The 60,948-nt window shown below is 36.9% G+C and overlaps 2 protein-coding genes and 1 long non-coding RNA gene across 9 annotated transcripts in view; 2 read left to right on the top strand and 1 right to left on the bottom strand.

Moving 5' to 3' along the window:
* Window positions 1-3,048: 3,048 nt before the first annotated feature.
* Window positions 3,049-29,990, top strand: LOC5569575 (serine protease inhibitor 42Dd). 7 transcript variants are annotated; one of them, XM_001658593.3, is made up of 5 exons: window positions 3,049-3,165; window positions 3,467-3,636; window positions 12,033-12,824; window positions 12,887-13,028; window positions 29,825-29,990. In XM_001658593.3, coding segments are annotated over exons 1-5 (1,245 nt in total). In that variant the 5' UTR covers window positions 3,049-3,164; the 3' UTR covers window positions 29,965-29,990. The 7 variants fall into 7 exon arrangements, with proteins under 7 accessions (XP_001658643.2, XP_021699738.1, XP_021699739.1 ...); XM_021844046.1 differs by lacking the exon at window positions 29,825-29,990 and adding an exon at window positions 13,292-13,508; XM_021844047.1 differs by lacking the exon at window positions 29,825-29,990 and adding an exon at window positions 18,773-18,944 and having other exon boundaries at window positions 3,050-3,165.
* Window positions 29,991-40,054: 10,064 nt separating this feature from the next.
* LOC110675543 lies at window positions 40,055-40,991 on the bottom strand. Its single transcript, XR_002499583.1, has 3 exons — window positions 40,468-40,991; window positions 40,341-40,413; window positions 40,055-40,263 (listed from the first exon to the last, which is right to left on the bottom strand). It is a non-coding gene; the product is annotated as an uncharacterized LOC110675543 (long non-coding RNA).
* An 18,850-nt stretch (window positions 40,992-59,841) lies between these two features.
* Window positions 59,842-60,948, top strand: part of LOC5569582 (60S ribosomal protein L22) — a 10,896-nt gene continuing 9,789 nt past the window's right edge. The window contains exons 1-2 of the mRNA XM_011494642.2: window positions 59,842-59,947; window positions 60,192-60,368. Coding sequence (XP_011492944.1) covers window positions 59,936-59,947; window positions 60,192-60,368 — 189 coding nt within the window. The 5' untranslated portion in view covers window positions 59,842-59,935. The remainder of the gene's footprint in view (window positions 59,948-60,191; window positions 60,369-60,948) is intronic.

The following is a 60,948-nucleotide window of genomic DNA, read 5'->3' as shown; positions in this document are numbered from 1 at the left end:
TTTTACAGGTGAATTGATTTTACCTGCTTATAAGAGAAAAAAACACGTTTTAATTTTACTTAACCTAACTTAACCTAAATATATTACGTATTTACCGTGGCAATAGAAGATTGAAACGATTTTTGCCTGAAATTATTGATTATTTTATTTGACATTTGTTACAATGTTTCAACATTGGATATTCTATGTAACTCATTGGTACTATACCAGAGAGGAAGCTTCAGAATCATTTTCAAAATTTCATTTTGAATTCTCTGCAGAGCTTTCTCTCTAGTATTACAACAGCTACAGTTATACCTCCATGATTCGATGTTCCATGACTCGATATCGACTCATGGAACCATACTAACAACAAAATTTCATGGTTACTATGATGGTCCCTATAACCAGCTTTCCAAAGGATTGCTGCTCTATTGCTCGATATTTCCATGAGTCGATGGTTCCTTCAATATCGACTCATGGAGGTTTCACTGTAGTTCATATTGGTACAGCGTACAACATGGCTGGCCTGAAAATTTATTTGAATATCAAAAGCTAGGTCTTAAGACAAAGTTTTGATTTTCTATTAATAAGGGGATAGAGACATTTTACATATTTATTACATTTGGCTTAAATGCCCTCAATGTGTTTTTTGAAAGTTAAATTCTTATCTAGCATGAGCCCTAGATACTTAACTTCATCTGACCAATTTATTGGAACCCCTCTCATCGTGACAACATGTCTACTTAAAGGTTTCAAATAAAGAGCTTTTGGTTTATGTGGGAATATTATTAGTTGAGTTTTGGAAGCATTAGGAGAAATCTTTCATTTTTGCAAGTATGAAGAAAAAATATCCTAACTTTTTTGCAATCGACAACAGATGACATGCAGACTTCGTCGTTTGGCGGAGAGGCCTGTGTCATCCGCAAACAAGGATTTTTGACATCCCTGAGGTAACTCAGTTAAGTCAGATGTGAAAATATTGTATAATATTGGTCCCAAAATGCTGCCTTGAGGAACACCAGCTCTTACAGGAAATCTTTCAGATCTGGAGTTCGGATAATTAACCTGAAGTGTACGGTTTGACAGATAACTTTGAATTATTCTAACAATGTATTTTGGAAAATAAAAGTATTTTAATTTTATAATCAAACCTTCATGCCAAACACTGTCGAATGCTTTTTCTATGTCTAGAAGAGCAAGACCAGTAGAATAGCCTTAAGATTTGTTGGAACGGATTAAATTTTGAGTCCTAAATTTGTGCGCGCTTTCAAACTTCATAGCAAGTTTTTGAGCTTTTTCGCAATTGGTTAGTAATAATTTGTTTTCCTCTTTCAAAATGTTCGATAATTTCCAAAAGGGCTTAGAGCCAGGGTCCAATTGAGAAATTTTATTTTCAAAATTGTTTTTTCTTAATTGTAAAAAACTTTTTTAATTTCTTTCTGCAAATTCTGCCATATAATTTTCAAAGCATGATCGCGAGTGCGTTGAAATTGCCTTCTTCTCACGTTTTTAAGACGGATCAAGAGTTTAATAGCATCGTCTATAATCACGGATTCAAATTTTACTTCACATTTTGGAATTGCAATGTTCCTGGCTTAAACAATGGAATTTGTTAAAGTTTCAAGAGCAGTGTCATTATCAAGTTTTGTTTGTAACGAAATGTTAACATCAAGATTAGAGTAAATATATGTTTCATATATATTCCAGTCGGCTCGAAAATAATTGAAAGTGGAGCTGATAGGATTTAGAATCGCTTCATGGGATATTTGAAACGTAGGGGTTCCTGGGGTAATATGCACCACTTAAGGAAAATGTGCCGGAATGAACACTAAACAACACGTATGTAGTATTTCAATACACGAATCTAGTTGGTTTGGGTTCACCCTACATGGTGTTGAGCGAATTTTCATCATAATTACATTAGATTGTTGGAAAATTTAACTTTTTTCAAACAATATTTTTGCGTGAATTACGATTGATGCGGGGCACGATGCACCGCTTTTTGGGGCAGAACGCACCACAACATTGAGGCAAGACGCACCTAAACAAAGGGACATGATGCACCACAACAATGAGGCAAGATGCACTATCGTGTTTAAAACGTAGTTTTATTTATCGTAAAAACACGAGTTTTGGATGATTTTCGTCTACAAGATGATAAAATTGTGCATAAATACGTTATTAAAGACTTCAAATGACCTAACTTTTATGATTGAAGTTTATTTTGGAATGGATCATTCTGCCCCGATCATGTTGCCCCAACCGGACGCTTATCAGAAAATGTGATGGAAAATATAAATCGTTGTGTTATTTCGCCAAATCATGTCATCAACAACTTACCCAGTCTCTAATCATCTGTTTTATGGTGAAAGGTTCTAAAAATTCTCAATTCATCGCTTTCAAAACAACAAGTAAAATGATCGGGAAAGTTACATCAGAATCATGCTTTTCGAATTTATTGTTCTATCTCCCTGTTAAGTTTTTCAAAATGCATCAAATTCTCAGGGTGTCAACAATTTGCAACGATTCATCAATCCGCAAAGTGTTTTTCTCTTAAAACTCGTTTATTTCAGAGAAATTGACAAGGTGCGATTTGCCCGCAGTGCATATTACCCCAGGAGCCCCTAACAGGGACATGATCAGACTCAAAATTGGCATTAGTAATTTAACTATATTATGATGCTAGTGTTGCCTAATAGAGAAATTTTTTTTATGTTCGGAATCATACAAGGGTAATCAACTAACTGTTGGACGGGCTAGCCAATTAGAAGAAATCAAAATAAATCAATTTTCTGTGACCACATAAACGGTACTCATTGAGCCCTTTTATACCGTTCAGATTTTCACAGACCACCATTCATAAAGCTGTAGATAGTTGATTGTATGTCTTTTTGTTCTGCTACCAACTCATTAACAAGTGCTACAATACTTAATCGAAGTAAGCTTTCCGCAAAATTTTGGATTTATTTAGTTGCACTCAACCCTCATCCCAACAGAAGGTTCGTAAATGTATAGGTAATGAACATAAACTTGCTTGCAATTTGGGCATGAATCTCCCAAACTACAATATTGCATAGAACATCAGGTTCAAAAACGTCTGACAGATGAACCCTATACGATTATATTGATTCGCAGAAGCGTCGAAGCTTTTCGTGTGTGATGATAGATCGTCGAAGTATTCAAGTAAGTACTTGCGAATTTTGCAATATCAATTAATCCCGTTTTGTTTTGCTTATATGAGACGCATTTCCATGATGATTGTATGTACTCAATGGGGAATCCGGTGAAGAATGATATCATCTCAACTTCTAAAAAAGTAAAAATATTTTGCACCCTCACAACTCACGCAATACACTCAAACATCACCCAACCGGCATTGGTAGTATACGATATGATAGTATTTAACCGAACGTAGTCATCACGTTCGTATAAAAGTAAAATTTTCTATACATTCAGTGTTAGTTCTACTGTTGATTCGTTACAGTGCCTCCTTGCAGTGTGATCCAGCTCGTTATCGTCGCTTTACTATTCCGCCCATTATTAGTATTCAGTGTAACCTCCGATCCCGAATTCCAGTATTCTCCAAAAATGGCCCAAACCGTCGATGCCCAGTTTGTTCGCAAAACCAATGACTTTGCGTTGGATTTGTACAAGGTAGGTAAAAGGTGATTATGAGTAACAATCCGGTGAAATTTCAATCGATGAGTCACGGTCTACACAAATCGACAAACATTTGTTTCGTTGCTGGTTATCTGGTTAAAAGAAAGAAATCCCAGTGCTATCTGAAAGAAAATACTTAAGTCCAATAAAAAGTAAAGAACTCACCTGTAAGCCGAGGAAATCCATTCGAAGCTTGTGAAACTTAATTCGAGGTGTTTCACCCCTTTTGACATATTCTCCAAGGAGCAACTTTTTTTTCATTCCTTTCACAGGAGATAAGACGTCATCAGATCAAGTTAATCTATCCAGATTTTTATTTTATTTTCAAAGGGTTTACAAGTAACCCATCGAATATTGTTATGCGCATTTAAAGAACATTTAATTTTCATTAATTTTATTTCGAGTTTAACGTTTTATTTATACTTTATGATCATTAAATAATCGTCAAATTGACATTCATTTAAATCAGTTGATCAGTGAACTACATTTTGGCGCCCAATATTCAAAGTTAATACTTGTGAGAAAAGTTGAAGGCTGATTATTCGCTTGACAGGTAAAGGGCATTTCATAGATAATGTACCGTAATCCGAGGTAACATTAAACATCTTTCATGTAAATGCAACTTTCACAAATTGCTTTTCACTCTGATATTCGAAAATAAATTAGCATTGCAAAGCTTAACTGTTGGTGGAAGCATAGATATCCTTTAATAGATATGCTTTAAATTTTATGAACAAATATGTGTAACACTTTAAAATTTTCTACACGATCAACTTTATTTCGCGATGACTTTGAAACCTACTGCAGTGGGACGGTCATGTGTCCAATTGAAATCACTTTTTCCAACAATTCTTAGAATAAATAGAATACTCAGTTTTTATTCATCCCCTATCCCAAGAATAAAATGCAGGTAATTTTCATATAAATCTTAAAATTTGGCAAAATTTGACTATATGCTGAGCTAACTGAAAGATTTTTGATGCTTCGGATACTGCGTCGATTTGCTGTTGAAAAGGTCGCAATATATCTGACTGTTTGACGCACAAAACCTTTAGTTTATTTTTTAGAAAATTAAAGAATGTAATTTCTAAACTCTTCGGAAGTCAGCAAAAAAACACATGAAGAATATATTATTGTAAAAACCAATGAAACGAACCTAACTACATTATTAAGCCGTAGTTGACAGATCATCACTACATGATTTCAATATTATACTTGGTATTTTTGCGTCACTAAGTTACGCAGTGTAGGGGGACTGATATGAGATTAGTTTCCATTATGGGACAATCCGACTTGGTGTTTTTTCCTAATTTTATCATTTTATTGAACAAAAATTGTTGTCTAGTTAATGCAGCTGAAAATCATAGGAATATATGTTGAAAACTGATATCAACTCCATTTTGACGATAATGCAGATGGGACTGACTTGCGATTCACGGCAGTGTTACTACAGTATTTTTTCTCACTGTTTGCATGGAACGGAACGGTTGAAGTACAATGCATTCTACTCTCTTATTCACAGTAGGCTAAATGAAGTGCAAATTGTTGCACATATGTTGTTTTTTCCTCCAAAAATACTCTGGAGAAAACCCCTACAGAAATTTCCTTCAGCATCACTAATCCCCTCATATATTCATCCAGCTAATTTGACTGCAATTGCTCCTGAAATTCCACAAAGTATTAATTTAATAATACAAGAATTTACTTTTTCAGCATTTAAGCAGAGATTCCTCGATGAACTGCTTTTTACTTTTGCATTTTACCAAGGATTTCATTTAGTTCTTGTCTAAAAGACATCCCTAGAAATTTCTCAGGATACTACCGTTTTGATTCATATTACGGACAGCTTCTAATTCCGGACACGCTACTTTGTATGGGTAACATTTCACACGAAATGTTTCAATTTTTGCCGTTCAAAGTTCACTATTTCGAGGCTCGTTTTAATAAGCTATTTTCATAAATATCTATGCAAATTTATAATGCCCAACTGCCTTAGACGTCTCTTTAGTGGTTTAACGATTTCAATTGATGATTTGAATTTTGATGATTTTCATGAGATGTCCGGAATTCAAATCCTAGAAAGTGTCCGGAATATGAGGCAAAAGTGAAGAAGCGTCCGGAATAAGAATCACCAAAAGGCTAAACATTTCGATTTATTTAAAATTATTCAAGTTGAACGGCAGTTGAATTCTGAAAAAATGAGAGTATCACTTACTTATCTCGGCTCTCTGTAACACAACACATCATGATAGTCTATTTATCTACTGCTACAGATCTGGTTTTATCGGATTATAGTTCAGGGAATGTGTGAAGCAAAACACCTACCCTCAATAGTAAATTGACGAGAAAAATGAGTTTAATCATCGCTCTCTCTCTCTCTCTGGGGCACTCTTTCGCTGCTGTTATTTATAAAACTTGTTACAACTTGAGAAACATTTCCAATCATGGATCGATGCAGATAGGATGTTTTTCTTCGCTTGCTTCGATCGTACTTCAAAATCAATTGAGAACGAATTTTGCAATTCCTGCTTCAGATATCTCCTATTGAACTCCTCGAGATGTTAATCCCAAAAATTCAGTATTAATTTTCAATGGATTAACCTATAAGTGTTAAACAGGATTTGTATGAAGACACTTGAAATCTCCAGTGAAATAAACCATGAATTCCACCCAAAGTTCCTTCGCCTATATGTTCGTCCAGAGGTACCTCTGAGAATAACGACGAATTCAGTTTTGTATTTATTTATTTATTTATTTATTTAGGCCGGAACAAATCTTAAAATCTTCTTTTGTCACCTTCCATCAAAATGTGTCGAGGGGGGGGACAAAAAATAATAAATTGGAAATTCAGGGAAATCTATCATTTTTTATTCTCATATGGTGAAAAACTATGTTTTCCCACATATATTCGTCAAGTCAAAATGTTTGAATAATAAACACGACATTTTTTCGATGTTCGTAACATCGATCGCATAACATTTTTCAAAAAACGGCTTTCAAATTGTACTCTAGCTAATAACAATTTCAAGATGACTGCGAAAATGTTGCACTTATATGCAACTTGAAATCATATTTAGATTGTATCAATTTGGTCCAACATGTGTAACATGGCGATTCAAATCTTAAAAATGTTTGAAAATCCAATCTCTCATATCTTTCTTATAATCTTCACCTTAAAAATAGTGTTCTGTAAAATTTTCAGCGTTCTAGGTGTTGATTTAAAGTTGGCCCAAAGACGATGTAGGTTTATATGAAAATTAATACGCAGAAATTCTGAAAAATGTTCCAATTACGATAGTACTGGTGGTACAAACATATCATTCCATAGGGAAAACTTTTTCTTCAAGTCTTAATGAAGGAAGTTGGTGAAGAAACAAATCCGTTTTGAGCAAATTTTGTTTGGGATTTTTGTAGATGATTGCAGGGCTGTGAAGCTAAATAATAGCTAATAAACTCATAAATATCTTTTCTCCTGTCGATCGGATTGAATTGCTCTCTTCAGCAAACTTCTTTATTATGGTTTGAAGAATGAGTTTTTACTATGGGATGATAAATTTGTACTTACATTCCAGTACTAACGTGGTTGGAACATGTTTCAACATTTCTTCATAGTAATTTCCATATAAACCAAGATCGTCTTTGGGTCACCTTCAAATCACCACCTAGAAAGCTGAAAATTTCACCAAACACTATTTTTATGGTAAGGATTGTAAGAAAGATATGGGAGATTGAATTTTCAAACTTTTTTTTTTAAATTTTGAACAGCCCTAATGTAACATTCCCGGTCGGTCCAGGATCTTTTCGTTATGGAAATTTCCTTGACTTCCCTGGGCATTAAGTGTCATCGTACCTTCCACATGATATACGAATGCGAAAATGGCTACTTTGGCAAACAAAGCTTTCGGTTAATAACTGTGAAAGTTTTCATAAGGACAATAAGCTGAGAAGCAGGCTCTGTCTCAGTAGTGACGTAATGCTAAGAAGAAGAAGAATTCATGTAAATCATAAAAAAATCTCTTTTCATAGGCAACTCTGTTACAGTAAAACAAACAGATTGAGGACTTGTTATCCAATAACACCTGTTAACTCATATAATACAGTAAATACAAATTACAAAGCTAGCTAAAAAACACAAAGAATAATACAAATCTACACTGAAAATAAGATGTTTTATTTATTTTCCCCTTCTGATTTTTTGAAGAGACACAAGTAAAATTTCAAATTTGTTCCGGCCTTATTTATTTATTTATTGCATTTTTCACAAGCAGCGTAAGATATAAATCTTATAATTGCCACAAAGTAGTTATGGAGTGCGTCATGGTAACAATCACTTTTACTTTTACATATTACAGAAAAAAAATATACTAAAACTAATTAAAGTGTACTTTGCATTGCTTCTTAAACACTATAATTGAATTTATTTCCTTTAAGAAATTCGGCAGAGCATTCCATAAACCGACACCCTTCACGAAAAATGTACCTGAATATTGTGACGTATAATGAACTGGGATGGAAAAATTTCTGCTTTTATTACTTCTTAAGGATCTCAATTTTGTGTGCAAATATCTAGGATTTTTGATAAGAATTAACTTATGGACTATGATACTAATACGTGCCTTGTAAAAACCATGAAAGGGGTTGTCCAACAGTGTTTGTTGAAGGTGAGAAACATGGTCCAGACGTTTTAAACCATATACAAAACGAACACATGAATTAAGCGCTACTCTAAGTTTTTCTTGAGTTCTAGACGTTACACTGAAGAACAAAAAATCACAAGATATAAAATATGGTAAAATGAAAGTTTTGAACAATTTCAATTTCATATCGAAGCTGAACAGATTAGCCTTTGAATAAAGAGATCGTAAAACACCATAAATTTTACCGCACTGACCTAAAACGTATTTGTCCCATTTGAAAGAAGTTTCAACAGTGTACCCTAAACTGGTTGCACTATCAACAAATCTTACGGGGTCAGAACCAATTTGAATTTTTGGACATTCACAGCTATTTCCACGATTTATTAAAAGAGCATTGGTTTTTCGAGCATTCAGTTTGAGAGAGTTCAGTTCAGACCATTTCCTGATAGATTCAAGATCTTCATTAATGAAACATGCAATAGTCTCTGCATCATATTTTTTACAATCAAAATACAACTGAACATCATCAGCGAATAAATGTATAGAACAATATTTAATAACAGATGGGAGATCATTTATGTATAAACTGAACAAGAAAGGACCTAGAACAGATCCTTGCGGAACGCCCGAGCTGACATTAAGAAAACTTGATAAAATACCATTAGAAAAAACGGCTCTGATAATTTCCATCAGAGATCACAATCGTTCTAGTGTTACTACGCTTAGAGTCTAAAGATTTTTCTAGCTCAATTGAAATTCCTTCAAAGGTTCACTCAGGGATTGCTAGTCATTAGCCATAGTTATTCAGCAAAACCATTTTGAGGGTTGCGAATACGAATCTCTCGATCGAAGATCTTTACGGAATGGAAATTGTCTCGACTTCTCAGGGCATAGATCATCTTCGTGCTTGCCACACGATATACACATGAAGATGGCTAAGAAAGTTATCTGTCGGTGACTGTTCTCATGAGAAGAATAAGCCGAGATGCAGACTCTGTCACAGTAGAGACGTAACACCATAAATAAGAAGAATAATTCCATGAGAAATCATTTAATAGATTTCTACATGAATTTATCATATTATTCAAAAATTAATTACTTCAAAAAGTACTTCAATTATTTATGATTTCCGAAAGAATCTCAAAATAAATGCATGAAGTAATACTTGGATAAAACAGGGATTCATAAACATTTTCGGTGGAATTCATACATAAATCTTTTTTTTTTTTCTATCTTTATTAACGAGATTTTTAGCCCTGGGCTAGCTCATCTCCCAGGGTGACCAGCGCACCGGGAAATCGGGAAAACCGGGAAAAAGCCGGAATCGCAAATCACCGGGAGAAAACCGGGAAATATGCGGGAATTTCAATTAACGCCGGGAAACTGGTATGAAAATGTTCATCATTTCAATCTCAAGTTTTATTGACTAGTAAGAGTATAGAATATGGAAACATAATAGTCTAAACGAAGACTTGTATTAATCCAGTAATTAATTAGCCAATAAGTTAAAATTAAATAAAGAAAATTCTTGCGAATAGTGTTTATTCATGAAATTAAATGTTACAAAATACAATGTTGGGGTGTTATCAATTACATTTTTTAAAGCAAGCTTTCAATTCGCGTTGCTTCAACTTTGCAAAACCAATTTTCTATGAATCTTAGCTAGAAGTCCAACCATTCAATACTTAGGTTTTATTGCTAAAATTATATTTTAGCATCCTTAGGATAATATTATTTCAATCATTTTTAGGAAGCAACTTATAGGAAAATTTACCTAACTTTTAAAAACAATATTTATATGAATTTGATGTATGAATATAGATATAACAAAGCTTCTCTTAGGAATATTGAAAAGTATTTTTCCGAATATATTTGGAATATTTAAACCCTTGATCACAAAAGATTTGATATTTGCTTTTTGTTTTATAATGTAAAAAATATAACTTCAATCCATTGCAGAATTATAACTATCTGTGTTATTTTGTCAGAAGTAATTGCCCTGAGTAAAACTTTCTGAGTTTTGGGGACATATAATATATAGAATTAGTTCCGAATGCTTTATGAATTTCCATGCTTATGAACGAAATTTTTGACAATTGATAAACTCTTTTTAACGTCTACCAACACTGTGTGGCTATTTTGAATTGAAATTATGGTTTATTCTATAGTTGGCTAGATATCATGCAAGCAAGTGGTCAAACTTTTAGTTAGGGTAGGTGTACCAGTTATGGCCATAGTGGTTCCCTATTTCGCCATACGTGATATCTTGAATGCCTTCACATTTTGAAAAATCTTTTGTGTTTTAGCAGTAAGATAAAGTATAAATCTTGATGTTAAAACATTCAGAAAGATTAAAATGTAAAAGTTATCCATATTTTGCATATGGCCAAATAGGGAACCACTATGGCCATAACTGGTACACTTTCCCTATACAAAACATTTTCATGAAAATAATAAATTCCACGGTTAAGTTAAGTTTGCCGTTCCCATCAAGAAAAGTAAATTTCTGCGACATAATTGATCAAGAAATTTTCTAGTGCGAGCTCAATTCGAAATAAAATTTCACTCTCAATAAAAAAAAATATTTTTTTGGTCATTTTTGAAAAAGTGGCGGCAACAAATCTGATTTCCGTTTTTTTATTTACCCTAATAGTAGTGCTTCGGTGTATGGCCAAAAAAAATCGTACTTGAAGTCGTTTGGAATAGTAAAAATTTTCGTAATTAACTTTTTTTTTTGCTTATAGTGTGTCTGATCCAGTCATAGTGTGTGTACCAATAATAGTGGTAGTGCCGTTTCAAGCGTGTTATAACCAATTTTTATTTTTATGTGTATTTTTCTAACATGGACATTGTCAAAATGATATGAATGTGTGAAAAAAAATCTTGTTAAATAGTAAGGAAATAGTAGAAAACAATTAAAATCCTTAACTTTTTTGCTCCTTTGCACCAGTTATAGTGGGGCGTTCCTATAATAGTGAGTCTCAATGGGAAATCAATGTAAACCACTATTATAGGAACAGAAGTTAGCAAATACCACTATTACTGGAACGTGTTCCAGTAATGGAGGAAATGCTTTTTTTGATAGAATTAATAATTTTATCATTCTAAGATTATTTTTTACGTGAAATATAATAAAAAAGCTTTCGAATGACGTATTCAGATATAAAAAACGAGTTCCCGTTATTTTTTGGCGATTTTGTATTCCTCAACCCGTTACTAGTGCCACTATCACTGGTACAGACGCCCTAATGAAACCGGGAATATTTTTGAAACTCCGGGAAAAAACCGGGAGAAAACCGGGAATTCGAAATTGACTTTTCACTGGCCACCCTGTCATCTCCGGACCAACGGCTTTACTTCCCTTCCGAAGGAAGTCGTCACTGAAATTTTAGTGACTAATCTTGGGGGTGGGATTCGATCCCAGGTCCTCGGTGTGAGAGGCGTGTGTTCTAACCAGATTGCCAATATATAAAGTATTAGAAAAGCGCGCCTTTTAATGAAAGATAGGGAACATTTCTGGTTCTAGCGATAGTAAAAAAAAAGATAGATATAATTCAGAATAACAAAGTACTGTGAATTGAAAAATAGTTCTGGGATTAAACCCTTGCATTTCTGATTATAAAGCAGAAGCGATAACTATTAAAACATAATTCCATCACAATGAAACCATGTTAGATGATTTATAAAAACATTTATGCATTACATTTTCCCAAGAATATTTAGCTAAATATTAACCGTAATTCTTCCCGACAGCAAATAATCGCCAACGAAAAGAAAAATGTCGTCATTTCACCATTTTCGATCAGCACCTGTTTGTCGCTGGCCGCTATGGGAGCAGGAGGCCTAACAGCGGAGGAAATGTTCAGAGGGTTGAAGTACGACCCAGCTCAAAAATCGTCGATTGCGGAGAGCTATGGCAACATCATGAAAAATCTAGATGGCAATAAAAGCCTTAAAATTGCCAACAAAATGTACATCATGCAGAAGTATTCAGTGAAGTCTAACTTCCATGAAATCGCACAGAAAGGTTTCCGTTCGGAGGCTGAGTCCGTAAACTTCCAGGACAACACAGCGACAGCCAAAAAAATCAACACCTGGGTTGAACAGAAGACAAACGATAAAATCAAGGATCTGATTTCGCCTGATTCGCTGGACGATATGACGCGTTTGGTATTAGTCAATGCAATCCACTTCAAGGGTACATGGACGCATCAGTTCAACCCAGAGAGCACCCGACCGATGCCTTTCTGGATCAGCGAAACCGAATCCGTAGATGTTCCCATGATGAACACCAAGAAACATTTCAAGCATGGTGTTTTCGACGATCTTGGCCTTGCAGCACTAGAACTGACCTACAGCGATAGCGACGTCAGTATGCTAATCCTTCTTCCGCACGAACGCACGGGTCTGTCTAAGCTGGAGGAAAACCTGCACAACATCGATATTCCTGATATGCTCACCAAGATGCATAGCCAGGAAGTGGAAGTATTCTTACCCAAGTTCAAAATTGAATTCGATTTGGATCTCAAGGAAACACTGGAAAAGGTTAATAAATTCTCAAGGTTTTAGTTTTCAACTAGAAATGTTTACCGGCTGTTTTTTTATAGCTTGGAATGGGCACCATGTTCAGTGACAGCGCAGACTTCAGTGAACTGCTGGAGCAGAATGATCCACTGAAGGTTTCCAAGGTTGTGCACAAAGCGTTCATCGAAGTCAATGAAGAAGGCGCGGAGGCTGCTGCAGCTACGGGTAAGATCAATACCTTTTTCTTTCAGTGGGCTTTTGACTTATTGCTTATCATGCATACTCATTTCTTAAGGTAAAGATGAATCAAAGCCGTTCTTCCTGGAAACTTCAAACGATTCTATCGTTGACCAAGCTTGAAAGGCTGTCGGGTACTCTACATTTGTGATCTCGAAGTTTTAGGGAGTGGCTTCAATTTATCTTCACCTTAAATACAAGTTAATTTCAATTGCTTGGTGAAAGAAGGCTGAATGTTTGTACGTTTGTAGGGACAGTTGTACGAATGAAAAGAAGTGCTCCGTTTCCACCAACCTTGTTTAGAGCAGATCATCCATACCTTTTCGTACTGCTGAAGGATAGTCACCATTTATTTGTGGGAAGAAAAGTTGTCGCGAGCGGAAATATGCAAACGCCACATGATGAGCTTTGAAATTTTTCCTTAAATATATTTACAATAAAAAGTTAAGAATGTTTATTTATTATCTACGACCTAAGGCAAAAAGCGAGTACTATATACGATGACCAAAGCATTTCGATGTTTCTTTAAAACATTAGTTCCATACATTGGACATCTATGGCACATTTGTACGTTAAAGACGGAATTCAACATACAAATTGCATTATTGTATATTCAAAATATATAAATGTGCTTAAAAAATAAAAGTTCTATGCTAAGAACTAACTTCAAATTAAAGTGCCCATTTTGGACATCGCTTCAATGATAAATTTGTTCGACAATTTTACGATTGGGTTGACGTGTTTTCCTTCAATATGTTGACTAAGAAGATTGAGTTTGAGAAAATTTTGATGAGAAGTGAGATCAAAGTTTGTATGAGAATTATCATGGGAACCCATTTGCCATTTGCCTTTTATGCTACAGCTCAGTACACGCTTTTCCAAATGTGCAAATATTTGGTAAGTATTGATTCAATAGGCAAACATTGACTTCTAATTACAGTGAACTATACCATACCCAACATTCTGTTTCTCGATATCGAGCTAGATATCCACCAATGGATACTAGTTTGATACCACTTAGTATATGACTAACATTCATGAAAAGCAATGTGTGCACGACAATTGTGACAAACTTTCCATTACAGAAAGCCAAAAAACCTCGAAAGTTATCTTATCATCACGATTCCTTATCAATGTTATCGATCAAATGCTCATGCATGTGGCTGGGTTGGCTTTTGTTTATGCAATATGTCAGATTAGTCTATTTCTAGAAAGAATTTGCTTCACCGTTCGATTTTATAATCTCGTTCCAATCCCCCATATAGGTATGATTATGATGATGAGATGCATGATAATTCATCCGTACTTCACCGTCGACCATCCCTTCCTGTATATCCTGAAGCAAAATGAACAGATGTTTTTCATCGGGCGGATGAATCAAATCTAAACAAGCTGTTCAAGTGCCTAGTTGTAGCGTTGGGATTCAAAATTTCGCACAAATGCACTGTGTGTAGCCTGATTAAGATTCGCAATAAAACTGAGATTGTATACTAAATGTTGTACTTTGTTGAGAAAATAACAATAAATTTTAAATGCAAAAATCGAACATTGCTGAGTTTTTAAACAATTACTACAAAACCCATATCTAATTGGACAGACAGCAATCCATTTAAAAAAAGTCTGTTTATTGCCTACTCACATTCCGATGGATTGACGTGGAATAAACATACCTAGTTTGTATGTGTCATTTTCGTGTTCATTCTGTTTTCATTTGCTTTGCTTCAGTCATATCAGTGTGAAACATTTCAATCAAAGAAATTCAAATGCTTGGAAGCTCTTGAGTATGAATGCAACTTCGAAGATGAACGGTTTATATATGTACAAGTGGGCATATGGTTACACTCAAGGTGTGTTTATTCCTCACCGACGATTAAAATACGCAAATCGGTAGGTACAACCAAAATCGATTTTACCCCTAACCGCAAATCTTAGGTAATAATTAGAATCAATTCAAACATTCAAATATTGTTTTAATGCATGCAACTGTTTTGTGTTAGGCAGCACCATTATTATTAGTTTGGTAAAACAATATTAAGCTAGCATTAAACATTCATTAAAAATATATTACCATAACTCAACGCTAAAAATAAAATCTCTCACTGTTGTTCGTAAGCACGCTTAGGAGAGTCGAATTGAGCATCTCAGAGAGCCGAAGGAGATGTAGGGTTGTGAAGGAGAAAATGGGGTCGTGACGGACTTTGGTTTCAGGATGGCCGATTGCGCTGCAGAATTGTTGCCCGTTCTGTGGCATAGTTGGTTAACGCGCCCAGTCTAGCGTATTGGGAGTCGTGGGATCGAAGCCCACCAGAACGATTCTATTATTTTTCACAATTTTACATCTCAATTTACCCAATTTGCCTTTGGTGTCTACGACCTTCAGGTATTTTCATATTACCATAAGTTCATCAATAGCCACTCATGCCCCTATTAGTGCACGCTATTGTAAAAACTAATTTTTTGTGTGAAAATGAAATCTTTTTCGCACCGGATATTTTCTAGTATCATCATACATTTTCAAATGAAGCCATCTAAAAATAGTTTTTATTTGTTAAAATAATTATTTATATTAAAAACACAAGGCTCTGTGAGCGGCTATTGGATCAGGAGTTATGTTTATGTGTTCCAATAACCGCTAATTAAAAAAAATGTACGAAATGAAAAATAAATCTGACGATTTAAGTATACGGCCTTCTTTATTGCTGCTGTAGTGATAGTTTGACCATAACAAAATATCAGGATAAATAACGAAATTGGACTAGCGATTGGAAGCTCGGTACGTGGAACTGTAAGTCTCTCAACTTCATCGGGAGCACACGCATACTCGCCGACGTGCTAAAGGACCGTGGATTCGGCATCGTAGCGTTGCAGGAAGTGTGTTGGAAGGGATCAATGGTGCGAACGTTTAGAGGTAACCATACCATCTATCATGGACGAGAACAGCTTTCCCGGGAAGCTCACGAGACTGATAAGAGCGACGATGGAAGGTGTGCAAAATTGTGTGAAGGTTCAGGCGAACACTCCAGTTCGTTTGGATCCCACCGGGGACTACGACAAGGTGATGGACTTCGTGCCTGTTGTTCAATATTGCGCTAGAAGGTGTTATGCGGAGAGCCGGGCTTAACAGCCGGGGTATGATTTTTACGAGATCCAGTCAATTTGTTTGCTTCGCGGATGATATGGACATCGTCGGCCGAACATTTGAAAGGTGGCAGACCTGTACACCGCCTGAAACGCGAGGCAGCAAAAGTTGGACTGGTGGTGGAATGCGGCCAAGACAAAGTACATGCTAGCTGGTGGGCCGAGCGCGACAGGGCTCGCCTAGGGTAGCAGTGTTACGATAGACGGGGATACGTTCGAGGTGGTCGACGAGTTCGTCTACCTTGGATCCTTGCTGACGGCTGACAATAACGTTAGCCGTGAAATACGGAGGCGCATCATCAGTGGAAGTCGGGCCTACTATGGCCTCCAGAAGAAGCTGCGGTCAAAAAAGATTCACGCCCGCACCAATGTACCATGTACAAAACGCTCATAAGGCCGGTAGTCCTCTACGGGCATGAAAACGTGGATCGATGCTCGAGGAGGACTTGCAAGCACTTGGAGTCTTCGAACGTCGGGTGCTTAGGACGATCTTCGACGGTGTGCAGGAGAACGGTGTGTGGCGGCGAAGGATGAACCACGAGCTCGCCCAACTCTACGGCGAACCCAGTATCCAGAAGGTGGCCAAAGCTGGAAGGATACGATGGGCAGGGCATGTTGCAAGAATGCGGGACAAACAACCCTGCAAAGATGGTATTCGCTTCGGATCCGGTTGGTACAAGAAGGCGTGGAGCGCAAGCGAGCTAGGTGGGCGGATCAAGTGCGTATCGATTTGGCGAGCGTGGGGCAGAACCGAGGATGGAGAGATGCGGCCACGAACCGAGTATTGTGGCGTGAAATTGTTGATTCAGTGTTATCTGTGTAGATGTTAACTAAATAAATGAAAATGAATGAAATAACGAAATTCGAAATAATGCATACTTTACTTTAGTATGATCGTCATAAAATCTGTTTAACATGAGCGGAAATAGGAACACTTAGATGCAGTATTACGCGTTGCAAGAAAAATTAGATTCATGGAAAATCCAAAGCAATCTACCGGGAAATTTTCCACTGATTTAATCTAAGCCACCCGTGACATCGAGCATTGTAGCATTGACATCGAATACATATTGAATAAACAAAAATCATGATACGTCGTCTGTCATTCTGTAATTTTTATTGTTCTTTGATAATTTTGACTCAAGATAACATTATAGTGATCTGAATGATTTGGTTGAGAAAAAAGAATAAAACTAAACGTACAAGACATGAATCTTGCTAACTGGTAGGGATTGATAGGTTATCCTCGAAAAATAAAATAGACGGCTTCCTGAGAAGTTGGGAAAATGCCAAAAGCCCCATGTATAGACCAATGCCAATGCAATAAGTTCACTGGTTGACTTTTGAGTGGTGCCCGGTAATTATTTAGGTTGGCCATTTGGCAACGAGGTTGAATTCGGGCAGCCGCGTCTAAATCGTCGAAATAATGAACTCCGTGCATTAGATCCAGATGGACCAATGGCCCTAGGGGGAAGTGGTTTCACCATAAGAGTGAATTTCTGTCAGAGAAAAAGGGTAGATATATTGTGATGAGTATTTGACAGAAAGAATGAGGAATGACAAGGTCATCCAACTTCTCCCTTGGCCTATGCACGAAGTTCACTAATTTAGACGTTTGAGCGGTGCCAAAATTCACTTAGTTTGCCATGGTCACGTAAAGTTAACACAGGGCACCGCTCAAACGGTCCAATTAGTAAAGTCGTGACATCAGGTCCATAGAGGGTTAGAACAAAAACCTCCAAAAACCTTACAGATTATCACAACTCCTCGTTTAGAATTTGGTCCTCTGGACCGCTTTTAAGGGTTTACACAACAGCTATGGGTTAGATTGCCTATGTCTTATTTCAACGGCGTTGAAGATCCATGAAGTCATTTAGCACATTTCACGACTGTGGATCCCAACTTTCCGATAAATATGATAGTCTGAATGAATAATTGAAATCAATTTTGTTCCAGCGGTTCATGAGAAAAAAATTCCGCACTTACTGTCAATGAAATGCATCTTCTCTTCTAAAAAACTGCAATGCTTGCTGTGGTGCATTTATTCTATGCGGAGATAGCTCACTGCGCGTTATTTCCGCGAAGCAATCCAAATTTTTAAATTTCCCCGCAATAACAAATGCAATTAAATTTTTTTTTATGAAAGTTTTCAAATTATGCTTTTTATTATGCTGCGGATTACCTATATTTTGAGCTACATTATGACATACCAATAGCATTGGTCGACTCAACGGTTATTTCAAGCGTGTGCTAGAATAAGGGCGTAAGTCGCATGACCTATTTCTCTTCATTGATCCTCTCTTCTGTGAATAAAGGTGACAAGACGCGGGTTTGTCAGCATTTTTTCACCTCAGGACGCAAGATTACATCCCTGCCTAGCGTCCTGAACTGCAAAAATGCTAACAAACCCTCATCTTGTCACCTTTATTTACAGAAGAGAGAATCGATGAAGAGAAGTCGATCATGCGACTTACGCCCTTATGCTAGCTTCATTTTGTGTAAAAGCATTCTTAGATTCCAATACTTTACAAATCCCACTGCTTATTTTTCTCTATCATGAATTCTCCAAATTCATCACTTATGATATATTTCAGGCATGATAATGATGGCCATGTGTCTGATCATACCGGTGGAATTCAACGTCAACCATCCATTTTATTTTGCGTTGATCAACAGAAAAGAAAAACTTGTTGTTTTTAACGGTCGTGTACTGAATTTAAGGTAATATAAGAAATAAAAAATATGTTTTTTTAATAAATTTATAAACTTATGTTTTCTTATTTGATGATGACATGTACAGTAACACCTATATGTAACGTAACTCGATTTTTATATTCGTTAAGTTTTTTCGAATATATGATATATCGAGGCATTATACTTTTTTTTTTAAATTTTGTTCAACATGCATTCTTTAATGAGAGAAAGCCCTTAGATTTATGTGAAAAGAATAAATTTAAAATCCTTTTCTCATTTTAGAATACATAGCACGTTTTAAACCTTTCTTACAATATTGTTTTATTTTTTTGTTTTTGTTATTTTTTTCGACGCTATTAACATTTCCAAAGTTATAAAATTATTGTTAGTTCAGAAACTTTACGTAATAAGAATTTTCTGGGCTTCCCTGACACTACAGCATCGTGCCTACTATACGATTGCAATACAAAAATTCCAACTTTGTCAAAAAGGCTCTCAGTAAATAGCTTATGACATTTTCATAGAAAAATAAACCGAGCAATGTTGTGACCGCAGCAGCTCCTCTATCTCTAATACCTACTGCAAGCAGCAGCGCGGAAGTCCTAAAAATACTTTCAGGGATATTCGATTAAGAAGAAAAATTTGGGGTGGGTAATGTCTATTACATTACCGCGGGGTTGACGTAGAACTACGATGATTAATAATTTGATTTGTCATGTGTATGAATTTGTAAGTGTATTAGTTTTGTGTTGTTATTGATCGGATGAAGTTTTCAGAAGTTAACTCTTTTTGGACTCATTTTGGTAGTCCTGAAAAGAACCATTTGTCGTTCTGTGGTTCCGAGAATCAGTGTTCGGTGTTCCAGGAATAATGCCAGATGATTGAATTTGTTTGTTTGGTCGTTGCTTCCTTGTGTTGCTTGGTTGGGTCACAGAGTCTGTGTGTCTGTGGTTGGGTGATCGGTTTCTGGCTCCAGCTGTAGTTCGCCAAACTCCTCCAGTAGATTAGATGTTTGATAGCTCGGGTGCTTCGATCGTGAGAATCGATAGAATCGGTCCAGTGCTTTGATCTGTAGCAGTCTCATTACATGAGCATTTAGGCTCTGTACATTGATACAATATGCAGGCTTGGCCGCTATGATCCAGTATTTCACGCAGTTCGTATCAAATCGATGATTGCCTAAGCGCTGCAGCTCATTCCTCAAGTCAACCCTCTTGGGAGAATTGCTGCCTTTGGCATAAAGGAACTTAAAAAAATTGGAAGAGTTTGTCAAAAATAGTCCTTGCAGTGAAGTAACCCGCGACAAACCAACATATACCAATTGCTGATCCTGGCTTTTGTCATAGTCGTACACGAAAGTTCCACCTTGCGACTTATGAGCAGTAAAAGCACAGGCACTAACCATCGGGAACTGAATGCGTTTGCATTTGATTATGTTTGAAAGTTTGAAAGTAACATAAAAATTCTCTATACAGGAGTGAAATTGGAATTTCAAAACCAAGAGCCTTACGTTGGCATGAAATATTTTGAACTCTTATAACTGTTTGCTGGTTTGACGAAATTCCTTGAATGGCACCTCAATTAAAAGACAAGACATCAAAGGGTCATGTCGTTTACTTACTGAATCCCACATACCTGTCCAAATAGTTTAATAACTGTTTTAAAAGAGAACGTTGATTTCAAGCAAATTTATAAATAGGGTGCTAGAGAAAAATTGACGTCATTTGCTTTCCATTCTCCGCTAGGATCGCATCTCAGCAGGCAACAGATCGTCTTGCTCTAACCGGGCGTGCTTCTCAGGCACAGACATCGATAGCGAAGGACCTCCCCGTTTGTCTTCCTTCGCTCAAATCAAACTGTCGAGCGAGCGAGAGAAGATGCCGTCCGAAGCCAAAGTCATCACCGCTGCCTCCGCCAAGAAGAAGAAGAGCAGTCCACAGGAAAATTTGCGGTCGAACTGTGAACACTGTCGGGCGAGTCATTCTCGCTTTGTGCTTCACCGCTTGTTTGCGTTCACCCAGAAATCGTCATCGCCGCCGCAAATTTCATCGGCCGAGGAGCTGTTGACCCGCGCTTCAAAATTTCGACTCGTGATAAAATAATCATTGGTGGTCAAGAAGCAATCCCGTTAGGAGCAAATACCAGAAGCCCCCTGAGTTTTGCTGGTCCGAGCAGTGTTATTTATCCGTAACAACATCGAAGCTAAAAAAGCCATCGGTTCTTTTCAGGGCCATCAAATTAGAAGTTAGAGTTAAAAGAGTTAAAAGAGAAATATTTCCGACTTTATATATGACTTCTTATATTCCTAAATCAATTTCACAGCTTCATACAAAATTTCATTTGTCATGAATAATTTATGACTAAACATTTTAAGACTGTAATCGCGGACGCTGCTACAGTGCCGTCGGGGTGAGTGCTCAACATTCCACAACAATTGTAAGATAGAGTGGCATTTCCAACAGCGTCTTTGATGTTCCATATTTTATGGGAACACTTTGATTAGCAAAATTATCACATGTAACAAAATTGCGACATATTAAGAATGCTTTTGAAAAGAGATTCTCATTGAACAATTGTAATAATTTTGGCACCCATGGATCAGAAATTTACCTTCATAATAAAGAAAACTATTGATTATCAATAGCTCGTATTGAATATTTAGTTAATGTCAACCCTTCCAGCAATTCATGTTCGACCAATTTCTCACGCATTAGCATTCTCCGCAATTTTCAAGTAATTCTAAGAACAACATATTATTGGCACATACCCATTTCCCAGATTGGTCGATCAGAAAGCGAAGAGCACAAAAGGGAGGAGCATCATCTGCTATTCTGAGGTTATAAAACATACTTCCTTCGTTGGATTCAGTTTCATTCCAATTCCGCTTTCGAGCTGGTAAGAGCTCCTCCGAACTTGCTCAGCGAGAAGTACCTCGCTGCTAGAAATCTGCCGAGCTGTTAATCTTCAATAACATCATACTACTCAGCATTGTATGGTATTTCTAACAGCATCGTTGATTTATCATATAATGGGGGAACACTTCCTAAAGTCTCGAGTATGGAAATTGGAAAATGTATTAAAATTGCGACAGATTTTAAATACTGTTCAATAAACTGTTTCCTGACCAATTGTAATGAGCAACTGTTGATCTGAAATTTTTCTACATGTTAGTCTATTGCAAATGTCATAGTATATAAATCAGAACACATTGAACATTGATCAGAAATATTTAAAATTTGCACGAAAGCAAAACATGCGTGATTTTAATTTATTGTAAGCTATTAAAATAATGTTGATAATTTTACTGTCCATACGAACGCGCATGTGAATTTTCCAAGATATGTAAATCCCTAACCAAGAGATCCACTTCATGTACCTTATCCTAGATTGGTCAATCAGAAGAAGGCGAAGAATACGAAAGGGAGGAGCATCGTCTGCAATTCAAATTATGTAAAACATACTATCTTCGACAGATTCGGTTCATTTAAGGGACGAATGACCTTCGGATTAAAATCCCTCAACAGGATTCGGTTCATTTCATTTACACTTTCGAGCTAGTAAGACTTCTCGTGATAAACACAGTATAGCTACACACTTAGATTAAATTACTGGGGTCGGTAAAATTTTATTGGGTTTTGGAACTACCGAAAAAGTCAGTAAAGTGAAAACTGTCGCCACGCGTAATTGAAAAGCAAATTTCACCATGTTTTATTTTTTATCAATATATGATATATCAAGAATGCTCTCAGCAAAATTTCAGTGAAAAATCTCTGTTTTTCGATTTCTGACATTTATTTTTAGTTTACTGACTTTTTCGGTAGTTCAAAAACCCAGTTATTTTTACCGAACATATTGAGTGTGTAGTAATATTTCTTAATGTGCTTACCACATACTTGCTATAATCTCTTAATTCATCTCGTAGCATCATACAATATCTGATTTATCACGAAAAATCGACAATACGACAATTTGAGGATGTTCCGAGAACGCTGCTGCAGTGCCGTCGGGATGAAATAACAGCATAGTGCTCATCTTGTACATCCCTTGCCAAGACATCAATTTCATATAGCCTATTTCTCAGATTAACGCAATAGACAACATGTAGAAAAATCAATTCAGATCAATAGTTGCTCATTACAATTGGTCAAGAAACAGTTTATTGAACAGTATTTAAAATCTGTCGCAATTTTAATACATTTTCCAATTTCCGTACTCGAGAATTTTGGGAGCGGGAGCCATGACTGGTCCTGGCTGGAAATATTCGTGGGGAGAAACTCGACCCTTTGCTGCAGGAATTTCATTAACAACTCTTTGGTAAAGCAGAAATTTTCCGAGGAAAATTCTGCTAAAGTGAACTTTTTCAAAACAACTCTTATTGATTGGAATATTTATCAACAACTCTTTTTTAAGTAAAATCATCCTAAATAACTCTTTGCTCCATCGCCAAACCAAACCATTTCATTGAATTCATCAAGTACAAGAATATGAATGGTAAGGAGAGGCAGATGGTGTATATTTCGCTGGCGTTACTTTCCAACAGGTCGCCGGTTGGCGCTGACTACTAATCCGTCTACTGAATGATTTTCAGTTGTTGCTTTCGCTTCATTGCTCTCTGGTTCCGTTCGTTACTCGCACACTGCTGTGGCTTTCACGCGCTCTTTTTTGCTGCTCCGCTGCTTGATCCGTTCGTTATGCCGTTCGATTTGTGAATGAGCTGGGAGCAGAAAAACCAGTGGTTTTATTTGCTCGAGCTTCTTTCACCGATGGCGGGTGGTGGGGTTCTCGCTTGGTTGTTTCGTCACTCCGTTCGCTACTCGCACGCGATTGGTTATTGCTTTCGCGCTATTTTCGTTGATGGTGTGATTCGTCGCTGAGAAAAAAAAACTGCAACTCTTTTGATTTTTCATGCAAAATGACCAACTTTGATAAACTATATCTCAGTTATTTATGGACCGATTGGAATGAAATTTTCACAGAATATCAGACATAACTTAAATTTTAACATATATTTTTGAGTGATTTTTCCAATCGCACGTTGAAAAGCAGTAACGGTTTGACTAAAGTGAATTTGTTGACGATTTTTTATAATTGACATAACTAAACATATTGAAGGAATAGGTTCATGGTATCTTTAGCAAAGTTGTAGATTTTGACGAGATAAATAAGTTTGCTAAAGACAGTTTTTGTGTAAGGCCATCAGATTTTAAGATAAAATGTTTTGAATATTTCGTCGAAAATTACAGTTTAGTCAAACCGTTATTACTTATAAACTTGTGATTGGAAAAATTATTCAAAAATATATGTTAAAAGTCAAGTTACATCTGATGTTCTGTGAAAATATTTTTTATATGTTTTATTCGAAAATATTTCCATAAATAACTGAGATCTAACTTACCAAAGTTGGTCATTTTGTATGGAAAATCGAAAAAGTTGCAAATGCATTGAATAAATTGGGGCCTTCCTTAGCCGAGTGGTTTTTGTCCCCGGCTAAAAGCAAAGCCATGCTGAAGGTGTCTGGGTTCGATTCCCGGTCGGTCCAGGATCGTTTCGTAATGGAAATTTTCTTGACTTCCCTGGGCATAGAATATAATCGTACCTGCCACACGATATACGAATGCAAAAATGGAAACTTTGGCAAAGAAAGCTCTCAGTTAATAACTGTGGAAGTGTCATAAGAACACTAAGCTGAGAAGCAGGCTCTGTCCCAGTGAGAACGTTAATACCAAGAAGAAGAAGAATAAGAAGATGTGAAATAAGTTCAAGTGGGTTGCCACAACAGCACAGGGAGCGGATCACAGGGATTTAGGTTGACATCTGGAAACGCTACGCCTACATCTTGAAATCTTGAGAAATTTCACCAAACCGATTCCTGGGATTAACAGCTCAGCAGGCTTCTAGCAGCGAGGTACTTCTCGCTAAGCAAGTTCGGAGGAGCTCTTAACCAGCTCGAAAGCGGAATTGGAATGAAACTGAATCCAACGAAGGCAGCATGTTTTATAACCTTGGAATACGCAGATGATGCTCCTCCCTTTTGTGCTCTTCGCTTTCTGATCGACCAATCTGGGAAATGGGTATGTGCCAATAATGTGTTGGGCTTGAAATTACATGAAATTGCGGAGAATACTAATACGTTGAGAAATTGGTCGAACATGAATTGTTGGAATGATTGGCATTCTCTAAATATTCAATACGAGCTATTGATAATTAATAGTTTTTCTTTATTATGACGGTAAATTTCTGATCAATGGGTGCCAAAATTATTACAATTGTTCAATGAGAATCTCTTTTCAAAAGGCATTCTAAAAATGTCGCAATTTTGTTACATGGGATAATTTTGCTAATCAAAGTGTTCCATAAAATATGGAACATAAAAGGCACTGTTGGAATTCCACTCTATTTTACAATCGTTGTGAAATGTTGAGCACTCACCCCGATGGCACTGCAGCAGCGACGCGAAAATCAATCTCAAATGGTTGAGTCATAAATTATTCATGACAAATGAAATTTTGTATGAAGCCGTGAAATTGATTTAGGAATATTAGAAGTTATAAATAAAGTCGGAAATATTTCTCTTTCAACTCTTTTCCACAAATTTGATGGCTCTGAAAAGAACCGATGGCTTATTTAGCTTCGATGTTCTTCTTCTTTCTGGCGTTACGTCCCCACTGGGACAAAGCCTGCTTCTCAGCTTAGTGTTCTTATGAGCACTTCCACAGTTATTAACTGAGAGCTTACTTTGCCAATGACCATTTTTGGCATGTGTATATCGTGTGGCAGACGAAGATACTCTATGCCCTGGGAAGTCGAGAAAATTTCCAACCCGAAAAGATCCTCGACCGGTTGGGATTCGAACCCACGACCCTCAGCTTGGTCTTGCTGAATAGCTGCGCGTTTACCGCTACGGCTATCTGGGCTTCGATGTTGTTACGGATAAATAACACTGCTCGGACCAGCAAAACTCAGGGGGCTTCTGGTATTTGCTCCTAACGGGATTGCTTCTTGACCACCAATGATGATTTTATGCTCCTCGGCCGATGAAATTTGCGGCGGCGATGACGATGGCTGGGTGAACGCAAACAAGCGGTGAAGCACAAAGCGAGAATGACTCGCCCGACCGTGTTCACAGTTCGACCGCAAATTCACCTGTGGACTGCTTCCTCTTCTTCTTCTAGGCGGCGGCAGCGGTGATGACTTTGGCTTCGGACGGCATCTTCTCTCGCTCGCTCGACAGTTTGATTTGAGCGAAGCAAGACAAACGGGGGCGTCCTTCGCTATCAATGTCTGTGCCTGAGAAGCACGCCCGGCAAGAGCAAGCCGATCTGTCGCCTGCTGAGATGCGAGCCAATCGGAGAGTGAAAAGTAAATGACGTCAATTTTTCTCTAGCCACTCCTATTTATAGATTTGCTTGAAATCAACGTTCTCATTTAAAACAGTTATTAAACTATTTGGACAGGTATGTGGGATTCAGTAAGTAAACGACATGAAGCTTTGATGTCTTATCTTTCTATTAAGGTGCTAATCAAGAAATTTCGTTAAGCCAGCGAAAAGTTATAAACGTTTAAAATATTTCATGCCAACGTAACGCTCTTGGTTTTGAAATTCCAATTTCACTCCTGTATAGAGAAGAAAGACGTACTTCTACGTCAAAAAAAGAACCTAGCAGGAATACATGGATATATACCCAAAATACTTCTTGGATGGACCTCTGGAAGAATCTAAGATACAATCCTTATCGAGTTGATTTGAAGTGTCCGGATGCCTTTTTCTTTTCTTTTTTTCGACAACTTTTGTGCGTGAAGAATGTAGAAGACATCTTATTTATGGACTTTAGACGATATTTTTTTTGGAAATTTTTTAGTGGAATTACTGGAGCATGTTTTTCAAAAGAATCACTGGATAAACGCATGGTGCAAGAGATTACTGGGGTAATAAAAAAAGTGCATTGAATTATTCCTGAAGGAATCCTTGGAGGAACACATAAAGAAACTTTTGAAGAAAAACATCAATAAGTTTTTCCAGGCATCCTTCTTAAAAAAAAAAAAATAATTTGCAGCAGTCCATGTAGTTTTCTAGTACATTTTGATCAGTTTTGACCAACTTTATTGATGGGGTCACTGGAAAAGTTACTAAAGGAATACTGGAAATAATCATGAAGAAACCCTTAGAAGAATTTCTACGAAGTTCCATAGTAAAATTATTGAAAAATTAATCCTGGTGAAAAAAAAATGAATCAACTAGCTTGAACAATGACAGTCCTTAACTTGCTGAACAGCTTTGCCGAAGATGTCATCCTTCTAAATGGTCAGGATCCTGAAATATCTGCAGAACAAAAGTCAAAGTTCCATGCCCACTAGTGCCACCTAGCGGTCAAATTCTGAATTAAATGAAGTACTATCAGATAGCGCTCCACGTCCAGAACAACTTTAAAGAAGATCCCATGTTTCAAAATTATCTGCATTTTGAGATATACCGATTTTAAATTGTTGTCTACTCGAACCGTAAATAGTGTGTTTATTATTATCTATGCGACTTAAATGTAGCTTTGTTAATTTTAACGTATTATAAAGAGCCGTACTGTTAACCAAAAACTTTCAAGTATTGTTCTTAAGAATATTCATGAGGAATACATTTTGGTTTGGTACAGATAGATGTCTTCGTTACAAAATGATAGCATATCATCCGTTGTATTAAGTACAACAGAGCGACAGCCTGAAGGTTAATTCAAAAATCACTAGAAAACATTATTAAATAAAATATAACCATCGTTAAAGATTTTTTTTTTATGGAAACGTTCCGAAGAAACTAATAATCGCTAAAACTGCTGGGGGTTTCCTGGGAGAAATCTCTGGAAGAATACATGATCAGTTTTTTTAGGAATCCATATGAAATTTTTGTAATAAAAAAACATGGAAGAGTTCTGAGAAAAATCTTTGAATTTATTTCTAGAAAGGAATGGGAGAACTTATTGAGAACATTACTAAAGCAAATCCTAATGGAATCAGTTGAGGGTTTCCTTCTTTGCTTGAAATTCAAGTAATACGTGGGATGGTTCTTGGATAAATTCTTGAAGCAACTCATGTAACTCTTCGAGTATTTTTTCGGGTTTTCAAATTCTTGCAAGAATCTCAAAAGTTATCGTAGACAGAATTCTCTGAATAATTTTATAAAGAAAAAAAATTTAAAGTCCTGGAGAAATGATTTGATGGAAGCCTTTATCAAACAACTACTTGAATTCTTAGACATATCGGTCAAGAAATATAAAATCCTTCAAGCAACTCCTGGACATAGTTAATATGAGCGAAATTGTTTGAAGAATCTTTCATGGAATTCATGGAGAAATTTCTGATTAAATTAAGGGAATCTCAAGGGAATCCGTACAGTCAATACTGATGAAACCCCTCTAGCAACTCTTGGAGGAATCTCGGAAGAAATTCCTAGAAAAACTAATACAGTCAACTCACCATAGCTCGACCAGGGAGGGACCATTGAGTTAGGGAGACATCGAGTTATAGAACACAAAATCAGTACAACTGCATTTCAAGGAACCATCGAGCCATGAAAACCAAATTTTACTATGGTTCTCTAACTCGATATTGAGACATGAAATATCGAGTTAGGGAGAACTAACTGTGAAGCAATCTTTGGAACAATTCGTCGTAAAACTAATAGAGGAAATTTTTTAACCATTCCTAGGTAAACTTATAAAGGAAGCTTTAAAACCATTTCGGAAGGAATTCTTTGAATTCTAAGAAGAATTTCCACAGAGGTTTCCTGCCGGGCCGTTTCTTTTATAACAGGCCTGCCCAACCTTTTTGACTCTTTTTCGACATAAATCATTGAAACGTTCGCAATAACAGTCCGATTTAAGAAATGTTAAGCTCAAATGAAAGCTTGATATTATATCTGACTGAGCCATGTACAAAAATTCAATATTGTATCAAATTATTTTCTAGCGATGCAAGCAAAGGTATTTTCACCGTTCACTGTTCATTTTATAAAGTGGACACCTTGTGAGTGCTGTATATTTAAAATTTATTAATGAAATTTCAATCGGTGTTTTGCACATCGTTCTACTAGTATTGTGCAATATTGTGAAAATTCTCCAAAATAATGAAATTTTACTCGACTATGGAACAACGATTAGAACGTTCGATGTTTGGAGGTTATCAAAATCAATGATTGTTAGAAATTGGCTGGAAAATTCGGGATTTATGTTTTTTATTTTCAAAAAAAGGCTTGTTCTTCGAAAGCATCATCAATCAGAAGCCTGATGGAAAAATTAAGTTAGATTTGGAGCAACAATTTTACCGATATAATAAAATCATTTTTCCCGTATACTTTTAAAGAAAAGTATTTTAAATTTGAAGGAAATTGATATTTGTAAAATTTTTTGGTTAAAAGTACGTCCTGACGAAAGTGCTAATAAAGTATTATTATGAAAAATAACTTACGCCCTCATAAGGTTACTTATTAAGACCTCACGTCACATTTAAAGCACATAGAAACACAATTGCTTTATTCTTAGAAGACTTATCAAAGTACATTGACAATGTTAAAAAATGGCAACACTGCTGTAATAAAATCGATTTTATTTTCCACATATTATTTTTATAATATGTTATTCTGAGATTACCAATTGAAAAATTCGGAATAAACCGTTCACAATTTGCTACAGATCTTCAAACGTTGGTTAACCCATTTTTCAACACTAAGAAGTATACATGGATGCGGCCTTACTATGGTTCTCTAAATCGATATCGATATACAAAATATCGAGTAAAGGAGAGTTGCCTGCATTTTCATGCTTGTCACAAAATATACACATGGTTAGATCAAAGGAGGAGCATGGATAATTGCGAATAAATAATTATTCATTTATAATTTTCATTATATGTTTATTCATACTCCTGAATTTCAACTGATATGATTTTATTTAAACATTACATTTCAGGCATCACAATTATGTTATGTTGTTTAACTATACCCGTGGTCTTCAACGTCAACCGTCCATTTTATTTCACGCTGGTGAATAAGAACAATTCACACCTTGTTGTATTCAATGGTCATATTAGCAGTCTTGGTAAAAATTAATAAATAAATGTACATGAAAACACAAATCAACTACTTTTTTTCTGGATATTCCGATGATGACATGCATTGAGATCGCTGCAAGCTGTGCGCGTGTGTAGCTGCGTAACAAACGTAACACTTAGAACAACGTTAAAACCGGAACAAAAATGAATTCAAAACGATCATTAATAAGTTGGTCGATGGGCAGTGGTGATAGTGTGACATCTTTTTGTCTGTGTTCAGAGATTGACATATGAATTTACTCATGCTTTGAGAACCTGGAATAATTTACATTTGAGTAAAAAATCATGGGAATATGATGTGATTTTTGATATTTCGGAAAATATATTGAGATTTCCGTAGGAATTCTAAGATTTTGAAAAGAATTCTGAGATTCCGAAATGATTACCGTAGGAATCCCGGCATTTTGATAATTTTGTGGGAATCATGAGATGTCAGTAGGAATTGGGTAACATATAATTAGATACAGTGCACTGTGTTATATTTCGTCAATTTCATGCGCTTTTTCAATAATAGCGCCCAAACCGTTGATTTTAGCGATATAGTTTGTTCAGAGAGGTTTCGTGGTATATTATAGCGCATCTTCTGATGAAAAAAGTTTTGTGATCAATCCACCTAGCAGTGAGATAGAAAAACTATTTTTTCAAAACATTTAGAAAGCCATATGGTGTCTTCGGCAAAGTTGTAGAATTGGCAATTTGAAACAACTTTGTCCAAGACATGATTTTTTCTATCTCTTATACTTTTTGAGATATATGCCGTTGTATGGTCCCTAAAAATCATATTTTAAATCATTTTTTTTCCAAGAATTTTGAGATTTTTTGTGTTTTCTACAAAGTATTTTGTCGTAAAAAACCCATGTTTTTGTTGAACATATCATCATGCTATCTTTGAAAGTAACAAACTTATTTATGAATTACTAGCGGCTCTTTAGGCCCCTATAACTTTTTAACATTTTTCATATCTTCTACAAAGTTGTTAGATATCTTAAAATGCGTGTTTTTGCTGAACATCGCACCTCTCTATTTCTTAACCCTCTAATACCCAACCCCGCCTTTAGACGGGGTACATTTTGGAATTTTGTGTATTCATTCGTAGCTCGCAAATCAAAATGATTTTATTTTTGGCTTATACCTTGACTCATAACACGCATATAAGAAAAGTTTTTTATGACTTTTGAAACTTTTTTGTATTTTTAGAAATTGTTTGAAAAATTGCATTCTTATATAACCTACAAATGCCTGGGCTTCATTTAACGTGTAATATAAAAAATCGTACCATTTATATTTTTCTACGATTAACCTATCACAAACGAAGAGCCTGGTGGTATTAAAATCATTTCAAACCTGTTTTTTCCGTTAGTTACACGGAAAATAAAATACGCTCCAAAAAAAAAATTTAATATTTTTAAAAATACCAAATAACAATTTAAATTTTTATTACATATTGCCAAAAATCAACAACTAGAAAAGGCTTCAAGAAAAAATGAAAAAAGCTAGAGATGTTCAAAAATAAAAATTATAAAAATCAAAAACCAAGATTTAAAAATTTGCGAAAAATAAATAAATGCCCAAAACGTGTTTAGAACGATTTTAGATAGCGAAAAATAATACTTAAATCGAAAATACAAATTTGGGTATTAGAGGGTTAAAGTAAAGGAATTATCTTTAGAAATCGTTTTAATAAGGCTTATTTGTTCATTAGTAAGAACCTATGAAAATACGCTTATAAACAAATGTTTTAATCATCTGCCGAAAAGGAAGATATGGTTCTTTCATTATATGTAAGAGTTGTCTGCGCCATTTTGCGCCGAAAGGCAGTTATAGGGGCCTGAACAATCGCTCTCTAATTCATAAATAAGTTTGTTACTTTTAAGCATGGCGTGATGATATGTTCAGCAAAAACACGGGTTTTTTCATGACAAAAAACTTTGTAAAAAACACACAAAATGTCAAAATTCTTGGAAAAAAGTTATGATTGAAAATACAGTCGAAGCTCGTTATTTTGAAAAAATAGTTTTGCCATCTCACTGCTAGGTGGATTGATCACAAAACTTTTTTCATCAGAAGCTGCGCTTTAATATACCAAGAAACTTCTCCGAACAAACTATATTGCTTAAATCAACGGTTTGGGCGCTATTCAAAAAGCACATGAAATCGACAAAATAAAACGCAGTGCAGTGGTCCAATTTCATATTCGTAAAGCACACTGTTTTCACATCAAGTTAGTAAGAAACTATTATATGATGTATTGAGTTTGAAATACTTTATCCATATTGAATATGTGTCATCTATCATTTTCCATTCATGAAATATTTACATTTACATTCATCTTTGGATTATTAGCAAAGTATTGATTTTGTATCTCAAAGTCAGCCAATTCCATATTCGTACACCTATCAAAGTTCAAAAAATACAAAATAACTTGAATGAGCGAAGAGTATTAATATACATTTTGCTAGAATATATCCTGTTGTTTTCATCATTTCAAATAACGTTTGTGCAGCGGTTACAGCAATAATATTCATTCTTTCAAACTCTATATTAATGTTTATTACCGTCAAGCTACCATTCACCGTGCATTTAAAAAAAATCGGGACTTCAAAAAATTGTATAACTTTACCAAATAATTTAAAGCGTACTAGAATACCACTACGAAGCGTACATTTATACCATAATTTAGGGAATAATCTAAAACTAGTGGTGCATAACAAAAAAATACTCAAAAAATATGTTTACAAATATCATGTTAAGGTCGCCTCGTACCGTTCTATGTCACCATTTACCGTGCGTAGGGGGAGATCTCCCTGTGCCGGACAGCACTCAATACCGGACAAAGTCGAAAAATTGAGAAATCATGATCCAATCAAGATGGTGTATTAGAAAAAATGGAAGCTATTATGGAGAGTAATGTTTGCGTAGAATAACACATCCTTGAAATATGCATGACTTTTCAAAAATGTTGAGATGTTTGAAAATTGTTAGAAATTTGACGTATCGCCCTAAATTTAAGCCCAATTAGTAATTATTTAGAATATGATTAATTATTTTAGATCACGCAAACATAATCAGCTATAATAATAATTTGAGAGTATGAATGTATTTTGTACCATATTTAAACTAAATATGGTAAAACTTCAATTTTGGTCTAACACCTCCTGTCCCCCAGTTTCGGACAACTTGATTTGTTACATGATATCTTTGTAGTTTTGGCACCAGTGTCTCAAAATACATGGATTATGGTATCAAAGATGCAATAAAAATAAGAAGAATGAAAATGCAGAACAACGCGTGAAATGTGTTGTTTTCATCATATATGAAAGAGGTTTTTTGATCACCAACTTGCAGACTTAGTAAAGCTCAAATTACTCTAGCGAATGTTGCAAATGCATTGAATTGTCAATAAAATACTATGAATGGAGTAAAAACATTCAATGATATACAAGTTTTCAGAATTCGAGACATTTCCAGATCGTGTCCGGTATGGGGAGCCACCTTTTATGATGGGTCAATTTGGTACTAAAATACATCATCAAAATACAATGTCAAAATTCATATTTATGTTTTCAAATTTATTTTTGTATGCTACAGAAATTATTATATAAATCATAAATGGGCACCAAGACCACATAAAATCAATAGTTTCTGAATAATGATTATAGTTTTCGTCATGATTTAATTTTGTATCTTGAAGAAACGTTGTTGGTGGAATAACTATGTTGCTAGTGTACGCGCATTCATTCTTAAGAGAATTCAAATCGTTATTTACAATAAAAGCCATGGAAAATTTAATATATGGCTAAATCATTAGGGTTTCATTTAAATCGTTATAGTGAGTTTGATTGTATTGTCCAAACCATTCCATATTCGCTCAAAAACTGAATATGAAGTAGTTAAATCACGAAATAACAATAAATCTAATATTACCCAATAATTTCATGCCTTTTATACTAATAATAGGAACCATACATAATGAGAAGGATCCATTCACCGTGCATTTGGGTTTCGACTGAAACACAATAAAAAAATAGTTTGCATAAAATCTCATTGCTCATACGATGAAATACATCTTGCTTGTAGTATTCATAGCGAAAACTTTTTGGAATTATGGAAAATTTGATACTCTATCGTTAAAATGACAAATGTGAATTTTTGGCGTTTCTACTAAGAGTGTTAAGAAATCTCATTATTAAACAGAATTCACATGATTTTGACTACATAAACTAAATTTTTCAAAAAGCATTGTGACAAGAACTGCTTCATTTAATCATTTCATCAGTATTGTATTATTTTGCTAACAAAACATAATGTGTAGAATTTTTATAAATATTCTGTAGGACTGGTGACCTCACGGTAGTAAAATCTATATAAATAAAAATGGAGTGGTGTTTGTATGTCACGAAATAACTTCAGAACGGGACACCCGATTTGCACAATTCTTTCACTGTTGTCTTTTTGAAGGGCTCCGACGTGTTCGTGTGACGAAAAAGTTTAGAGAAGTTGTGGGAAAGTTTGGTATAACGGGGGAGTACTAATATGTCATGTTGTGTGAGAGGTTCCATGACATTTTTCAACAGCCTACTTGATGGCAAGACGAAGTTTGCCGGGACCACTAGTGTAAAATAAAAATAAACATTTCGCGACGTTTTGATAGAAACATTAACTATGGATTATGTATGGGGCTCTGCCACAAAAATCAGTCGCTCTCTTTCGCTCTTTCATGAAATTAGTAAACAACAAGGCCAGTAAACGTCAAAATCCCATGCAAAATCAAAACAGTGCAGAGGCCCATATCCATTTAAGAGCCAAATTAACAAAAGTTGACTAAAATTTTGGTTTTGGTTGTTGTTGTTGTTGTTTGAGAGGGACTTTAACCCGAAGGTCATTCGTCCCTTATCGCAGGTTTGGTTTTGGATTTGTTTTAAGTGTGATATTAACGAATATTCTGTACTATAAGATGCCGATATCCACTCGTTGCTACTCTAAAACTGATTATAGATTTTTGAGACTTGTTCAGAATTTGCAGTAGTCATTCTTGAGGAAGTTATTTATCTTGATAAAATGTACATTATCGTTCGACTTACCGGATTTGTCCAGAAAAAAAAAACATGGAAAAATGGTTCTTCTTCTTTCTGGCGTTACGTCCCCACTGGGACAGAGCCTGCATCTCAGCTTAGTGTTCTTATGAGCACTTCCACAGTTATTAACTGAGAGCTTACTATGCCAATAACCATTTTTGCATGCGTATATCGTGTGGCAGGTACGATGATACTTTATGCCCTGGGAAGTCGAGAAAATTTCCAACCCGAAAAGATCCTCGACCGGTGGGATTCGAACCCACGACCCTCAGCTTGGTCTTGCTGAATAGCTGCGCGTTTACCGCTACGGCTATCTGGGCCCCGGTATTTATTCTTAAATTTGCATAAAATATATCCGTTTAAAATTGTCCAAATGTTCTCTACTATAGGAAAATGTCAAAACTTGAAGAACTGCGTAAAATAGCCAACGTTTCTAATGTGGATGTTTTATGCATTTCTGAATCTTGGCTAAATGAGAGAATATCCGATGATGTCATCAAAATTGAAAATTATTCAATATCAGAAATGATCGCGTAGAACGCCTGGGTGGCGGCATAATTGTGTATGTTAAAAAACAGTTTAATTTCAAGATTCTCGATAAATCAAAGTATGTTTCTGGTGAAACCGAATATATTTTTCTCGAACTAGTAGTTAACAATCAAAAACTTCTTTTAGGTTTCTTTTACAATCCTCCTGAGTTTGATTGTTCGCAACTGCTAGCCCAAAAAATTTCTAATTTTGAATTCCAATTCGAACATGTGTTGTTAATGGGTGATTTCAATACGAATATACTCAATCTTCGATGTGACAAAAGTAAAAAAATTGTTTCATTCATGGAAAATTTTTCATTTTCATCTCTTGGAACTATACCAACACACTTTCATAGGACAGGCTCTTCTCAAATTTATCTCATGATAACTAATAAACGATAATCAGTTCTACGATTTAAGGTGAAGCGGCGTGTAAGTCAAAGAATCATTAGAACCATCATCGATGTAATAGTAGTAGTGTTGCCTTTCCATGTATATTTTCAAAACAAACAAACAAAAAATATAACATTTGTGTTAAGCATATTTTTATGTAAACACATGGGAAATTTAGTAAATTGACGAGTATTGGAAATCAAAATCAACTTTTCAATCGTACATATCAAAAGAAAGCATTACAATTTAATGAAGGGCAACGAAATTTCTCTGTTTTTAATTGGATTTATCGCATATTTTTGTTATGCATCGGTACGGTTTATGTTTGCAAGGGATGACGGTGTTGCCAAGTGATTGGTGACAGATTTTTGTAGCAATTGTTATATGCTTGTTTTCGGAACATTTGCTGCATATCATAAAAACTTATCATTTTGCAAATAATTTTCCATCACAAGATCACTGATTTAATAAAATTTTAATGATTTTTGTGATCAATTCACATTAAATGCTATGATTTTACAGATAGCAACTCTGACATCACTGCGCTCAACGATCGCGATGATTGTGCACACACGATAGACGCGTCCCGACGCATCCCGACGCATCACACTGTGGAGCTTTTCAATTATTTTGGGTGGTCCAAATTGATAAACTCTTGGTTTGATTTTATGCTTCGTAGAGATGGTTTTTGTAATTAGAGAGAATCGAAAAACAAACAACGTATGAATTTCAAGTTTCTATGCTTTGCCCAACCTATCCGCACTGAAAATTAATACAACAGAAAAAAAGTTGGATATTTTAGACTTTAAACACAGGCATGTCTCAGTGTGCGGTGGCGGCGTCGATTCGCAGCAAGTGAAAACCACCGCCATAATAGTTTTGAGTGTTGCGGTTGATAAAACTTTATAAATATTTGATTCCCGTTTGAAATGTGTTCCTTTAAGGGAAGTGAATGAAAGATTTGTTTAGTGGAAGTGTAGTGAACGCAATATTAAATCCAAAACACAAATTTTTGCTGCAGAATTACAATGGAAAAGGTAAGCACTTTCTATTTACAAGTGTAGTTGTGTGAGGCAATGAAATGCGGCATAAAATCGGAGATTTTTTTTTGAGAATATAAATCTCATGTATATTGTCGCTAAATTGATAATGCTGTACCTGAAAGTGTTGATTAAGGCCTTTTGGTGCGTCATCACAAAATGGCTTCTTCCAAAATCATTAACATATTGTTATGATAGTATTGGTATTTGCAACATCGATGAAATATAACTGCTTATCACCTGATTTAATGGATAATTCATGCGAAGAATAATGCTTCAGGTGGTATTTCAATATTTAATCAACACTTTCAGGTACAGCATTATCAATTTAGCGACAATATACATGAGATTTATATTCTCAAAAAAAAATCTCCGATTTTATGCCGCATTTCATTGCCTCACACAACTACACTTGTAAATAGAAAGTGCTTACCTTTTCCATTGTAATTCTGCAGCAAAAATTTGTGTTTTGGATTTAATATTGCGTTCACTACACTTCCACTAAACAAATCTTTCATTCACTTCCCTTAAAGGAACACATTTCAAACGGGAATCAAATATTTATAAAGTTTTATCAACCGCAACACTCAAAACTATTATGGCGGTGGTTTTCACTTGCTGCGAATCGACGCCGCCACCGCACACTGAGACATGCCTGTGTTTAAAGTCTAAAATATCCAACTTTTTTTCTGTTGTATTAATTTTCAGTGCGGATAGGTTGGGCAAAGCATAGAAACTTGAAATTCATACGTTGTTTGTTTTTCGATTCTCTCTAATTACAAAAACCATCTCTACGAAGCATAAAATCAAACCAAGAGTTTATCAATTTGGACCACCCAAAATAATTGAAAAGCTCCACAGTGTGATGCGTCGGGATGCGTCGGGACGCGTCTATCGTGTGTGCACAATCATCGCGATCGTTGAGCGCAGTGATGTCAGAGTTGCTATCTGTAAAATCATAGCATTTAATGTGAATTGATCACAAAAATCATTAAAATTTTATTAAATCAGTGATCTTGTGATGGAAAATTATTTGCAAAATGATAAGTTTTTATGATATGCAGCAAATGTTCCGAAAACAAGCATATAACAATTGCTACAAAAATCTGTCACCAATCACTTGGCAACACCGTCATCCCTTGCATACATAAACCGTACCGATGCATAACAAAAATATGCGATAAATCCAATTAAAAACAGAGAAATTTCGTTGCCCTTCATTAAATTGTAATGCTTTCTTTTGATATGTACGATTGAAAAGTTGATTTTGATTTCCAATACTCGTCAATTTACTAAATTTCCCATGTGTTTACATAAAAATATGCTTAACACAAATGTTATATTTTTTGTTTGTTTGTTTTGAAAATATACATGGAAAGGCAACACTACTACTATTACATCGATGATGGTTCTAATGATTCTTTGACTTACACGCCGCTTCACCTTAAATATTGAAATACCACCTGAAGCATTATTCTTCGCATGAATTATCCATTAAATCAGGTGATAAGCAGTTATATTTCATCGATGTTGCAAATACCAATACTATCATAACAATATGTTAATGATTTTGGAAGAAGCCTTTTTGCGATGACGCACCAAAAGGCCTTAACCAAGTTGACGTTCCATGCATGTCGACCCATGATTTACTGTTCGCATCTTTAGATGTGGATGTTCTGCTATCCAGTGCCGATCCAGTGAGTTACAGAGACTACAGCAGGTTCAATCCTTCCACTGCTATATCTATATTTAATCAAATAAGCTGGGATGAATTTTATCAATCAAATAATCCAGAGATTTTATTGCATTTTTTCAATGAGCACGTGAAATCAATGTTTGATACCACTATACCCGTGAAAACAAATGTGATAAATCGTAAATGCAATCCCTGGTTCAATGCTGAGGTATCTAGAGCAATAGTTGATCGTGACTTAGCTTTTCGGCAATGGAAAACAACAAGAAATGACAGCGATTTTGAATATTTTAAAAGGCTACGAAATTACGCAACTTCATCAATTCTGAATGCTAAACAGCGTTACTGGAATTCTAAAATTGCTGGCTCTGGCAGTGTTAAAAATATGTGGAAGAACCTAAAATCTTTGAACATTACAAGGAAAAACGACAGTTTTCTAATGAACTGCAGCCCTGATGATATTAACAAACATTTTTCCCAGAATTTTAGTTCACCTACACGATCGTTTTATACCCAACTCGAGTGAGACATTTTTCCGATTTAACGAAGTTCAAGACTATCATATTATAAACGCAATTTATGAAGTGAAGTCGAATGCTGTAGGTCTTGATGATACACCCATAAAATTTATAAAAATGATACTTCCGCTAATTATGAAGCCATTAAAACATATTTTCAATAGTATTATCAAAAGTGGTATCTATCCTAAAATTTGGAAGTATTTTAAAATAGTACCCATTAAGAAAAAATCCACGGAAAACTCACTGGAGAACCTTGGACCTATCATCATTTTAAGTGCAATTTTAATGGCTTTTGAACGGTTGTTAAAAATCAAATCACTTGTTATCTATCTGGTAACAATCTTTTATCGCAATACCAATCAGGTTACCGCAAAGGACGTAGCATCAAAACGGCAATGTTACACGGAGAAAAAAATATGGTAAACACAACCAAATATTACTTCATTTCAACCAAAATAACAGGTTGTTTTTTGCACAAACAAACCTCTAGTTTATTTTAATATAATGCGTTATTTAAAACAACCTAGAATTTTAGGTTGTTTTTTGAGCGCTTCATGGTTTAAATTCAACAAAAAAATTGTTTGAAACAACAAAAACATGGTTGTTGCGTTTGACAGCTCTTTAAACAACCAAATAAATTGGTTGTTTTTAACTAAAAATATTAGTTTGACTTTACCAAACTTTAGTTTAAATCAAACAAAACCTTTGCTTGTTTTTAACACCGGTGACCACACGTGCGCCTCCTGCTTCTTTCTATTTCTATCAAAAAAAAAAATGAAATAAAATAATGCAAACGCATTTTCATTTTATTTTAATATTATATTATGCAATTTGATTATATATTGGATTACAAAATTGATTTTCGTTGCAAGTGGCTGGTGAATGAGCTAGTAGATACAGATCCTAACAGAACAACTTAAACAAATCCTCCATTAATCCTTCATTCGAAGTTGTATAAAATGCAGTATATTGAGACATTTTTCCACACAATAACATATACTGCTACAATCATATTTTCGGGTGAAGCAAGGGCTGAAGCTGGATTCTGCGTAAAAAGAAAACGCAATAAATATTTATACCATATGAACTTTGTCGTACAGCACCGTATGGTTGCTTACTTACTCAATTAATGTTGTGAATGCCAATCCGCATCCATTTTGCTCCTTCTTGTTAGGCGGCGTTCCATATAAACTTGCTGTAACGTAGGCCATAATGTATATTCTATTGCAACATGTTTTATTTCACTTACCAACATGGTGAATTGAAATATGAGCCGCTTGCTTGCCACCTAACACTGCCAATCAACGAACGACAATGATTTGCCACAACATGTCGAACTAAAAAACACAAACCTAAAATGAATGGACGAGAGCGGAAGACAGCGTTTCAAACAAACTAAGAAATGGGTTTGTTTTGAATTCTTATTAAGTTTGTTATTCGCCCAACCAAAAAATCAAGTTATTATTACCGATAAAAAAGATTAAAGTCAACCTAAGATAGTAGTTTATTTTTTTCAGAACGATCCGTTGTATTCAAGCTATGTTTTGGTGAGAACAAACTAATATTTAGTTGAAGATAACAATTTTCTCAGCTGGAATCAACTAAAATCCATTTAGAAACAAACATTTTATTGTGTAGAAATAACCTAATAAAACAGTTTGTTTTAACTTATACCGCAAGATAGAAACAAATAATTAATCATTTTGAAACAACCATAATTATAGTTTGATAGTCAACCAAATTTTTAGTTGTTTCAAACTAGCTCCATTTTTCTCCGTGTAAAAGTATGCGATGATATCGGTCTTGTTTTAGATAAAGGAGGATCAGTAGTTCTCTTGTTGCTCGACTTCTCCAAAGCCTTCGACACCATTTCTCATGTTAAACTTTGTAATAAGCTTGAACAGAATTTTGGATTTTCATATGATGCCGTTAGACTTATTCATACATATCTTACAGATAGAAATCAGACAGTTTTTGTTAATGATTGTGTAAGCTAGATATCATACATAAAGTGAATTTGATCCCTAAGTGGTAGTTTGCTATAAACCAATACATGTTCTGAACTCAAAATGAACTCTATAATAAAAGTGAGTGACGGCAGAAATAATTGACCGAAGATGTAATAAAGATCAGTCCTAATTGTACCTTCATGGAATAAAGACTAGTTCTAAGAATCGGTGCGTTTTTCGGTAGATTCGAAAAGTCTTTGGGTACGATAGGTTTACATTTCTGTAGACAGGATAACCGTGCGCGAAGTAAACTCACGGAGTCTGGAGAGCGAATCGCGAGTTTTCGGTAATCGTGTTGTAGGCCAAGGATCAAAATCCTTCGCCGGTGATAGAGCCACGTGCAAAAGACAATTGGAAATTGTGGCTTTGTGATATCCGCTATTGTGTGGCTGGACAAAGAAAAGCCGGGTCTGAGTGACAATGGACGAGTTGCGCGCGAAAAATCTGGAGTTGGTGGCTAGGTTGGAGGAGCTAAAAGCGAAGCTTGCAGAGGGCCCAAAGATCGAGCCCGCAGCTAGTGCATCGCAGACAGCGAGCACGGTCCCGGATGTGTGTAGGCCAGGCCGCTTTGAACTAGAAACGCTGGTCAGCGATTTCAATCCGGACATACCCACTTGTGAGTCGGCTGAAAGCTGGTTGGAGAACGTTGATGCAACGGCTGATGCGTATGGATGGCCGGATCTCACCAGGTTTTACTGCGCGAGAATGCACCTGCAAGGAGCGGCGAGGCTTTGGTGGAATGGGGTTCAAACGACTGTGAGAACGTGGGCTGTGTTTAAAGTGAAACTTCTAGAAGCGTTCCCGGAAGCCAACGATCCAGTTTCCATTCATGAGCAGCTAATGCGAAGAAAGAAGAAGCCTGGTGAAACGATCGAGACCTACTTCTACGATCAAGTGGCTTTGGGCAGGAAAGGCAAATTTGACGATAAAACCATCATCAAATACGTTATTGCTGGAGTGGAAGATGCCCACCGGGCAAAAGGAGTGACGATCTCGATGCCTCGTAGTCTCCCTGAGCTGCTTGAACAATTGAAGTGGTTAGATGGTCTGGGGGGTATGCGGTCAGGCACTAGTGAAGGGGCGAGAGCAACAAAAGGTGAAAAAACGTGCTATCGTTGTTCTAAGTCCGGACACATTGCCGATCAGTGTAGTGAGAATCAGAAATCCCGTAAATGTTTCCGTTGTGGATCAGATCGGCATCTAGCGAAAAATTGTACCGTTGGCCGGAATGGTGAGCCGTCTCGTGCAGTTAAAGTGATTGCCGTCGATGACGAGTTCGAGAAGATAGTGTCAATCGATGATAAGCAGATGATGGCGTTGATCGATAGTGGAAGCCGAGTTACTACGATGAAAAGCTCCTTTTCGCAAAAGTTCGGAACCCGACAACCAGTTGACCTAATACTGAAAGGTTTTGGTGGTCGTCGAATCCGAGTGACGGAGAAGGTTGTTGCCGTATTAAAAGTGGACGACATAGAAGAAAATGTGGAATTTGTGGTAGTGCCGAATTTTGCCCAGGATTTGCCAGTGATAGTGGGTAAAGATGTATTGAAGAGAGACACCGTGCTGCTGACTAAGAAAAACGGAAAAGTGTGGTTGGCGAAAGGCGAGTGCTGCGAGCAGGATGCTGGAGATCTGCAGTCCGAGAGATCAGTGCGAGATGTATGCTCGATCGAGGCGTACGAACCCATATCGGTTGAAGATTTGAATATGGACGGATCGGATATGAGCAAAGAAGAGCTGTTAGAATGCGTGACTGACAATCGTGACTGCTTTTCGAAGAACTACCGTGAGCTTGGAAAAGCTAAGTGTGTAGAACTAGAAATAGTGCTGCAAGACCAAAAGCCAGTGTATGAGAAGCCGTATAGAATGGAATTCTCGAGAGAAGCGGAGTTGAACAAGATCGTGCAAGAACTACTACAAGCTGGCATTATAGAGCCAACATCATCGGCCTATAGTAGTCGGGCCTCGATAGTGCCAAAGAAAGAGGGTGAATTTAGGATGGTAGTTGACTACCGTTCGCTAAATCAAAAGACGGTAAAAGATAGGTTTCCCATGCCGACTATCGAGTATTGCCTGAGTAAATTGGTGGGCGGAGAGGTCTTTATTACAGTGGACTTGTTCAGTGGCTACTACCAAATACCGGTAGCTGTAAACAGCAGAAAATTGACGGCGTTTTCAACGATGGATAGTCATTACCAGTTTGTGAGAATGCCGTTTGGGCTCGTGAATGGCTGTGCTGTTTTTCAACGAGCAATGAATCAGATGGTGGCGGAACTAAAGGACGATAATGTGGTGGTCTATATTGATGATGTGATCCTGAGTGGCAAAACGGAAGAAGAAGTGTTCGAGAAGTTCAAAAGACTATTGAATGTTCTTCGAGTGCACGGATTTACAGTAAATCTAAAGAAGAGCCAGTTTTTTAAACGTTCAGTGGATTTTCTTGGGTTCGAAGTGTCAAAAAAGGGAGTGAAGCCCGGAGATCGGAAAACAGAAGCCGTTGAGAAGTTCCCAGAGCCAAAATCCAAGCAGGAAGTACAGCAATTCTTGGGACTGACCGGGTATTTCCGGAGATTTGTGAAGGGTTACAGCTTTCGAGCGAGTGCATTGGTGGAATTGCTAAAAGAAGAGGTGGAATTCAAGTGGCGAGAAGAACAAGTGAAGGCTTTCGAAGATTTGAAACGGGCATTAGTCTCAAAGCCCGTATTGGCCTTGTATGATCCAGCGAGTGAAATAGAGCTGCACACTGATGCGTCAGCCATCGGATTGGGCGGTATTCTACTGTCCCTTACGGCGGAAGGATGGAGACCAGTGGGCTATTTTAGCCGAAAAACCAGTGAACAAGAAGCAAAATACTTCAGCTACGAGCTGGAAGTACTGGCAGTAGTCTCAAGTGTTGAACGTTTTCGACAGTATTTACTGGGACGACCGTTTAAAGTGGTGACCGATTGCAGTGCAGTGACTCAAACGTTTGCGAAAAAAGAAATTGGACACAGAGTGTCACGATGGATCTTGAAACTGCAAGAATACGACCTTTCTTTTGAACACCGTGCTGGAACAAAAATGCGCCATGTAGATTCGTTGAGTCGCAACCCCTTTGGCGAAGCTGTTGAAGAAGAGCCAGTGATGTTTCATGTGATGCAACTAGAAATTGACGAAGATGACTTCCTGGTGACAATGCAGCGACAGGATCCAAAACTACTGGCGATAATGGAATCGCTAGTACAACCGATTCAGGACAACTACGATCGGCAGGTGCGACACGATTATGAGTTAGTTCAAAATCGATTGATGCGAAAGATCGGCGTTGAACAGAAGTGGGTGGTACCCGAGCGAGTACGTTGGCGCATACTGAAGGCATATCACGACGACATGGGGCATATGGCTGAAGAAAAAGTGCTTGAAAATATGAAGAAGAAGTTTTGGTTCAAACGAATGCGCCACTACGTGAAGGAGTTTATCAAAGCATGCCCGAAGTGTGCTTACAATAAGGCGAAGGGTGGACAGACGGAAGGGAAGCTGTACCCAATACCGAAGATAGCAGTGCCGTTCCAAACGATTCATCTCGACCACATTGGGCCGTTTCCCAAATCAGCTAATGGCAACGTGCACGTGTTAGTGTTGGTAGACGGCTTTACCAAGTTCACGTTCCTGAAAGCGGTACGTTCAACTAAATCTGAGCTGGTAGTGAAAACTTTAGTTGACCTGACGGCGATCTTCGGTACTCCGCAGAGAGTGATCACCGATCGCGGCACAGCATTTACGGCAGGAGTATTTCGAAAATTCTGCGGAGAGCATCATATCAATCACGTGTTGGTGGCCGTTGGTTCTCCGAGAGCAAATGGACAAGTAGAGCGGGTGAATCGTGTATTGCTTACAGCGATCCGCTCAACGCTCGACGAGGATCGAAAATGGGACAATTGCCTACCCTCTATACAGTGGGCGATCAACAACACCCTGAACGCTACAACAAGGGTCTCACCTAGTGATTTGGTGTTTACGTTCAAGCCGAGAGATATAATTCGCAACGAAATAGTGTTGGTGATTCACGATGAGACGGACAACCGGATCGACAACATGGATGAGCTACAGAAGCGCGCCGAGGAAAATATACGCGAGAAGCAACAATCGCAGAAGAGATATTATGATGCCAGAAGGAGAGAAGCCAGTAAATATTGCGAAGGTGACATGGTGTTAGTAGAGAAGGATGCTGTGGTGATTGGAGGTAGCCGAAAGCTCGAACCGAAGTTCAAGGGCCCATACATCGTAGCTGAGGTTCTTGGGCATGATCGTTACCGAATCCGTGATGTCCCGGGAGCGCAACGAAAGACGGCGGCGTTGGATACGGTGTACGCAGCCGACCGTATGAAACGTTGGTGTGTGATGGGAAATCTAGACGGCGACGAACACCTCGATGACATCGGTGATTGATGGGGCATCATCTACGCAGTGGTGTCAGATTGTAAGCTAGATATCATACATAAAGTGAATTTGATCCCTAAGTGGTAGTTTGCTATAAACCAATACATGTTCTGAACTCAAAATGAACTCTATAATAAAAGTGAGTGACGGCAGAAATAATTGACCGAAGATGTAATAAAGATCAGTCCTAATTGTACCTTCATGGAATAAAGACTAGTTCTAAGAATCGGTGCGTTTTTCGGTAGATTCGAAAAGTCTTTGGGTACGATAGGTTTACAATTGTTTTTCTAATTACCTTCCAATTTTATCAGGAGTTCCTCAAGGATCCGTGTTAGGTCCTTTATTATTTTCCATTTATATTAATGATCTACCGTTGAGACTTAACTGATGCCAAATTCACTTATTTGCAGACGACGTCCAAATATATGTTAATGTGTCTGGAATGACTAGTGATGCTGCTGCATATTTAATCAATGATAATTTATCAAGAATATCATCATGGGCTTCAGAAAATTCGTTGATGTTAAATGCTCGAAAAACACAAGCGTGTTACATAACACGCCAGAGCCGTAGTCATGACAAACCGACCTTAAGTTTAAACGGTATACCAATCAGTTACGCTGACAAAGTTGTTAGTTTGGGCGTAACTATTCAAAGTAACTTTGAATGGGACAGTTTTATTTTGAAACAATGTGGAAAGATTTATTCAGTTTTACGCACATTACGATATAATACAGATTTTCTAAAGACTGATACAAAACTAAAATTGTTCAAGAGTTTGATGTATCCACATTTCTTATTTTGTGATTTTGTCACCACCCAGCTATCTGCAAACATCCTGCATAAACTAAAGGTAGCTCTCAACTGCGCAGTAAGATTTGTATATAACTTAAACAGATATGCTCCTGTTACTACACAAATCGTTGATTGGTTGTTCATTTAACAACTTTCCCTTAGTTAGATCCGTGTTTATACTGCACACAATTGTAACCAAAAAATGTCCTGCATACTTGCATCGTAAACTTATTCGATTAAGAAGCCCTAGAGGTATTAAATTTTCAATGCCGCGATCTACAACTTCATATTATGCTAGTTCCCTTCTTGTTAGAAGTATATACAATTGGAATTCTTTGCCGGCTGAATTTCAGTCAATTGTTTCCTCATCGCATTTCAAGAAATCAGTTTTACAGCAAGTCAATTAAAAATTACATTTGAACTGTTTCTAATAGTTTGTTTTTTTTTTTATGGCGCACTTCATGTTACCTTAGACAAACTGAAACATAAAAGATATGGTCTTAAGTTTATGGATGAGTAAAATAAATAAATAAATAAATAAATAAATATCTGAACAACGCAATGAAGAAATTGAGCGATCAGCTAGCTTATTAAAACATAGTTTTGAATGTTTTATGCTTGATTTTCGCTAGGTGTACGAATATGGAATTAGGCCAATTTTAGACACAAGTTCGATACTTTTCCATTATTACAAAGAATAAAGTTAATAAATTAATACAGTGTATGGTTGCTGACCAATGACACATATGACCTCCGTTATTGAAAAAGTATATCGAAGTCCATAGATCATTTCATAATTTTATACCAACTTGCCAACTTGATATCAAACCAGTGCCCCGTATGAAAATGAGTATATATATATATATATATATATATATATACAGCCATTCCATGAAAAACCGATCTAGTGGGTCTCCGAATTCCGTGAAAATTTGCTATTTTGTTCCTTATCCGAAATAAGGATACACGTATTTTTGGATTTTTTGATTAGGGTGACCATTTCCGAAATAGGGTGACCAGAAAAATCGCGATTTTGCAAAATTTTTGTTTTTAAAAAAATTATAACTTATGAATCGTTCGACCGATTTTCAATCTTTTTGGACGAAATGAAGGCTACATTTTGACTTTTCAGGAAAAATATAAAATTTCACAAAAATTGTGTTTTTTATGTGAAAAAACTCAATAGTTTCCGTTTTTTCGTGTTTTGAAGGCCTCGGGACCAAAGGGGCTATTGCTGCTCTCATTTTTCTTAAAAGTTCAGAAAATTTTACGTATACTGTCAAATTTTCAGCGATGTATGTTATTTAGTTTTTGAGATATATTTTTTTGAAAATAAAAAATCAGTCATTTTTTATCGGCACACACTGTAGGTCTCAGCGCATTAGATTTGTAATGTTTAAAAAAAAATATAACTTTTGAGCAGCTTAACCGATTTCCAATCTTTTTGTATGGAATGAAAGCTTAAGATTTCAACTTTTCAGAAAAAATAGAAAAAAATAGAAAACTTTGAAAAGTTATTTATTTTTCCATTAAAATATATGAAATTTACTAAAAAAAACTAGAAATTTTTATATTTTTTCACGTTTAAGCATATTTTTATCAGATTTTTCAATATTTGTTTGAGTGACTATTAAGCTATACGTTAAGTTTAATAACTGTATGTTTTACTCTGCATGAGATTATGTAACTTGTTCCAAATTAAGTATCACTAGAGTATGTATTAAAAATTTAAGGTATTTTTTTAAGGCACTCCGTTCTCGTAGCCACTACTGTGCCGGAATTAGTTTATCTGTATCTTCCTTACCGATACAGTTCGAGAGGGATTCGCGATAAGGGCCTATCTGACAAATCAATAACAATGAGAAAATAACCAATGAAATTCTCATGTGCAATTTTTAATCCCAATTGGAGAAAATATACTCAAACTTTAACCTTTCAACTTTAATACACATTTCATAAACCTAGTTTTAAAATCCTCATCAATACCACACACATCTCCTACAATTTCCCTAGCTATTTCGTACTAAAAATATATATTATAAGGTTTCGCCTTAAACGCACTCAAGGATGCCAGTATCGCCCAATGTTATGAGCCTGTAATCGATATTTTTTTCAGTGTCGCCTATTACTTTTGCGCCGTGTTTACATTCTGGTTTCAATTAAGCCCGCCATGTACGCCTTGTTTATTTTTTGTTTGCAGTGTCGCCGTTTACTCTCGCCGTGTTTTGATTTCGATTTCAGATGCGCCCATCACTTTGATAAACAAAAACACAGGCGTAATCAATAAAGTGTGTGGTTTGGCATGAGGTGAAGTTTCGTCTTCTACAAATTTGCGTTTTTTGAATAGTTCAATTATCAATAGGGGAAAAGTTCAAGTGCAGTGAATAGACAATCGAGCTACAATTTCAACGCTATATTTTCTTCAATTGTGTACATTTTGTCAGTTTCGCCTGATTCGCGAATCTTTCTAGAGTTCTATTTTTAACTAATCTATATTTACATCTGCTTTCACTCTCTTCTGCTCTTTTGCTCTCACACCGAGCAGGTAGGAGAGTGCTCTGCTGTTGGTCGGGTCCAATCGATTTCCATAAGCCATAGTCCATTGCTCTTGCGGTGGTTCGTTTTTGCCGTGTTCCTGAGTCGTTTGAAGCTAGGCTGCCTGTGAAGTGGGTCAGTTTGTCTCATGTCGTTTTCGATTATTCCCGACGGTGCACCGCGCGAGTGTAACAATTGACACCGGAAAATAGAACGGTTTCGGTGCAATATTTTGACAGCGTATGATAGTATTAGTGAAGGCGTCAATCAAAACAAAATGTCATTCTTCAAACAGATAGAACAGCTGTTTCTGTTATTCTTAATTTGCTGTAAGGGATTCGAAACCATTAGATTCGTTCGTGTTTTGTATAGTTTGTTAATGGTGTTTACAGCACTGGCTGAATATAAAATGTTTAAATAAATGTTTGGTATATGTACATTAATTTATTTTTCCTGAGAATTGATATCATGATACATGTTTCGTAATTGAATAATTTATGTTTAAAATTCAGAATTTTCATATTTTAATATTGCTGTTTGCATTTGAGGTGCAAATCTTGACTAAATGTCCTGCAAATGCGGTAGCACAAACCAATCAAAGTACTCCTAGCAACGATTATCTAAATCACCGCTGACCTAGATAGAAAAACCTATCTTTGACATCGCATTTCTTGTGGAATATCTTACCGCGTTTGATGTTCCCGCATTTGATATTTGCGTTTCAAACGCACACAGCAATACTGTAAGAACTTGTTTAATTTCATCCAATCTTTCGGGCTAATAAGTTCGCCAAAACTCATACTTCCGCAATATTTCTAGCTCACGATGCAAAAGGTGAATCTTTTTTTTTGTAATAAGGCGAAGAGAGCAACGGAAATCAATCATTGCATTAGAATAGAATTCTAATGGAAAATCAATATCGATCACTCGTCAATATTTTTAAAAATATGCATCCATGAGCAAATTTCGGACAATTCTCGAAAACTTATTCTAACAGACTCAAGTCAAAAAAGTATACAAACTTACTTTATCGATTCTACGTGTTTCGCAGACGAAATTCTACACGTTGCGCTCTGAACCAACTCGATTTTTCACTTTTAAAACGTTTAATTTCCGGATTTACAAAACGACGAAAGTAAGATTCTCAACTTTCGCAACCTAACCACTACTTTCGCCGCCCCGCTGTATGGAGAGACAAAGTGACTTAACCACGAATCAAAACAAAACACTACTTGAGCCGATTTTACACTGGTAGAAAAACGTCGAAAGTAACTGAATAAATCGGCTTATCATTTTGTAATATTTTTTTTGTGGGAAATAACAGGAACTCCCTAGTTTTTGAACGCGAGCTTAATGTATGCAAAATTTAAACGATGTACACGGCGAAAAAAAATTAAAAAGTTGATTAATTTTAAAACAGTTTTAAAAGACAGGTTGTGATTCTTCTGAATTAATTTTCTCAAAACCATATGAAAGTTACTTACGTCGATTTGAAAAAGTAATCGAGAATTTGACTGAACTCAAGTGTTTTTAATATAGTACTTACTGGTATACATGCAATCCAAACATCTGAGAGAATTCCTTTTTTTAATATAAGCCGTAAAAGCTACTAATGATGAAACATATTCAGTATCCTTTATTATTCTTATAAGCCTGTATTTATTGTAGCATTAATAAATGCTTAGAATATTTCTTCTTTTACTGAATAAAAAAAAACAATTCCGAAACAAATCAATTTTATCCACGCAGTCGAAAATGAGCGCAAATGAAGATCTTGCTTGTTCGTTACCGAAAACAACAAAATCTGCCAAAAGGACCAAAACAAGAACGACAGGTATTGTTACGAATAGTTTCGCACCTTAAATTTTGCCTTGAACATACCTAACGAACTATTCTGTACAGATCGGTATTCTTTGTGCAAAGAGGCACAGAAATTGTTTGTCGAGTGTGGAAGTGTTTGTTACACACGATGGAAGCAATTATCTTCCCTTGAATTATTTATTTATTTATTTATGCACCATCTTCGGCTACGCCGTACAGACTGATTTCTTAATAACTACTTAATCTAAACCTCTTATTCTAACACTGAATACATTTTTGGACATATTAAAATCAAACTCGTCACAAACATCATTGAACGAACGCAAACACATATGAAAACAGTTGCTGTATCCAAAATTAGATCTATGGAAAGGAATCACGAATAACACTGAATTACGAAGACGTCTGGAAGGAACATTCCACGGAATCAATTCTAACAGATCAGGGCAGTCTATATGGTTTGTGATGAGGTCAAAAATAAACAATCTCTGCGATCTGATGCGCCTTGCAGAGAGAGATTCTAAGTTAATTAACTTAAGTCTTTCCGGATAGCTCGGTAAGTTTATCGGATCATTCCAAGGAAGATGACGCAAAGCAAACCTTAAAAAGCTTTTTTGGATACGTTCAATTGCCAGATTATGCTTTACGAAGAATGGCGACCAAACCGGTGATGCATACTCAAGAATGCTGCGTACTAGAGAATAGAATAACGTCTTAAGACAATAAATATCGGTAAAACCTGAAGCATGGCGACGGATGAAACCAAGCACGGTAAATACTTTGGCAGTTATGATGCTTATGTGCTCGTTAAATCTCAATTTTGAGTCAATCGTAACACCCAGATCACATATTGAGTCAACCCTTTCCAAAAAATCTAGTCCCATGTTAAACTGATGGAGCGAAATGCTATTGGATCGTGAGAAGGAAATTACTTTACACTTTTTACTGTTTACGCGCATGCCATTATCGTCGCACCAGATAAGCAGTCGATTTATGTCTTCTTGTAGTTCGACACAATCTGCAGAGGAGGCAATCACACGGAAAATTTTTAAGTCATCCGCATATGAAAGATTAAATGAAGAAAGCAGCTCATAAAGGTCGTTTACATAAATGATAAAAATCAACGGACTTCCTTGCGGGACGCCGGATGGAATATTGAATGTCCTGGAGCGTGTGGATTTCACTTTCACGAAAGCTTCACGATCGGTTAAGTAGGAGCAAAGCCAGTCAGTAAGCCACGCCGGAAAACCAAGATGACTGAGTTTTCTGCAGATGATATCATGCGGTACTGAATCAAAAGCTTTTGCAAAATCTACATACACTGCATCGATTTGCCGCCTTGATTCAAGTTCACGGGATACAGCTGACACATAGCACATAAGGTTCGATGTTGTGGAGCGGTGCTTCATGAAGCCATGCTGGTTGTTAGAGATGATCGGAGCAGCAGCTCGGTACAAAACTGCGTGTATCAGCTTCTCAAACACTTTGCTTAGGCTGCAAAGTATAGACACCCCGCGATAATTTGCGACACAATTGTAGCTTCCGGACTTGTGAATCGGTGTTATAGATGCCGTCTTCCACGCACTTGGAAACCTCCTGTCACGAAGCGAGCGGTTGAAAACAGCAGTAATAGGCATTGCGAGCGTAGCTGCACAGTTCTTCCAGAACAAAGGGGGCAGATTGTCTGTACCAGGTCCTTTTGTAGAATCCAGATCTTCAAGAGCATTCTGAACTTCCTCTACAGAAAACTGAACGAACGGTAGAGTTATGTTATGAACTGGTATCTGCTCGAAACTATCACGATGTTGAACGGGCGATGCTCTACTAAAAACACTCTCGAAAAAGGTGGCGAAGAGATCGGCAACTTCGGTGTTTGAATGGGCGGTGACTCCATCGAAAGAGACAGAGCTCGGAATGGCAATACCTGCCTTGCGTTGCTTTACAAAATCCCAGAAACGGGAAGGATCCTGCTTGACGTTTCTTTGGATGCTTGCTAAATAGCTTTCATGTGATGCGTAAAGACTTTCTTTGTACTGCTGCTCAAAGTCACGCAGTCTAGTCTTATCGTGATCGTTTTTCGTATTAAAATAGCGGTTGCGCATCTTACGGAGAATATTACGAAGGTGACGAAGCTCTGGATTCCACCATGGTTTGTTGTAAATGGAAATAAATGCTTGTCGTTTCCGAGGAACGTAACGAGAAATCACTCCAGCTATCGATTCGTAAAATGATGATAACATCTGATCTACAGTAGCGTAATTCGATGATCATCCCCAGTCAGTATTCTCGAAAACAGAGTTCAGTAGTTCAAAATCACACGCCGAATAGTCAAATCTAAAACACGTTTCAAGATTGTCAGGAAATGTTTGCGTGTCGCTCTCGTCAAGTATAAATGTTAATAAGGCACCAAAATTCTTTTTAGCTGATGAATGACAAAATCCTTTTCGTGCTCTGCTGTAAGCGTCGGTCCGAAAATGACATCGAACACCTCCCGCAACACCGTTGCATTCATTTACTCGTTCAAATAGATTCGAAACATAAAAAAAAAACAATTAATTTTCCTTATAATTTTAACTCTCATACACCTAATTTGGCCAGGGCACTCCTAATTTGGCCACTCGCATGAGAAATCAATGCAATTGGCTAATTTAGGAACCGAAGTTAAATATATGGCCGAAACTGGTTCCATTGGCCTATATTGACCAACGGGATTTTGCACAAATTACGTCACGCTTCAAGGGGGGGGGGGAGGTGGTCGAGCCAAGCGTGACAAGCCTTACAAAATTTTCGGAGAACTCATACAAAAAGTGTGACAAAGGGGGGGGGGGAGGTCGAAAAAGTGGAAATTTAGCGTCACATAATTTGTGTACCATCCCTAGTATAAATACCCATTTCCCATTTAATTTTTATGGACATTTTCTCTTAGGTTGGCCAAAACCGGTGATTTTACCCTATTCCTTGTTTTTCTATCCGAAACAAGATGATATCCTCGCAGACAGACGTTCAAGATAGACTCAGCCACTTGTGTAAAAACATGGCCGCCACAAATCGCCAAGTGGCAATAAGCTAAGAGATGGCGTTAGTGGCGTATGCGTCCCGCCACCATCCTGATCACATTTCGTTGACAGCATGACACACAACCGCTCCCACAGTCCACGTGCTCAACGCTAAAAACTATGCACCTTTTTTTCGCGCTGGGTGGGTGATGTTCCCTTTTGATTTTAATTTCTCATGTAAAAGTTAATTGAATCCATTGTGATTTTTACCACAAGTTGGCATTTAATTTACTCACAGATTCATGCTAGTATAACACCCTTGAATGATCGTAACTCATGTAAAATAAATTGGCGTGAAAATATCACAATTGTGTGAATCATTTTTAAAGTGATTGTTTTGATATTTTTGTTCAGTGGGTGGTGGACTGGGCGGTAAGCGAGAAAATGAAGCCACGTGCTTTTACGTACTGTCACTGTACTGCAGCAATTTGCTCCCTAGGTGACACCACGGTAGAATTTACACAGGAATTTTGAATAAATTTGTTCCTGCTTAAACGTCTGTCTGCGGTTCTATAGTCGAATAAAAGGCATAGTCAACAGGGCTAACAGGATCTATATCATAATTAAGGGTTGTTAAAAAGCCATTTTTGGCGAATTATTCGGCTGATAAACAGCCTATTCGTACCGAGTCACTAAAATGAGAGATGTCAAAATTGTTGGAATAGAGGTAGTGTCGCGCCTCAGGTAGAAGAATCGTCGGTTGAGAAGCATGCGTCGTCGTAGGTAACAGTGTGGAAGATTTGTTGAGAGAGGTATGATAGTTGTGTAGAATTATGAATTGTAAATGTATACCTGGTTTGAATAAAGAGAGTTGCAGCTGCTGATTGAGGTATCAGTCAGTTAGCTGCCCAGTTGAAGGAGACATCTACTGTATTGTATTTCTTTATGATTTGCAATCGGATGTGGACGGGCTAGCCTCGCTAGGATCTGCGTGGTCTTAGCGGACTAGCCTTTCAACAGGTTATGGGCCCAGGAACGTGTTCTTACAGCATGTATCGTTCTGGAGGAGGATTGGCCGCATAAGCCGCGTGGCGCAGGACGGGATCCTCAGGCTGGATGGATTGGCCGCAACGAAGGACGGGATCTATCGGGAACGTAGGCGATACAGGACACTGGATGGCAGCTGGCTGGTCAAAGGAGCTTGTGGACAGGATCGAAGTCAGGAGGAGCTCGGATGGATGACGAGGCATGTACGAAGTTCGGAACTAGGAGGAGTTTCGAGACAGGAGAAGACGATCGTGAGTTGAGGTTGCGACCCTAAGGAGGAGTGTTGGAATAGAGGTAGTGTCGCGCCTCAGGTAGAAGAATCGTCGGTTGAGAAGCATGCGTCGTCGTAGGTAACAGTGTGGAAGATTTGTTGAGAGAGGTATGATATTTGTGTAGAATTATGAATTGTAAATGTATACCTGGGGTTTGAATAAAGAGAGTTGCAGCTGCTGATTGAGGTATCAGTCAGTTAGCTGCCCAGTTGAAGGAGACATCTACTGTATTGTATTTCTTTATGATTTGCAATCGGATGTGGACGGGCTAGCCTCGCTAGGATCTGCGTGGTCTTAGCGGACTAGCCTTTCAACAAAAATTTTATAGTAAGCGGCAAAAAAAGAAACAAAAAGTTTATTGTTGTTTTTTCTGTTTCTCATGCTTTCCTCTGGGATGTATTTTTAGCTGCGTGATCCAGGCTCAAACTGCAGTTGTCGGTGTTCTTATCGGTAATGCTCGTCGTTTTCCCATCTGCTCCATTGCTGCACAAGTGATTTAGTAGGATTAACATCGTATTTGAAAGAGTTAACATTGCAGCGGCATGTGTATATTTTTCCTGCTAAATCATGAGCAATGCTGATTATGCCGGCGAGGTCCTGATGGAATGCGTCTACACGCAAACAAATTTCATTGCATAACACTGCGGAACACGGTTTTGTCTCAAGAACCAAAATACCGCTATTTACTAAATTAAGGGTTGCTGAGTCCATTGCCGTTTTCAGAAATATCATGGCACGTCTAGTTTTTGAGATATTGACGGTTGAAAATGCTAAATTTGACTGTTTCAGCCAACTTGCATGCAAGTTTTCCAACTTGTACGGCAATTCGTTTGCTCAATTTGTCACAGAATTCAAACTTTATGCATAGAACAATAATTATCAACGAGGTTCATAATATTTTCGATGGTAAAATGTTATTTTTTGGTGGTTCAGAAAAGTATTGTATTATGCCATATAAGAGAAACGAAGAATTTTATATGAAGACTGCAAACATGTTGAAAAAAATCGATTTAAACTAAATTTTATCGTAAAATTTCAACTGATTTGTATCTAAATTGAAAGTTCAAGTCCTATTTAGCATGTTTGGTAGATTATATCACAAAAAAGTTTGATAAATCTTACTTTAAATTTCATGTAAACATCAATAAAATCAGTGTTTTATACAACTTTGACGACCTGTAGCTAAAAATTGTGACGTGCTGGAACATTTCTGAGAACGGCATCAGATTCAGCGACCCAAAATCTACTAGAGACACATAATTTGATTCTTGAGACACGCGAAAGTGTCATTTTTGTTGCGCTGTGTAATCTACCGAATCCATGGTAGAATTAAGAACAGCACCAACGATTTTCAACCGACTACAAAATTCTGTTAAGTTTACTATAATCTGGTAAAAATCACTGAGCAGTGTAGTAGATGTGACTATGCCCATAGTAGCCTCGACTACAAAGCATTGTATTTCAATCCGTGACGCCCGCCGTACAACGCAGTATGGTGAAAAGTACAATGCCAAACTTGTCAAATCTAGAGTATTTCTAGTTATAAATACTACAACTCTGGTTAAATAAACTGTATATATTTTCTTGTTGACTATGTTATGGTAGAGTTAACAGATTAATGTAGTCGGTTGAAAATCGTTGGTGCAGTTCTTAATTTTACCATGGAATCAGTAGTTTCTACAATAAAATTCATTTCAGTGTAGATGTTTATTACCACATACCAGGGCGGCGAAAGCTAAATCCACAGAAAAACTAACCGCCAATCATCCAACAAACCAACCCCCCTCCACCCCTTCCCAAACCTTTACAATCGATTTAATACATATTTTGATTTATAACTAAAAATCTCCAGCATCATAATAGTGCAGCAATGCAGCATATATCAAAGCATTCATGGCAACGTCTTCCACCGCAGATTCGTTCTGAAAGTTTTTCGGGACTTCGAAGATGCATTCGTGGATACATTATTTGCATTGTCTTGGGTGTGAGAAAAAGAGGCAGATAAATGTGTTTCACTATATTCTCTCATGCGTTGCCAGCTGCTTACGATATTTTTCGTAGGTGCGAGCGCGATATAGAGGTCCCCAAGCAAACTGCCACGAACACCAACGCACAATCAATCTTACACAAGTCGATTTCCTCAGAATGAAAACGTATCGATGTTTGTTTGACGTCATTGAGCTTTCGGTCAACGGCAGGCCAACAGAGAAGTGGTTGTTTTGCAGTAATTCTGTTTATATTTGGATTCTCACAGCAAACAAAAGCAATGTTGTGACAGTTCTCACAGCAAACAAAGAAAATTTTGTCAACATTGCACTACTACGCAGGCAACTGGATTGGTCTATGAAATTTCTTTTGGCTTCACAGTCCCGCTTAATTTTTGTTTTGGTTTGCAAACGTCATGACAATAGGCCGTTGAACAGCATTGACAGTCGTTTGAACAGCTTATTTACACAGGGCTTACAAGCACTAAAAAAAAGCGTTATATACCCATATAAGACCAATATCAGTGCCTGGGGGTCACAGTGCCTATTAGCATTTGAAAATGTTTTATGAAGCTAGTAGGCACTGAAATGCCGTTAAATGGCTCATATACCGCTTATAGCAGTGCTTGATGGTTACCTGGGTAGTGATGTAATATATAATTGTAATTAAGTGTATTAATAAATATATTTAGCTTTAAAGCATGTGGCAATATATACTATTGTGTTCAACATTATTGCCCTGCTGAAAGAACGGTGTCTTTCGCTGTTTGTAACAGTTAGAGTTCGCGGCTACAAAGCAGAGCCATGCTGAAGGTGTCTGGGTTTGATTCCCGGTTGGTCCAGGATCTTTTCGTAATGGAAATTTCCTTAACTTCCCTGGGCATACCCAAGTAACCAGATAGCACTTTAATTCGCCCTCCGTGCTAATAAAGGGCTATTATAGAACTGACAAGCCCTATATTAGCCGTATAAAAGCCCTATAAGGCCGAAAAGGCGAATTAGCGGGCTAGTGGTTACTTGGGTAGAGTATTATCGCACCTGCCACATGATATACGAATGCGAAAATGGCAACTTTGGCAAAGAAAGCTCTCAGTTAATAACTGTGGAAGTATTCATTTAAGCTAAGAAGCAGGCTAAGTTCCAGTGAGGACGCAATGCCAAGAAGAATAAGAAGAAGAAGATGTACAATATTAGGGTTCATTCACAAATTTCATAACGCCGAAAATGGCCATTTTTGATACCCACCCACCCCCTCATAACGCTTTTTGTATGAACATCTTACAAATTTTGTATGAGCTGTAACCCATAAGCCCATAAAAGCATAACTGTCCCATATTGATTTTCGAACTAACACCTTTTTTAATTGCAACAATCATGTTTTAGTATATACTTTACCATGTATATACAAATTTACAGACTTTGTTTGAAAATTATGTGGAAAAGTATGAAGTTAGTGTAGTCCCATATAGAAAAATAAAGGCATCCCAAGTAACCACGAAGCTATATATGAATACTTTATGTTTGCTCTATAGTATAGATTTTGTTTTAAAGTGACATAATCTTTAAAAGTTTTATAAAGCATAATTAAAGTGAGAAAGGGCCCCACAACAACCAAATTAATGCAATACTTGGTAAAGCAGTTTTAATGCACAAGCCCTACTAAAGCATTTATGTTTGTATATTTAGGGTTCATGATATATATTAGCTTAAAATAATGTATGTTTAGGGCTTGCGGCAAAAATAAACAAAACAATGAATCCATTGACTACCTTTCAATGGGTTTCTTTACAAGCTTAATGATTTTTTTTGTTGGAATCAGGATTCGAACCCACAATTAGGATGATGGTGTGCTGGATACCTGGCGCGTTGGTGTCCTGTGCTAAAGCTGCTGATGTAATAAGGTAGGATAAAAGTTCCTTATAAACGAAGCCACTGTGTGTGTTAACATTACTATTCGCCCAGTTATTACAAATAGAAAGAATTCTCTTCGGCGATTGATTTTCTTTCCTCACCAAGTGAAACATCAATAGAAATAATTTGATCTCTATTCTTTCTCGTAGAGGAAATAACAGAACTTAACCCACAAAACAAAGCCCTAGCGCATTAAACAGATTTCGGGGGAGAGAAATTGATCGACATTTCCTCCCGCTCCCGCTCCACAATTTTGAATGAATACATATATCCTTAGATCATGAAAGGGGGGTTCGAGATGAAAGAAAGTCATTTCATTATTCTTCCATATCCCAAAACATAATGAGCGAGTGAGAACGTGCTCGATCGTCTTACTTATTTATTACAGATTCGAGTGCGTTTAATGAGGTTATGTAATCTTGAATGACATCATAACTGTATATTCACTCTAAACGCTTAGCATAATGCTATATTAAAATAATGCTACAAAACATTTACAATGTTAATCAAATGCATCATTGCTTGACAGTTATTGAATAAATGCATGATAACATTATTAATGCAAACAATGTTGACTTTCGACCAAATTAATGCAATGGTATAATGCTTGTGGTTACTTGGGTAATCTCTCTGATGATGGTGTTAGTTTGCGTGGGCGGGCTAAAAAGGGCTCAACAGCAACGTTTCAGACTCTTGGGCCCTTCTCAAATGTTTGTCCAGAAATGTCGTCCCGTGCCATGGGCCTGGAATTTGGTTTTTATATGAAGCCCCTACTCCCACCCTGGCTTGCGTGACATTTGCGCGGTTGAAGTTCCTCCCTTTTTTAATGATCTCGAATCAAGTTCTGACAGTTCTGAGCGTTGCTACCAACTTTCCAAAATTGAACGGACGGCTTTCTTTTTCGTCCAACTTTTGTAAAGCAACGTCATGGCTCCAGTGGTGTGTTTCAATTTTTCAATAATTTAGTGTAATTTTAGGACAATTTGAATGGTTTTGATGCTCGTGGGGTGCGCGGAATCGTTACGAATTTCGTAGTTGTGCTCTTTGTGCATCGTGGACGTGAAAACAGTGCCGAAATTGTGAAGCTAGTTTTGCTTCGTTCCCCACGTGTATTTGGCCTGTGTTCCTTGGAATGACAACCGGTGGCCTGAGGATTTACAATTTGCTTCCGTCTTCATTTTAGGTGAAAGCCGTCGCGTCTGTCAAGACGAAACCCGGCAAAGATGCCAAGGGTGGCAAGCAGACCAAGAAACAACTCCTGCGAGGCAAGAACGCCCAGAAGAAAAAGAAGGAGCACTTGCGTTTCGGAGTCGACTGCACCAACATCGCCGAGGATAACATTATGGATGTTGCTGACTTTGTAAGTATTGCCGAAAGTTTGTCCTGAGGCTATTGGAAGGGCAATGAATGTGTCCCAGAATATCTAAATTCTACCTTAATAATTCCTACTGGAAGTTCAATTTGTTGATCATAACCTCACTTTCACATCTGGATTTGTTTACCAACATTGGTATGTACCATATCCGGTTGTCAAAAATTCGATGGTTTTCCTGAGTCGAATGTTTCTCAAACCTACGTTGGAACTGGCGAAACCCGTTCTTAATCACGGTTTCAACCCTAATCGAATTCAGGTTCGATCGAACTGAAATTCGCTTGACTTTGGTTTGTTTACGTGTTGATCACCGACCCAGTTCCTGCAAACGAAAACGACAATAGTCCAGGAGAAGTGGATAAACTTCATTTATTTGTCAATTTTCATACAAAATATACTTTTACTCTGCTATAAATTAATTCTAGATGAACCTCTTCCTCTGATCTATTATTCAAATCACAGGGCTGGTAGCAAGTCTCGAAGACTTATTCAGACTCAAGTCAGAAAGGTAACAAACTTACTTTATCAATCCTACGTGTATCGCAGACGAAATTCTACACGTTCCGCT

This window comes from Aedes aegypti, chromosome 2 (assembly GCF_002204515.2).
Source record: "Aedes aegypti strain LVP_AGWG chromosome 2, AaegL5.0 Primary Assembly, whole genome shotgun sequence".
Taxonomy (NCBI): Eukaryota; Metazoa; Arthropoda; class Insecta; order Diptera; family Culicidae; genus Aedes; species Aedes aegypti.
Note: the sequence above shows the minus strand (reverse complement) of the source record. Positions and strands in the feature narration are given on the sequence as shown.

Coding starts and splice junctions, on each gene's coding strand:
- LOC5569575 (XM_021844046.1), top strand. Junction 3,637..12,032: donor TTGCGTTGGATTTGTACAAG/GTAGGTAAAAGG, acceptor TCTTCCCGACAG/CAAATAATCGCCAACGAAAA. Junction 13,029..13,291: donor GGAGGCTGCTGCAGCTACGG/GTAAGATCAATA, acceptor GTACGTTTGTAG/GGACAGTTGTACGAATGAAA.